Source organism: Monodelphis domestica, chromosome 4, assembly GCF_027887165.1.
Source record: "Monodelphis domestica isolate mMonDom1 chromosome 4, mMonDom1.pri, whole genome shotgun sequence".
NCBI lineage: Eukaryota > Metazoa > Chordata > Mammalia > Didelphimorphia > Didelphidae > Monodelphis > Monodelphis domestica.
In genome coordinates, this window is record NC_077230.1 from 54680969 (window position 1) to 54753057 (window position 72089).

General features: G+C 36.8%; 1 long non-coding RNA gene and 1 pseudogene across 1 annotated transcript; one reads left to right on the top strand and one right to left on the bottom strand.

The window, feature by feature from the left end:
* Positions 1-20793: 20793 nt before the first annotated feature.
* LOC103095842 (uncharacterized) lies at positions 20794-48883 on the top strand. Its single transcript, XR_467134.3, has 3 exons — positions 20794-21916; positions 44592-44642; positions 45218-48883. It is a non-coding gene; the product is annotated as an uncharacterized LOC103095842 (long non-coding RNA).
* On the bottom strand, positions 32748-34480 carry LOC130453640 (importin subunit alpha-4-like; annotated as a pseudogene).
* Positions 48884-72089: the final 23206 nt, after the last annotated feature.

Here is a 72089-nt window from a genome sequence, read left to right on the forward strand (position 1 = left end):
TGTATTTCTTCAATTATTTTCTGTGAGATATATCTGGACCTTTCTGATAACATAAATCCCAGATATTCTACCCTAGGTAGACACCACTGAAGCTTGGACTTTGAGATCTTGTGTCCCCTTTTAAACAACTCAATCAGAAGATGTTTACTGTCTCTTTGACAAGTTTTAACTGCTGGAGAAGCTAAAAGCAGGTCATCTACAAGGTGGATAAGTTTGCTCTCCCTAAAATGAATGTTGGTAAGGTCTTCTGTTAAAATTTGGGAGAACAAAGTAGGACTTTGTACATACCCTTGTGGGAGGCTACACCAAGTAAATTTTGTACCCTTCCACATGAATGCGAATGTTTTCTGAGAGTCTTTATAAATAGGAATGGAAAAGAATGCATAGCATAAATCTACAATGGTAAATTATTTTGCATGGCTAGGAATTGCTGAAATTATTGTTGCAGGACTTGGGACAATAGGATGTCTTTTTACTATATGCTTATTAATTGCTCTGAGATCTTTCACACAACGATACACAACTTTCCCATTCACATATAACTTAGGCTTCTTCACTGGCAATATTGGGTATTGTACTCTGATCTGCAAGGTACTATATAATCTTTGGCTTAATCAGGGGTTGTATGACTGGTGTTATTCCTTCAATGGCTTCTCTAGTTAGTAAGTACTGTGGGATAGATGGGGGTTGTCCTCCCTTAGTAGTAATTCTCACTGGCACAGCTGATTTTAGTAACCCCACATCTGTTGAAAATGGATGCCCATAAGCCTCAGGAATATCTGCAGAGATTTCATATATATATGAGTCTTTTCTGTGTCTGTGTCTGGGCTTTCTAAAAACAATACTGGTAATAGGTCTAATGATTCTTCTGGCAACTCTAGAGATATATCACTCGCAGAGGTACACACAATTGTTGCCCACAATTTACACAAGTTCCTCTCCACAAGATTTAGTGGGGAGTTGGGCATTAATAAAAATGAATATTCCACACTCAACGGGCCAAGGGAAACCATCCTGGGTGGTAGCTTCTTAACCTCAAAGGGTGTCCTTGAAATCCCTACAACTTTTTTTGATCCCACAGTATCACATTGTGCATAGGGTGAGTTTTTTAAAACAGATTTAGAAGCACCAGTATCAGGCAAACAATTGAACAAAGCTTTCAGACACAAACCAGCCAAAGCTTTCCAATCATATAGAGTCATGACAGTGAATGAAATAAAAGAAAGAACATTCATTGAGTATGGGGAAGTTGGCCATATTTAGTACAAGATTCTTTGATCTCTTTCACCATCTTAAAATTCAATTTGGCATATGAGTAGTTTCCTTGTCTGTCCTCTAACACAGGGAACAATTTAGACTCCACTCCTAACTTCTTCATTTCCTGAGATTTATTTAAGGATAATTGATGAAATTGAACCATCACTACCTCGAGCCTTTTCCTCTCTCCATGAGAGCAACTGGTACAGAGTCTGACACTTAGGAGACTCAGAAAGATCCAAAGCCGTCAGGGTGATGCAGAGGGATGTTTCTTTTGTCCTGTGTCAATCTCATCTTCCTCTCTCTCTGATTCTGACTCTCTCCGGCTCTTCCTCTAGCTCACTTAAAACCTTCAAATCATTGAAGCAAAGCCAAAAAATGTAAATAGTAACAAATGTCTCAGGCAGCTGTGAATCTTTCTGCATATGGTCCCCTATCTGCCTCCACTCCTCTTTAGTTAACTCCCATCCTGTCTTGTAGGAAAGTCCTTTTTAAGATTCTGAATAAATTCCTTCAATAATTTTACTCAAGCCTTAATCACTTGCCTTAGTGCTAATATTTTAAAAGTTTTTTATGTTTGTGACAGGCTGTTTAAATTCTTTCTGTACCACAGATCCCATGATAATAGGCTGTTCATAATAACTGACCTGCAGTGAAAAATGACCAACCTATTTCCCTTGAAAATCACTGTACAAACTTTTTGGGGTGCCCTGGGTCTTACTATATCACCATGACTCAAAGATGTTCAAAGATGCTTTGGGCACTGAATCTTAATTCTCTGGCTCCATTGGCCCCATGGTTGGGCACAAAATATTGTGATTTATTGAGGTTAAATGTGGGCCAGTGTCACAACAACAGGGGTTCTATTGAGGAAATGGAGGCAGGGCACGATGAATGGGTAAGAAAGCACCCACACATGGAAGTTTAGCACTTCATGATTTAATCCACCCACTTCTCTACCCAGCAGCTACAGTAGCCAAGATACAGTTTGGTCCATGGGAACTCAAACCTACCTAGCATGAGAAACTAAACAAAAACAGATTCAGAGAAGTGTTATTTTCTTATGATTCTGAGAACTTATTTTCCTATGGCAACAAACAGATGTACATCTGGATACCTCAGCCTTTATCTCAAATGTGCTCTTCTCTTAAGTTGTACCCCTTGCCTGACCTTACTTAAGAATGCTAGTGGGGAAGGGAACATGGCAAAGGAGAATTTAACTCTGCATTCTCTACAAAGAGTTTTTTTTTAATGATATTCTTTGAGGAACTCCTCTTTTAAAAGAATAATAGTTAAAGAGTTAGCCAACAGGGGCAGGCTGTGCCTTGAATCTCCAAAAGACACTCTAGTCCCTTGCCAAAAAGAGTCCTTCACTACAATTGGCATAAGAGTCACTTCTATACTGTTTTTTTTTCTAACTTTGCACTCCCCAAACTGTGGGTTTGGCAACTTGTGGCAGCCAAAATCACCTAGAGCTAATTTATCATTCTTTGATGCTCCTGTACAGCTACAATACACGTTAAGTAGATTTTTGTAGATTACTCAGCGAAAATGTTATTTACAACATTGTACTAGTAAAATGTCAGTTGCTTGAGAAAATAAAGGATGTGGTCTTATTTATCTTTCCTTCCTTAGCCCTTCTAGCAGAGATGTTTTATACATGTTTGTTGAACTAATTTTAATTCAACAGGACAAGAAAAACCTAATTTCAATACTGATGACGGAAATTTGTAACTTTCATTCCTTTTTACTTTGTAAATTAACTGTATTTGATTTATTAGTCATGAACATTGACAAGTCATCTCCTTAATGGTTAAGGAGATTTGTAAAAATTTGATAATAATCATACTTCACATTAATGGAATATTTTAAGGTTTTTCTAGGAGCATAAGTTATCTTCTTCATTCTCACAGTTCTTGTATCATTGATACCATTTTAAACCAATTTTACAGATGTGCAAATAGCCTGAGAGAGGCCAAATGACTCACCCACAGCCATGAATTTAATTGTTTTTGAGACTGTATTTGAACTCATATATACTTAGTGCTCTGAGCACCAATGCCACCTAGTTGCTTTATAAGCCTGAATCTCTGAAAGAATATTTTGACTTGGAGAATTTTAATGAATTACATTTGAGACACATAAGTGTTGTACTTAAAGTAGAGTAGGCTTCTATCTCAGTTATATAGATGACAAACTTTACATAAGGTCCTAGGTGACACTTTCATTCTATTCTGGATGTCCTCACTTACATGCTTGGTGTTGTGAATCCACTCAATTCTCCATAAGGAATTAAATAGCCAGTCTATTGAACCAAAGTTTACAAGGCTGAGGACCACAAGAACCAATATTAGTGGATAAGGAACATTCTGAGCACAAGGTTTGCACCTCCCTGGCTGGCATTTCTTAGACTGCTTGTGCTGAGCATGATTCCTATGACACTATTAAGTGAATTTTTGCTTCACAGGTTAGTGTTTGCATTGCTTAAGTCTAGCTTTTGTGGTATTCAACTGACACTGAAAAGGGAAGGGGCAAACTTGCCTTGACACAGATCATGTTCATATTGGGATAAAATTTGTAGGTCATGAAGTTCAGTTATTTTTTATGAGAAAACCAGCCCTTGGTGGTAGTGGCCTCTTCGAAATGCTATTAGGATATTTTTAGTGTTTCAATCACTGAATTCTTCTTATTCCTAGAAACAGAAAATGTGGAAAATGTAGAGAAAAACAGAGAAGAGGAAATCAAGAAAAAGAGGAGTAGAATATATTCATTTTTCTGGTAAGATCTTTTGCACAATAATAACAAAATTCTGCTGATCAAAATCATTTTCTCCTTATTTCATTTTTACTCTTTGGTATCTGTATAACTAGATCAATTTTGATCTTAGTAAATGATTTTAAGTGTGTTGTTTTTTTTTTTTAATGAGCGATGATGTAGAGGAAAGAATGTGGGATGAGAAATCTGAGGATAGATCTGGGTCCAAATCCTAGCTCTGTCACTTTTAACTATAAATATAATGTTAGTCACATCTTTTAACCTCTCTAGGCCTCATATTCCCCATTAGGAATAGAGGGAGAGTTGGACTAGATGATGTCCAAGGTCCTTTCCCATCCTAAAGGTAAGATCCCACAAGCTTTCCATGTTATAGAGGAAGGTCCAGGAAGTCATTGTGGTCATGTGCAGAAGAAAAATGACAACTTGGGTTGAAAATGGGCCTATAGAAAGAACTGAAAAAATATTTAAGAATTTCTTTTTGAGTAGATCAATCTTCTATCCTGAGGTAAAAATGTTTGCCATTCATTGATATATACATGCTCATACTAATAGACACACATACATACACATACATTGATAATGCAGATATTTATACACAGTAAACTTAAATACACACAGTATGCAACACCCACATACATACATGCACATATATTTGCACACATTCACAGAAACATATATATAGATATTCACACATATAAACATATTTATACATAGAAATGCACACATTCACACATATACCTATGTATACCAAAATTCACACATGCACATACACACAGACAAATGTATATTTGTACACATAGACATAGTTATTACATATGGAATTACCTATCTTCTTTTTCTTACTTACGGTTGGTCTGGCTCTCAGATGGACTACCTGTACATAGTTTGACTTTTATTATACAGAGAACCTAAAATGTGCATGAAAATAAACCTTTTCCTCACCTTGAATTTCAGGTGTTTCTTATGTCTAAGTAGAAAACACAAAAAAGTACAAAAAGAAAAGCCAGTTTTTTCGGGTACTGACAGGTATTTTCATCTTTATTTATGGCATGTTAAATATAATTTTTAGCATTTTTTGGCATTTGTAACTTTACAAGCATTGTACTATCCCATGGGTTTATCTGATGGAAAACACGTTATTCCTGCTTATGGAACCCATATGTCCACATCTGATCTGTGAGGACATGTGTTAAGAGGTACTTTGGGTGAATGGAGTCAGTGTCTATCTTTATAGAGAAATAGGATTTGCAGTAAAGTACCATTTTTAAATACTCAGAGATTTAACATATTCATACATTAAGATACTCAGGCATATCCTAATATGTGAGTATGTTAAATCTTTGATTATTTATAATACTTAATGAGCAATCCTATTTCTATACTTTCCCATATAGACATTCACTGACAAACACATCATGTTCTTACCACAACTTCATCTTCTGAAATGTTCTTTACCCTTCATTGTAGATCTTAAATTTGTGAATCTTTCTATATGTTTAAGTATTCTTGTTAAATGATAGGAAATATTTTATTTTTTATTCCTTATTTTTCTTCAAAACTAGGAATAAATCTAAAGAAGATGATTCAGGATCCCCAGAATCCAGAGGTTTCAATGTTTTATCATGTATTAAACGGAGGAAAAATTCCAAGAAATAAAATGGAAGAAAAGTAAATTTTTGTCATCATGATTTTGTCATGAAATTTTCTCATTGTAATCAGTCAGTCAATAATAAGCAGTCAGTCAATAAACACATATTAATCACCTACTATGTGGCAAGTTCAATGCTCTGTTGGGCATATAAAGACAAAAGATTTGATCTTAAGAAAATCACAATCTTATTGGGCAGACAACATGTAAACACCCATGAAAAACAAGCCCATATATCAGATAAAAATAAAATAATTATGAGGGAATTCACTGAAATTAAGAGGGATTAGGAAAATTTTCCAGTAGAATCTGGGAATTTGGCTTTGTCTTAATGGAATCCGACGAGCCAAGGGAACTCCTTCCTCCCCCTGCAGCCACGGGCTCTTGAGACACCATCCTGCAGTCATGCTCCTCACTCATTCTTTGCTCTTCCCGGCGCCGAGAGCAGAGGACCCAACCATGGGTGTTTCCAAGCCTGGACAACGACGAGGCTCCGGAATCTGGGACTTGCAGTCAGACCAGGCGTGTAGCTGGCCCCGCACTCATTCCCTGGGGAGCCAGGACTACCGTTCAGGGGACATACTGGACTCCGAGGCAGTGCAAGCATAGGTTGACCCATCCTGTTGCACCCAAATGCAGGAAAGACCAAAGCGGAAGAAGAGAGACTTTCTCCAAGTAAATGTTTACATGTCCTTGCTGTGCCTGCCCATTCGCCGTGGCTATTGGTGGTAAGCAGCTACATGGAACAGGGGTGATAGTCATTGAACCCCAAAGAAATGGAAGCCACAGAACCATTGGGGACTCGAGTCAGTAGCAGAGGAGAGAGATACCCCCAGACCCATGAGCTTGCCGATGCCGTGGGGCGTTCGTCAGAAAGAGAGTCAGAGCACACACTACGCCAGCATGGCGCCCTTCGGAAGAGCACAGGACCCTCCTTTAGAGTTTCAGTCGGCGCAGTGCTGGGCCCCCTCATTCCTGCCTTTCCCCCACAGTCCTCGCTACCTCTGAATGAAGGATGTCCCCTTGCCTCATTCTAGAAAACAAACACACAGATACTTTAGTGGGACACTCCATCGGTTTCTTACTTTGAATAATGTGATTTTTTATTATTCGAGCAGACAAGACGAGATGCTTTATTCTGTGCCTTCATTGTTGTTGTTGTTGTTTTACATTTTGTAGTCACCGACATATAAGACTTGTTGGTGAATTTATGAGGCTCATCAGAAAACTTGGGCTTATTTTGTATGGACTCTTCTATTATCTCCTCCTATTTTGGTCAGAGGTGCAAAGAAGGGCCAAATCAGGTTATGAACTGATGACAGCACTGATCATCTCAGTGATCCTCCGGGGGCTTCAGGGAAATAACCATAAAGTGCCCAAATAAGGATAAGTTTGCAACATCCTGATTTGTGCTTATTTTTCTACTTTATTTTTCTTATCTGGTTGCTTTAACTACCTTTGCCAAATAGAAACTTCAGGAGATAACATGGTGAACTTGGAGAGTCAAATTATGCCAAATAAGAGTAGAATGTTCAGAATTGCTTCATCCCACAACATTGTGAGAAGACTTGCTGTGTGTGCACATCTAATCTACATATTTACATTTAAGATATGTATGTAGGGGGCAGCTGGGCAGCTCAGTGGATTGAGAGCCAGGCCTAGCGATGGGAGGTCCTGGGTTCACATCTGGCCTCAGACACTTCCCAGCTGTGTGACCCTGGGCAAGTCACTTGACCCCCATTGCCTAGCCCTTACCACTCTTCTGCCTTGGAGTCAATACACAGAATTGATTCCAAGATGAAGGTGGGGGTTAAAAAAAAGATATGTATGCATATGAAGAAACTTATGATGCAGATAGATAAATGAATAAATGCTTATATTATATATATTAAGATAATATAAATATACCATTAATTATATATTATATCAAACATTGTATATTAAAAATTATATATAATATTATAAATATAAATAACATAAAAGGAAGAAAAGACACACACAAATATCATGTTCTAACATTAAAGATGGCCTTTTTCCTGGATATAATTAATGGGACTTTAACAAGAATATTATATCCATCAGGTTTTTATTCTTCCTATGTTTATTGATATACTCATTTTCAATTTGTTTACGTGCCATTTCTCCTTAATATTAGATTATACTTGCTTCTATGTCCTAATTCAAATCGGTCCTAATTAAAAAAAAAAAAAAGAAATTTACTCTATCTCTTACTTATATCCTACAGTGGACAAGTGACATGGTCAGACCTGTGCTTTAGGAAAATGACTGAGAGATGATTAGAGGAAGACTAATAAAGTAGGATATTGCTGTAGTCCAGAAAAGAGATAAGGGTCTACAGGAAAGTGGCATCATTAGAGGGAGCTCTCATCAAATAGCCTTCCATTTTTTCAATAAAATAAGAAGCAACATTCTCAGTCAAATGTGGGGAGGAAGGGTAGTCATAGGAGATTAGGGGGGGGGGTTGAAAAGATTTTGAAAAGTGGCTATTGTATGTGGGAAAGTGAACAAATTAGGGAAGGGCAAAAATGTTGCTAGGAGTAGTGAGAACCCAGTTGAGATCAAGTAGTATAAATTTTTAGTGGACCAAGCCAGAATAATAATATGATTTTGTAGCTTTGTTCAGCAGAGTATGTGTAGGAGACAAGGTAGTGGATAACTCAAGACTCAGGTTTGGTAGGGTACAATTAGGAAGGATATGTAAAAAATAGACTCGAATACAGGACTACAATCCCCACAAGCCTTTGCTCCACTTCCCCAGAATGCCTTGTAATCTCACCTGGGCCGAGATCGAGAAGGTATTTAAGCTGATTCAAAGGCTTTTGAGTCTCTCTCTCTCTCTTGGCTCTTTTTGGACTTCCGTTTTGGAGCAGGTGGTCTCTTGCGTGATGTGAGGTTATTTTGTCTAGGTCTCTGGCCTAGGCACATGTTTCTTACTTGTATATTCTTTAATCTTTAACCTTTAATAAACCTCTAAAAAATATAATACTCCTTGCAGAGAGAAACTAATTTCTACCTGCCTCAGTCTCCCCATCTCCCCTAAATTTTAATCTTTACAGTTTGGCAACCTAATGGGGAAAAAAAAAACCCAAGGAACTTTGAAGAGACTAAAGGCTATATTCTAAGGCATTTCAGACTCCAATGGTTTATAAAAAAATCTCTGTATTCTATTGCATTGTTTTGTTTAAGATATAACTTTGTGATTTTAAGTTCATATATTACTGGATTGAATATTATTCTGTGAACTGAAGGTTGATTGAATTTATTTTGAAAATACTGAGTTTTGAAATTCTGTTGTTTTTCCCCTATAACTGTGTTGAACAAATATTATTGTGAATAAGCCCATATATGAAAAACCAGCTTTTTTCTATTTTGCTGAGGATAGATGGACTTCAGAACTGGTTATAATTGTATTAACAACCTTGGAAATTTTAATGTGCTAAATACCTCAAATGATTTGATTTTAAGGGTTTTTTAAATATGATTTTTGGAATTTTTTTTTAACAATCTGGTTATTTTTGCCTGCCTCTACCACGAGGTAAGTAAGGCCCATTAGCTGAAGTGAAATTCATTTTATAACCCCCAACCTTCCCACATGTGAATGGAAGTTGGGCAGTTAATCTCAGGGCATTTGTATCCCTATAAGCCTCCAAGAAAAAGGAGCACCCCTTTATTTATGCTCTTCAGCTCACTTCTACCAGAATGATATATAGATTTCATGATTATGTTCTAAACCCAAGATGAGTTTTACTTTGTTTTAAAAAATATGTTTAAATACCAAGGTTGAAGGATTGCTATGTTTGTAAAAATTGTGACAAATGTCCATCAATTCATAGGTTTTAAAAATGTCATACAGCAACTTATGTGAAATATGAAAGTGTGTTTGTTTGCTATTGTAATTAATTGGGCTATTGAGAATTTTGGGAATTTTGGTAACAACATATTTGTACTACTGTATTTTTAAAGATGAAAAAATTGTTAACCTTGTTCAATTCATTTGCCTTCTACTCACACTGATCATGGCCAGATACAAAAAGGAAATGGATCTCATTTTTTGGTGAGAAAGCCTTGTATTTTATATTTTCTTAATTGACACAGAGTGTCAATGGTTATAAGCTATATTTTTGAATTTTTTAAAGCTCTTTTATTATTATATTTTTCTTGCATGTGCAATATACTTTTTCAGTTTTTTTATTATTTTTTCTCTCCTTTTTATATTTGAAGCACATCACCAGTATTAAGATTTTCTTTAACCTTTTGATTTTTAAGTTTAAGATACATTTGCTAATACATGCCCTAAAAGGCTTGTGACTATAAAACTGATGCCACTAATTATTTAAATAAATTATGGGACTTTGCTTAATGATTCTGTCTGATTCCAGGACAAGAGATACACACAAGAGCCATTTCATAGGGCCAAAGAAAGGCCAATCTAGGATGGATTGATGCACTTCTAGGCCAATACAAAGGTCTTGAACCTAGTGAGAAGACTCGAGGTTACTATGTTTAACATGTGTTAAGACATAGGCTTTCCTTGTATCCACACTCACCCTGAAGATACTCACAGATGAGTATCCCCGAAACCTTGGCTCCTATAATCTGGTACCCTTTTCTGCCTCTCATAGTGTGGTACCTTTCTGTAGTCCTGGCACTGACTGGGTAAATGCATCATTGCTTAGATCATTTTGATTGGGCCCTGATTGAAGGACCTGTTACAGATTTATTTTTCTTCTACTTGGAATTTTTACACATAAGACTTTGATAGTCTATATTTTCATCCAGAAATTTTTCTTTTCTTTTGGATTTTCTGGTGTCTTTTTAATATCTCTTGCCAATTGATTCATATACCTCATACCTCAGCCATGCATCCCTAACTGATTCTGAATCTTTCAATCACCCACAACACGGGGGAATGTAAAAAAAAAATCATTATTTAAATTGCAAAGTTTAAATTCCTTTTGAGAAGAATTTTAGGTAAAGAAGATGCTACCTCTCTGAATCCAGAACTGAACTGTTGGAGAAGCCACCATGAAGAAGCCTCCAGACCACAAGTTGCACAAAATTGAACTTTGGGTGTGGTTGATTGAACATTTATTTGTATGTATACTTTTATGCCAAAGGGGACTGCTCCCTAACGGCTTTTTGTCAATGTGTTCAGCAATTATTGGTTTTATTCTTTTTTCTCTTATCCTCACACTATTGTAATCTTTTAAGTTTATTATGTTTTTATGATCCTTTTGGGGGAAAAAATTAATTTTTCCAAAAATGATCATATGGGGAAATGTAAAAAATAGACTCGAATACAGGACTACAATCCCCACAAGCCTTTGCTCCACTTCCCCAGAATGCCTTGTAATCTCACCTGGGCCGAGATCGAGAAGGTATTTAAGCTGATTCAAAGGCTTTTGAGTCTCTCTCTCTCTCTTGGCTCTTTTTGGACTTCCGTTTTGGAGCAGGTGGTCTCTTGCGTGATGTGAGGTTATTTTGTCTAGGCCTCTGGCCTAGGCACATGTTTCTTACTTGTATATTCTTTAATCTTTAACCTTTAATAAACCTCTAAAAAATATAATACTCCTTGCAGAGAGAAACTAATTTCTACCTGCCTCAGTCTCCCCATCTCCCCTAAATTTTAATCTTTACAGATAAGATAAAGGGATAAGGGATTTAAGAAAAGGACAACATAGAATCAGACTTGTTTACCAAGGGGTCAACAAAAGTCTTCCTAGTGCAGGACTGACTATCTGGGAGAGAGCTAAGGGATGAGGCATTGGAGATCACAATGTAGATGCAAGTTTGGTCTTTGAAGGGACAGGGGAGAGGAGAAAAGTCTGTAAACTGTGATCAGATAAAGGAATCTTAAAATTCATGAACGTGGAAGTGGTTTATTAGTGGGTGATGACTTTTTGTATGGCTGAAGTAGGGTGGGAAAATGGGGGCATGAGAATAAGTTGAGGTTCTGGGAATCTAGAGTGTTTGAGGGGGCAAATATGTTGAAGTCCCCTAGTATTAGAACAGGAGTTGGTAAAGAGAAGTTGTGTGTACTAGACATTAAACTTACTAAGAAAAGAAAGGAAGTATCTTAGCAATCAGAAGATCAGTTGTTAGAATTTTGATTGGTTGGCAAATACTGATTGAGTGAAACTCAAAGGCTATTGAATGACGGTGGTAAAGGGAGAACCTGGAAAGTGTAGTGATAAGAATTATAATTAATTAAAATGAAGAACAAGGAATATTCTTCTCCTCTACTTGGACCAAGAATTGTAAGACTCTTCTTACAGATATTAACCATGGGTGAAAGAGGGGAGAGGCACAGATGGGCACCTCATGATTTGGGGTACTTGAGATTACAGAAAACCTTCTTCCCTAAAAAAAAAGCCCTTACTCCTTTCAGAGTCCTCTCACCCTTACAAAAATATCTGACTGCATTTATTTAACTAAAGAATTTAATAAGTTCAAACTGGGAAGGTATCAGGGTAGAGGGAATAGGAATTGCCCCATACTTTTCCATATATTGGGTTTGAGTCTCTCTCAGCTTTTGAGCCGAGACCAGGTCTCGCAGGTTTGTGGAGGTTTTCTTTTATTCCTGACTATGCTATATCTATTCTAGCTTCTTAAGTTCAAAGTCTTTAGCAGTAAGCAGCAAGAGTAAAAAGAGAATATGATCAGAGCTGATTGGACCTGTTTCTTTGGGCTAACGCCCTAAAGATTGGTCTTATAGTTCAAACTGCTCTCCTTAAATCCTTTTGTTTGATGACACAATCACAGGAATCCAGGTAAATCACACAGTTGGGAAAAATCCAGAAATAGAGGTATTTCTATCCAGAGACAGGGAGATAGAACTCCTAATATGAGGGCCAGGAAAGAATCCTTCTCGAGAGCAACTGCCACTCTCCAACTCTCCCCTCTCCCTCCAACTGTTTTTACTGTCCATCAATCTTCACGCCAACATTTCAAACTCTGTGCAATATTTTCCCCACAGAATTCAGGAGTGGGGAAGGAGTGAGAAAAGTAAAAGTAGAGCCAGTGCTAGAGAGGGTGGTCAGGGAGACTGTCATCATCAGGAATCCTAGACTTGATAAAAGCCAGAAGATGGAAGGAATGGGAAAAGAAAATATCTAAGATGAAAAGGCATAATAAATCATAAGAAAAAGTGTTCTTAATCCCTCCTGATCAGAGAAATGAAAATTAAAGCAACTCTGAGGTACCACCTCACACCTAGTAGATTGGCCAATATGACATTAAAGAAAAATAATAAATGTTGGAAGGAATATGGCAAAATTGAGGCACTGATACACTGCTGGTGGAGTTGTGAATTGATCCAACCATTCTGGAAGGCAATTTGGAATTATGTGCAAAGGGCTTTAAAAGAATGCTTGCCCTTTGATCCAGCAATACCACTACTGGGTTTGTACCCCAAAGAGATAAAAAAAATATTTGTACAAAAATATTCTTTGTGGTGGCAAAAAAAAATGGAAAATTAGGAGGTGTCTCCAGATTGGGGAATGGCTGAACAAATTGTGGTATATGTTGGTGATGAGATATTATTGTTCTGAAAAAAATGATGAACTGGAGGATTCCTATGTGAACTGGAAAGACTTCCATGAACTGTTTCAGAATGAAATGAGAAGAACTAGGAGAACATTGTATACAGAAAGTGAAACATTGTGAAATGATCAAATGTAATACTCTGCTAATAATAACAATGCAAATGATCAAGAAAACCCTGTGGAACTTATAAAAAAGAATGCTATCCACATCTAGAGAAAGAACTATGGGAGTAAAAACACAAAAGAAAAACATGATTTATCACACACTTATATGGGTATATGATTTGGGGTTTTGGTTTTTAAAAGACTACTCTATTACAAATGTGAATATTATGGAAATAGTTTTTGAGTAACAAAAAATGTATAAACTAGTGGAATTGCTTGTCAGCCCCAGGAGGGGGGAGAGGAAAGGGGTGGGAGAGAGCATGAATCATGTAACCATGGGAAAATATTCTAAAAAAATTAAAAATAACATTAAGGCCTCATTTCTCAATATCTAGGGAGTAGAATCAAATGAATAAGATTAGAGCCATTATTCGATTGATAAATCATCATTGGATATGTACAAGCAGTTTTCAGAAAAAAAATCCAAGCTATCTATAGTCATATTAAAAATGCTGTGTCACTATTGGTTAGAGAAATGCAAATTCAAACAACTGAAGGATCACTTCACATACTTCACATCTATCAGTAATGATGAATGCTTAGAGGTCATGTAGGAAAATGGGCACACTAATGAACTAATGGTGAATTGAGAACAGGTACAACTATGCTGAAGAACAATTTGGAACTATGCCTAAAGGACTACCAAACTGTATATATATGAATATATTTAGAGAGATAGACAGACAGACAGAAACAGTGAGAGACAGATTGACAGAGCCAGAGAGAGGAGAGACAGTATATATATATATATATATGATTGCATGATTACCTCCTTTTGCATCTCCAGCACTTAACACTGACTCAAAGTAAGTGCTTTTAAAATGCTTGATTGTTTCTGTTGGGGAAAAAAAAAGCTAACTATTTCCACTTAAAAAGCAAATCTAGAGTTCCTGATGAAAGGCTTCTCTGAAATGTTCCATTCCTCCTAGATTAGGTTATTATCTAATTAAATCATACAATGATTTTCTTATTTCTGTCCTCTTATACTAAAGCTAAGTACTTCAATTAATATAATTATGGGAGTTAAACTTTTTCTTGAAATGACCAGTCCCTATTTTGCAACAGTGATCACAGTAGAGAATTTCTTAAGATAGAAAAGGAATCTGATCCTCAATCTAGAAATGTACCTACTTCTATAATGAGATTATATTTTATTGAAGTAAGCCTGAATGAATAAATGGAAAAAATTATTTCCTGTTTCATAATACTTTATTTCTCAATAATTTCATGAGATCTAAAAAGACCTAATGACCCATCCATTCACTTCCTACTATGAAAGGTGGCATTTTTTTTAATAGAAGCAGTTTGGGTCATTAATTTTAATGGTTTAGAGTGCTCCTACTGAACATTTTTATAAACCAGAGGTTTCCATTTGTGAAAAGTGGGGAGTGTGAGAATGGAATAAGAGGTTAAATGACTACAAAGAGATACAGGGTGCAAAGCAAAATATCTTGTCTGGAATTCAAAGGAGAAGGGTTCCAAAAAGAATGTGAAAGCAGGATAACGAGAAGAGTTGAAGCTGAAGCAGGGGAGTTCTGGGTTCATTTGGAACTTTGAGAGGGGACTTCTGGGAGTTAACTGCCTGCCTGAGAGAAACGATGGAGGCCCTGAGAGGAGTTACCAGCTTCTGGACTGCTTTCTCCCTCTCTTCCTACTTGTTGGTCCAACCTGTGTTGTCCTGTGAGACTGAAGAAGAAAGACAGCCTGAACCTCAACTGATATGTCTGCTACTCCAGCAACCCTTCAGGCAATAGCCCGTGGGCCTTGTTGACCTGACCTTCCTTATCCAGCTAACCTTATCTATTAACCATTACCAAAGACTGTTTTGGAGTGGCCATAGATAGAGAAGCTAGAATAGGGATTTGGGGGTACAGCATAGTTAGGATAGGGTATTACTTAGCTTGAAAGACACAGAAGACAGGATTTTTGCAAGCCTCTTAGTTCAAGAGGATGAAGTGGAGATTTATTAGCTTAAGGAATCCCTTGGCCCTCTTTCCTTACCCATTCATTATTTATCTACATCATTAAAGGATTAAGTCCATATTTTAGTTCAGCTTCTGTGGAGATTTATTAGCGATCACACATGTTTGATAAAATTCATTTGTGAATCCATCTGGACCTGGGGATTTAATCTTAAGTGGATCTAAATTGTAAAAAAATCTACAACTCCAAAACTCCATCTAGAGATTTCAAAGGCAGAATGACATAATGGACAGAACTACAACCAAAGAAGTTCAGTACTTTTTATAGTCAGTTTTTGTCCCTTCCCCTCTTCACAGGGAGCAATCACAGTTTCCAAATTGCCTATCACTGCCCAGGAGGGCAGTGTCTGTGGGATCCACTTCTCACCCTCTGAAAGTGTCAACTCATCAAAGATTCACAAGTTTCTGATTGATTGGGTTAAAAGGTGGAGCTCTCCAAGTAAGTGACTTGTGAATTCTCTTACTTGATGGCTAACAAAGTGCTAAATAGGGGTTAAGCATGAGTTAAGTAGGGGTGTTTTCAGTTTTGGGTTGATTAAATTAAAAAGCTGCTGATTGATAGACAGTCTGATTCAAACTTCTCTGTGTTATACAGAAATTGAACTAAAATATGGACTTAATCCTTTTCCTATCCCCAGAGTCTGCAGTTAATACTAGTACTTATGGCTACAGGTGTTGAAAGAATGTTCATGTTTATTGTGGTTACTCTTTTGAAATAAATAGTGTTTTGCAAAAGCTAATCTGTTAATCTGTTCGGTGTTTAAAAGAAACTGGGTTGCAGGAGTCTTTAACCAATGTGGTGTCTTTAACCAATATCAGAGATTATTGGAGAACCCTGGGAGAGGAATAAAAGGTAACACATCTGCTTCTAGGTAATGGGAGAACCAGTTCAACTTGAATGGCAATGATGAGTAAGAATAAAAACTGATACTTTCTGAAGACTAATAAAATGAATGAAACTTTACCAATCTCATTAAAAAGAAGGCTCACAAATCAACAAACTAGTAAAGAACTCACAACAGGACCGTAAGAAATAAAAAAAAATTACCTAAATTTGTCACACAATTCAATGTTAATAATTCTGAGAACACAAAAGAAATAGAGGAAAACCTTCAAATTGATAAAATATCCAAACTAACAAATAATCCAATCTCAAGGGAAAAAATTGAACTGTGACAAAAACTGTCCTGCAACCATTGCTCTCAATTATATAATCAATGACAGAGATGTGATTAAAAACTGGTTTACTATGCTCATAGCATAGACTATTTCCAAAAATCATTGAACCCTAAACAGCAGTTTAAGCAATCTTATGTAAGTTTTAAGTACATAAGTGGCTGGATATGATAGAATATCAAGGCATAAATAAGGGAAGATGATTTATAAACCAAAAACCAGATGGCAGAAGGAGAAAATCTGTATCCCCAACACAGCATGGTGCCTGGCTCTGAATAAATGCTCATTGATTTACTTCCTCAGACACCCTTCTAGAAATTATGCAATAGAGCTGATATTACATATGCATTCAGTTCATCTGGGAAAGTTGAGAGGTAGGTATTTATTGGGCTTTATGTTTACTACTTCTTACCTCTTCTATTTCCATCTCTTCTCAGTGTTTGGAGTAACAACTATAGAAGCTGCTTTACCCCATGCCAATACATGTTCCTGTCCCTGTCCCCAATGTCTAACTAAATCTTAACTCCTTGTTTTGTTTGTGTTTTAGAGTCACTATTTGCTGAGCCAGAAGTCCTTTCCCCTTGCCATCTCTCCATGTTCTTTTCCATTTCATTGTTCTCTTGACATTCCCACTCTGTTGTTATCAATAATCCTAGCTCTCTTCTTCTCATGTTTTTTTTTTAATCTGATGTTCACAAAACCTGGCTACCTCCAGAATATACTTCATTCCTAGTCACTCTCTCCAATACTGGGTACTTCTTTCTTCAAGGTCCTGATATATTGATCCAGGAGAAAGATTAGGTATACTTGCTATAAATGCTCACTTTTAGATTATTCCCTTGCCAATATTGCTCAGTAGCCTTTCTACAAGCCCTGCTCACCAACCCACCCACCTCCACTTTCTCTTATTTCCTTCCTCTCCTACTGTCCTGAAGAGTAAGACAGATTTCTATATCCAACTGATTTTGTGAATCCTTCCCAATTTTATCCAATTTTGACAAGGGTACTATACCCATCTTCTTCTTTATTGTAAAAGCTCTTTCATAACTCTCTTATGGGAGATAATTTACTCCATTTTATTTCTCCCTTCATTGTCCTCCTAATGCATTCCTCTTAAAATCCTTAATTTTATTTTTTTTAGACTTCATTCTACCATATCCAACTCACACACTTGCTATGTGTCTATGTATACTGCGTCTAATTGCCCCAATAATGATAAAATTCTTTCAAGTACCAAGAATCACTTTTCCATGTAGGTTTCCATAAGTAGGTTAACCTTATTGAATATTTTTTGGTTTCTCTTTCCTATTTATCATTTTATGCTTCTCTTGAATCTTGGATTTGAGGGTCAGATTTTTCCATTTATCTCTGGTCTTTTCATCAGGAATATTTGAAAGTCCTCTATTTCATTGACTACTTGTTTCCCCCTGAATGATTATGCTCAGGTTTTGCTAGGTGAGTGATTTTTTTTTAAATCCTTACCTTCCATCTTAGAATTAATACTATGTTTTGGTTCTAAGGCAGAAGAATGGTAATGGCAATGGGGGTTAAGTGACTTGCCCAGGATCGCACAGCTAGGAAGTATCTGAGGTCAGGTTTGAACCTAAGACCTCAGGTCTCTGGCTCTCAATCCACTGAACCACTCAACTGTCCCCAAGAGTGAGTGATTCTTAACTGGTATTAGCTCCTTTGCTCTCTGGAATATCATATTCTATGTCTTCTGATCCTTTAATGGAGAAGTTGTTAAATCTATTGCTACTCTGACTATAGTTCCATTAAATTTGTTTTATTTTGTCTGCTTGTAGTATTCCTTCTTGACCTGGGAGTGCTGAAACTTGGCTATAATGTTTCTGGGAGTTATCCTTTTGGGATCTCTTTCAGGAGGTGATCAGTAGATTCTTTTGATATCTATTTTACCTTATGATTCTAGAACATCATGGAGGTTTTCCTTAATTTCTTGAAAGATGGTATCTTTATTTTTATCATGGTTTTTCAAGTGGTCCAAGAATTCTTAGATTATCTCTCCTGGATTTATTTCCTGGAATAGTTGTTTTTCCAATGAAATATTTCACATTTTCTATTTTTTTATCCTTTTGATTTTGATTGTTTCTTGATATCTCATGGTATCATTAGTTTCTGCTTGCTCAATTCTAATTTTTAAGACATGATTTTCTTGAATGAACTTTTATACCTCCTTCTCCATTTGACCAGTTCTATTTTGTAAAGAGTTCTTTTCCTCAGTGAATTTTTGTATCTTTTCCCAAATGGATAATTCTGCCTTTTAAGTTCTTTACTTAAGTACATTTTTATGCCTATTTTACTAATGTCTCTATTTTTTAAGATAATTTTGGGGGCATTTTTTATTCCTCCTTTACCAAGTCATTGACATAGAAAATATGCTTTTCCTGTACCATGCTCATTTCTTTTCCCAATTTCTTTTCTACCTCTTACTTGGTTTTAGAATTCTTTTTAGTTCCTCTATTAATTATTTAAGGGCTTAAGATCAATTCATATGTTTCTTGGGGGCTTTGGATGCAGAATTATTGACTTTGTTATCTTATGAGTTTGTGTTTTGACTTTCCCTTTCCCCAAAATAACTTTTTAAGTTTAATTCCTTTTTTATTGTTTGCTCATTTTCCAGCCTTTTTCTTTTCTTTTAACTTAAAAAAGCTGTTAAAATTGGGCTTTGTATTTGTGGTGAAAGAAATACTATTCAAAGCTTAAGGTTCTTTGTACAGCTGCCTTCATAGCCATCTCTGGGGAACTATAAATTTTTGGTTTTTCCAAGGTGGTATGAGGGATGTGTTTAATACCTTCCCTTCTTGTGCACTGGTCTGATAACCACAAGCTTGTAGTCAGAATCTATGTTGTTGCAAATTGTTCCTTGAATGAGTTTCTGAGGTTGTTATCTTTGTGGAGAAGAGAGAAATTACAAGACATGCAGCAAGACAAGAAGCTGGAGATTGATCAGCTGTCAATCAAAGGAAAATTCCATTTGGCATGTTTAGGGAAACAGTTGAAGGCAAGAGCCAACTGCTGACTGGTTTTTCTGGGCTTTTTGGCTGATGGTGGTGACTTTGAAAGAAGAAGCTGGGTTTATCTCTGGGACTTGGGATAATCAAGCTGGAGGTGGCCTGCTTTATTTGAAGGCAGAAGAAGGACAATAGGCCTTATATCTCTCTCTGACTTGCTCTGTTTCATGGTAGTGACTGAATTGCCATTTCACTCAATATCTTCTAACCTACGGCTCCCTGTAGATAATAGGGAAATCCCAACCCTCTTACCTCCATCCTCCATCTTGTCCTGTTTCCCCCCAATAAACCTCTATTTGAGATAAAGAAGAGAAAAGAGTATTTCCTCTGAAACATCATAGCTCACCCTGAATGACTTAGAAGGAGGCTGAAGAAGAAGAGGGAAGGGGAAACCGAAGGGAAGAAGAGGGGAGGAAGGGAGGTATAAAAGGGAGGAGGATAGGCAAAAAAAGATAACTACCTGATCCATTAGTTATCAGTTATGCATCAAATATACCCTCCAATATAATCTATTACATCTTCAAGGAAACAAATTATCTCAGGTCCAGTTACTATATATCCTACATGTATATGCATGCATGAACATATGTATATCTAGCTCTGTAGAGAGAGCAGTTTCTACATATACATAGTATCTGTATAGCATGTGTGTATCTATCCACATGTAGTTTAGGCACATACTTAAATATGTATGTATATGTGTGTGTATATGGGAACAGAGACAGACAATGATTGCTAGAACCTGACATGACACGGGATGGAAGTTCTTGTGAAGTTCTTGTCAGAGTTACCCCAGCCAACTAACAAAAGTTAGGCAGACATTCCAAAGGCTAAAATTAAGTCTTTTCAAGTTCCTGTGTTTGGGGAAAAGATGAAACCATCTAAGACAGTTAACGAGGATGAAACTCTCTATACATCCTCTAAGACTTAGCTTGCAAATGTACTTGATTCAGAATAAAAGATTAGTTAGAGATTGCCTCCTGACTCCAAAGTAATACTGTTCTCCACTTCCCTAGCCAGCCTTCCTCCTTTAATATGCATGTTTTTCAGTAATAAAGCCTGATACTTGGCACTGGATTTTTACCAGCAGAAAGTCTTGATTTCCTTATATATTTTTAATAATACTATTAAAAAGTAATTTTATATAAATTTGCTGAGAAATTATATATGCATAGTACCTGATTTAGAACTGAGAGGAATACGAAAATGAATAAGATACATCCCCTGCTCCAAAGGAGTTTGTACTTTATCAGAAGAAATAGGAATTGATATATCTAGTAATAGTACCAGTAAGAAAAAGAGAAGGGGCAGAGTTAGGCACAAAATTTGAAAGTTCAGTGGAGAGGGATTTATGTTTATCTATAAAGTGGTTTCCAAAAAGTTTTCACTTTTTTTTATCTCCTTTGATCCTCATAACTGTCCTATAAAGTATATAATGAGGCAGCTAGGTGGCACAGCAGATAAAGTGCCAGACCTGGAGTCAGGAAGACAAGACCTCAGACACTTACTGTGTGTGACCCTAGTTAAGTCACTTAACCTGTTTATTTCAATTTCCTTATCTGTAAAATGAGCTGGAGAAGGAAATAGAAAACCATTCTAGTATCTTTTCCAAGAAAAAAACTTTTTAAAAAGGGGTCACAAGGAGTGATACATGCCTAAAAATAACTGAACAACAATACTATATTATGGTCATTTTAAATTCACACACATAAACTTATATTTCAATCTATTAGACATACACAAGCTCCACAAATGTCTTTAGTAATTCTAGTTATCAAATCAGTATCTCTCTCCCACACAGGGTAACAAATATCTTCTATCTTCCCTTAAGAGAATGGAAGTAAGATTGGACTGAAATGGTCACGATGTCAATGCTTGCCAAAAGACAGAAACCTTTGTTTAAAGGACTGATGAAGGGTTGCTTTTCTGTGTAATAACAAAATGGCCAGGACAGGACTATTTCTGAGGCCATCATAAACTGCTGGTGGCACCACTCTGATCCATGGTTAGCTGGTACTCTGTGGTGTCATAATGACTTCAGGTTTCTAATTGGAGAGAGATGCTTGCAAATAGTGTCAGGATACGCATCCAGCTTTTCCTTTATTCCCAGGGCACAAATCTTTGGGAAGAGACTGGCATTATTCTGGATACTTTTTTTTTTCTATTTTGCTTTAGCCCTGATATTTACTCATCAGAGATCAACCCTTCTTTGTAGAAGAATGGTTACCATAATCACAAAATAGAGGTGGATAGGGGACCTTGATCTTAGAAACCTCTGAAATACAGTGTTTATTGCTGTTCCTCAAGCTCTGACTGGTAAGATGCCCTTTGAAACTAAAACAAAAGGAGACAGGGGGGATGAGGGTCGCCAAAATTCTCTAGGGATAAATGTGCTAGACTTTCTCTTGAGTCTAAGAATGGGGAAAAAAAGGGAGAGAGAGCAAGCCAAGTACTAAGGATAGATTACAGAGTGAGAGTTATCCATTTTAGAGGCTATACCCAATAGCTCATATCAAGCCTTCAAAGCCAGGCCAAAGCATCCCATATATTGATCCCTAAGGAAGGGAAATGTGGGGGATTTTTACTAAGAGATTTAGAGAAATTACTGCTATGATTTAGGTCTGTAATTTATTTAGAGAGGTAATTTTTTTTAATAAAAGTGTTACTGTCACATAGTGGATCCAGAGAAAAGTTCCAAGACTGGTTTCTGACATATAACTGACTCTGTGATCCTGGGTAAATCATTTTCACTCCCAGTCTCCTAGAAGATTCTGGAAGCCTATAAATTGCAGGAAACTTGCCTGTATGCATTAGAATTTCTACATTGAGGAATTCTCTACATCAATGTCATCACAGATCTAGATCCAAAAAAGTGGCTTCTAAGCCACTAACACATCTAAGAAAGTGTTAAAAGAGTCAAGGACTGTGCTGAGGAATGGGGATACAAATGCAAAGCAGATATTCCTGTAAAGGTTAAAATTATGGTTGAGACTGAAAAATCTAAATTTAAGTGGTTGCCAGGGGAAATCCCAAATAATAAAATACCCAAGTCATCTGGAATTTGTTATGGTGATTTAATTGATAGTAGAGGAGATTAAGGAGAAGGAAGAAGGAGAGGGTGAAGGATTTCTCCCCCCACCTGTTTGGTACCAGGCGGGAAGATTAGATCTAGAAAGTAAGGGTTTGGAGTGTGAAGGAGGAAGGAATCAAACTGAACTCCAAAAGAGGCTCAGCTGAGATGCCTGAACCTCACATCCACCCTAGGGGACAGATACTATTATTGTTCCCTTGTGATAGATGAGGAAACAAGAAGACAGAGAGATTAAGTGACTTGTCCAAGGATACAAAGCTAGTAATAACTATCAAGCATTCGCCATAAGTCTACAAACCAGATTTCTTTGAAGGCTCCTACCTATTTCTATAATCTGATCACTAGTGGATCTCCCAGAGGGTAATCTCTTGATATTTTTTTCTGATGTGGTTATTTGTTTTATTAGTCTTTTGAATAGATTTCTTCAACATGTTAGATTTCTCAGACTCTTATTATTAGAAGTTTTGGGGGCAGCTAAGTGGCACAGTGGGTAGAATGCTGCACTTGGAGTCAGGAAGATGAGTTCAAATCCAGCCCCAGCCATTTCCTGGGCAAATCACTTAAAACCAATTACCTAGCCCCAACTGCTCTTCTTCTTTAGAATTGATAGAAAAGGTAAGGGTTAAAAGAAAAGAAAAGGAGTTTCTAAGCTTTGGATGACTGGTGGCACAACTTGTGTTGACTCTAGCTCTTCTGTCTGTGCCAGAAAAAGAGGAGTGTCCAGTACTCTCTTTAGCTCCTTCTTCCAAACACTCATAAATTGAGATGTATGCAATATGGCCTGTCACCTACATAACAGTTGCCTTCCTAATATTCTTACAGGATGGATTTTAGACATGCTTAAAAATGGGTTATATTTCGTCTTCTGTCTGTGCCAGAAAAAGAGGAGCTAAAGAGAGTACTGGACTATAGACTTCTTAAGAGATTGGAACCAATACCCAAATCCAAATACAGCCATATAGATTTTATTTCTTACAAGAAGAAAAATATTACTTAATCTCTTTCTCTAAAGCATAGTGATTATGTTACTGCCATAGTCAAAACATTATAATTCTTGTTGTGGAGATAAAAGTTATTTACAAAATTCTGATCTTCAAAGAGGTAACTGCCTGGTATATACTCTTCAAAAGAGAAAGTAAGAAGGGGGATGCTGTTAGGTGTTGTAGTGGAGAGTGGTACACTTGCGGGATGAGATGTGAATTAAAATCCTCCCTCAGATACTAACTTGGTAAGTTATTTAATTTCTCTGAAGATTCAATTACCTTGACTTTCAGTCAAGATAGTGGCCCAGAAGGAGCAGAAATTCAAACCTCTGAATACCCTTCCTAACTGATCACAAACTGAATGCTCCTAAGGGACCAAAATCAAACTTAACAAGACAGAGCCAAGGAATCCTCCTGCTGGACTTAATTCAAAAGGTACGCCCCCCCCCCCCCGAAAAACCGGAATCTGAGAACACTCAGGTTTAAGAGGAAGATAGAAGGAAAGTCCCAGGACCCATCCCCTCTCCCACCCACAGAGCTGAGACTCCAGTGGCAGCAGGAACTTCTGGGCAGTCAGAGGTACAGGTCTGGAGGGTGTTCCTTGCGGGCAGGGCTGTGCCAACAGACGGCGGGGAAGATGTTAGAGAGGGAGCATAGACCTGGCAGCCTGGCCAGATCTGTGGAGATCCTCCATATATGCTCCAGCCTTCCAGGAGGTTTTGGAATCAGAGCACATCCAGCCCAACTAAGCTGAACTTAATCCCATCAAAAGTCTCCAGAACACAGGGAAGCCCAGGCTCCACATCCATCCTCATTGACTGCTGGACTTTAATCCAATCCAAAGCCTCCAGAGGACAGGGAAGCTCAAACCCCCAACAACCCTCCCCCAGAGACTATACTGAGAGATCTTCTGTTAAAGCTCCAAGAGGGGGAGAATGACAGAAGCCCCCAAAACAAAAACAAAAAAAATGAGAGGAGCAAGAGCACAAATACAGGGAGTAAAGAATGGGTGAATATGAGCAAACAACAGAAAAAGAAAAAAGAAACTACAGTAGACAGCTTCTACTCAGCAAATGGAACAGAGGGGGAGAGATCAGCAAACGATAAATCAGAAATCCCAGCGAATTGGATACAGGCTGTGGAACAGCTCAAAACACAATTAAGAGAGGCTGAAGACAATTGGGAAAAGAACTTAAAAATTAAGATAAGTCATCTGGAAACAGAGGCACTTGAACTAAAATGAGAAAATAGTGTCTTGAAAGCCAAAATCAACCAGCTGGAAAATGAAACAAAGGAGATGAAAGATGAGGCAAAGGAGATGAAAGATGAGGTAAAGAGGATGAAAGACGACCTTCAAAGAAAATCAGACCAGAAGGAAAAGGATGACCAAAAAGCCAGGGATGAAATACAGTCTTTAAGAACCAGAATACAACAACTGGAATTAAGTGACCTCATAAGGCAACAGGACACTATAAAATGAAATGAAGAGAGTGAAAAAATTAAGGAAAATGTGAAGCATCTCATTCACAAAACAGATAATTTAGAAAATAGTTCAAGAAGAGACAATTTGAGAATCATTGGTCTACCAGAAGACCATGACAAAAGAAAAAGCCTGGACATAATACTACAGGAAATTATTCTGGAAAACTGTCCCAATATCCTAGAACAATAGGGGAAAGTGGAGATTGAAAGAATCCACAGATCACCTCCTGTATTTAGTCCCCAACTGACAACACCCAGGAATATTTTAGCCAAATTAAAAAACTATCAGACCAAAGAAAAGATATTACAAGCTACAAGCTGCCAAGAAGAAGTCATTCAGATACCACGGAACCACAGTGAGGATAATGCAGCATCTGGCTGCATCCACACTGAAGGACCGAAAGGCATGGAATATGATATTCTGGAAAGCAAGGGAACTAGGTCTACAACCAAGAATCAACTACCCATCAAAACTGGCTATATTCTTACAGAGGAAAGTATGGTCATTCAACACAATAAAAGAATTCCAAGCATCCATAAAGAAAAGACCAGATCTGAACAGAAATTTTGATGTCCAAGCACAGAACTCAAGAGAATCATCAAAAGGTAATTAAAAAAGAGGGGAAAAAGAAAAACAAAGCAAAACAAATTTTTTTTAAGAGACTCAATAAGTTAAAATGATATGTATCCCTATAAGAAAAGAGGTCATTGGTAATTCTTAAAAACTGTTGCTATCACCTGGGCAGGTAGAAGAATTACACTTAGGGCAAACAGTGACAAACTGTATGGGATGAAAGACAAGACATAAATAGGTATATAGATGTATGCATGCATAAATACATATACATGTCTGTATATGTATATATATATATATACACACATATATATAACTAGAGCTAAAAAAGAGGTTAATACTAAAAGAAATGGGAAAAGAAACAAATGGGGGTAAATTTATATGTCACAAAGAAGCTCATGGCAGGAAGGGGGAGAATATCAAGACACGGAAGGGTAAAGAGGTTGGAGATAGGAAATACTCAACTCTTATGTGCTTTGAAACTGACCCAAAGAGTGAAGAACAATCCAATCCATTGGAGCAGAGAATAGATTTGTGCCCTATAGGGAACTAGAAGGGTAGCTAATGGACTGGTGGGGAGGAAAACAGAACAAGGGAGGGAGAGGGTGGGGGGAGCAATTTTAAAAAGACTACAGGGAAAATAGGGGGGAATCAGAAGGGAGGGGGTTAGAAAAGGAAGTAAAATAAGGGAGAGAACTAGGGGGGCTGGTTAAAAACAAACTATGATGTAGAAGAAAATAGTGAAAGAAGAAAAGGCAGGACCAGAAGTAGAAATCAAAATGCTGGGAAATACACAGCTAGTAATCATAACTCTGAATGTGAATGGAATGAACTCACCCATAAAATGCAAGCTAATAGCAGAGTGGATTAGAATCCAAAACCATACCATATGCTGTTTACAAGAAACACACATGAGGAAGATAGATATGTATTGGGTGAAAGTAAGAGGATGGAGCCAAATCTACTGGGCATCAACTGATAAAAAGAAGGTAGGAGTCGCAATCATGATATCTGATAAAGCCAAAGTAAAAATAAATCTAGTTAAAAGAGATAGGGAAGGTAATTACATCCTGATAAAAGGCAGTATAGACAATGAGGAAATATCTGTACTCAACCTATCTGCACCAAATGGCATAGCATCCAAATTTCTAAAGGAGAAACTAGAGGAGCTCAAGGATGAAATAGACAGAAAAACTATACTAGTGGGAGACCTGAACCTTCTTCTATCTGAACTAGATAAATCAAACCAAAAAATAAATAAAGAGGTAAGAGAAGTGAATGAAAGATTAGAAAAATTAAGAGTTAGTAGACATGTGGTGAAAAATAAATAGGAACAAAAAGGAATATATCTTCTTTTCAGCAGCACATGGTACATTCACAAAAATTGACCATGTATTAGGGCATAAAAAAAAACGCAAATGAATGCAAAAGGGCAGAAATAATAAATGCAAACTTCTCAGATCATAATGCAATAAAAATAATAATTAGTAAGGGTACATGGAGAGGTAAATCAAAAATTAATTAGAAATTAAACAATATGATTCTCCAAAACCGGCTAGTTAAAGAACAAATCATAGAATCAATTTATAACTTCATTGAAGACAATGACAATGATGAGACAACCTTTCAAAACCTATGGGATGCAGCCAAAGCAGTACTTGGGGGAAATTTATATCCTTGAGTTCCTATATTAACAAACTAGAGAGAGCAGAGGTCAATGAATTGGGCATGCAAATTAAAAAACTAGAAAGCAAACAAATTAAAAATCCTCAGATGAAGACTAAATTAGAGATCCTAAAAATCAAAGGAGAAATTAATAAAATTGAAAGTGAGGCTCCCCAAACCCGCGAGAAGCCTCAAGGTAGGAAGATAGAAAAAGGATAGAAGTTTTGGATACCCCGAGGGGCGTGTTGGAGCCAAGTTATAGATATGAGGTGGCAGAAATGAGTCAGAAACCAGGCCTTATTGATTATAATAGGGCCACAGTATAACCCTGATCTTTAGGATGTCACAAAGGCATGATCCATCCTGAGATCCACAATTAATACCACACAGGTCAGAGACATGATAAAGAAAAGAGAGTGCCTGGCCAAAAGCCAGGTCCCAGGTGGGAGAGGTAGATAAGGAAAGGAATTAAAGATGGAGGTTGACCAGAGGCCAAGCTCCAGCAAGGACAGGCATCAGTGAGATCCAAGACAGGAAGAGAAGGCGGAGCTTGCTATGGCCCTGTATTTAATCTCTTTGATATGCAAATATACACAATACATAGGGATGATTATCATTGGTTAATGACAAGGTATAGGTGTGGTTTCTCTTAGCCAGGTGAACACAAAGAAACCTGTTTTCCCACCTAACCTGGGGGAAGCTGGGGTCAAGGGTCAGAGGCTTTCCCAGCCATGCACAAGACTGAGCATGCTCTCTTCTAAGACAATCTTTATATTCTGTTTCCCTTGTCCCTAGATAGGTGTGGACTGCTTCAGAAAGTCAAAGAACTATTGATTTAATAAATAAGACTAGAAGCTGGTACTTTGAAAAAACAAATAAAATAGACAAAATACTAGTCAGTCTAATTAAAAAAAGGAAAGAAAAAACCAAATTGACAGTATACAAGATGAAAAGGGAAAAGGGAGACCTCATCTCTAATGAAGAGGAAATTTAGGCAATCATTAAAAACTACCATGCTTAATTATATGGCAACAAATATGGTCATCTAGGTGAAATGGATGGATACTTACAAAAATATAAATTGCCTAGACTAACAGAGGAAGAAATAAATTGCCTAAACAAACTCATATCAGAAAAAGAAATTGAACAAGCCATGAAAGAACTCCCTAAGAAAAAATCCCTAGGACCAGATGGTTTCACAAATGAATTCTATCAAACATTCAAAGAACTATTCCAATATTAAACAAAGTATTTGACAGAATAAGCCAAGAAGTAGTTCTACCAAATTCATTTTACGACACAAACATGGTACTGATCCCAAAGCCAGGCAGGTCAAAAACAGAGAAAGAAAACTATAGACCAATCTCCCTAATGAATATAGATGCAAAAATCTTAAATAAGATACTAGCAAAAAGATTCCAGCAAGTCATCACAAGGGTTATACACTATGACCAGGTAGGATTCAGACCAGGAATGCAACAATGGTACAACATTAGGAAAACTATCCACATAATTGACCATATTAACAAGCAAACTGACAAAAATCACATGATTATCTCAATAGATGCAGAAAAAGCCTTTGATAAAATATAACACCCATTCCTATTGAAAACACTAAAAAGTATAGGAATAGAAGGGCCTTTCCTAAAAATAATAAACAGTATATATCTGAAACCATCAACAAACATCATCTGCAATGGGGATAAACCAGAAGCCTTCCCAATAAAATCAGGAGTGAAACAAGGATGCCCATTATCACCCCAATTATTTAACATTGTGCTAGAAACACTAGTAGTAGCAATTAGAGAAGAAAAAGAAATTAAAGGTATTAAAATTGGCAACGAAGAGACCAAGCTATTGCTCTTTGCAGATGATATGATGGTATACTTAAAGAATCCTAGAGAATCAACCAAAAAGCTAGTTGAAATAACAACTTTAGCAAAGTTGCAGGAAAGAAAATAAACCCACGTAAGTCATCAGCATTTCTATATATCTCCAATCCATCTCAGCAGCAAGAATTAGAAAGAGAAATTCCATTTAAAGTCACCCTAGACAATACAAAATACTTAAGAATCTATCTGCCGAGACAAACACAGGAACTATATGAACACAACTACAAAATAACTCTCCACACAATTAAAACTAGATCTAAAAAATTGGAAAAACATTGATTGCTCATGGGTGGGACGAACTAACATAATAAAAATGACCATCCTACCCAAATTAATTTACTTATTTAGTGCCATACCCATTGAACTACTGTAAACTTCTTTACGGAATTAGAAAAAAAAAACATAACATAGTTCATTTGGAAGAACAAAAGATCAAGGATATCCCGGGAAATCATGAAAAAAAATGCAAAGGAAGGAGGACTTGTAGTCCCAGATCTCAAACTATACTATAAAGCAGTGGTTATCAAAACAATTTGGTACAGGCTAAAAGACAGAAAGGAGGATCAGTGGAATAGACTTGGGGTAAATCACCTCAGTAGGACAGTCTATGATAAACCCAAAGATCCCAGTTTGGGGGACTAAAACCCAATTTTTTTTAAACGGCTGGGAAAATTGGAAGACTGTATGGGAGAGATTATGTTTGGATCAACATCTCACAGCCTACACCAAGATAAACTCAGAATGGGTGAATGACCTGAATATAAAGAAGGAAACTATAAGTAGATTAGGTGAACACAGAATAGTATACTTGTCAGATCTTTGGGAAAGGAAAGACTTTAAAAGCAAGCAAGAGCTAGAAAAAATCACAAAATATAAAATCAATAATTTTGATTACATCAAATTAAAATGTTTTTGTACAAACAAAACTAATGCATCCAAAATTAGAAGGGAAGTAACAAATTGGGAAACAATCTTCATTATAAAAATGTCTGACAAAGGTCTAATTGCTCAAATTTATAGCGTTAAACCAGTTGTACAAAAAATCAAGCCATTCTCCAATTGAAAAATGGGCAAGGGACATTAATAGGCAATTTTCAGTTAAAGAAATCAAAACTATTGATAAGCACATGAAAAAGGGCTCTAAATCTCTAATAATCAGAAAAATGCAAATCAAAACAACTCTGAGGTATCACCTCACGCCCAGCATATTGCCTAACATGATAGCAAAGGAAAGTAATGAATGTTGGAGGGGATGTGGCAAAGTTGGGGCACTTATGCATTTCTGGTGGAGTTGTGAATTTATCCAAACATTCTGGAGGGCAATGTGGAACTATGCCCAAAGGGCGATAAAAGACTGTCTGCCCTTTAATCCAGCCATAGCCCTGCTGGGTTTGTACCCCAAAGAGATAATAAGGAAAAAGACATGTACAAAAATATTCATAGCTGTGCTCTTTGTGGTGGCAAAAAATTGGAAAATGAGGGGATGGCCTTCAATTGGGGAATGGCTGAATAAATTGTGGTACATGTTGGTGATGGAATACTATTGTGCTCAAAGGAATAATAAATTGGAGGAATTCCATGGGGACTGGAACAACCTCCAGGAAGTGATGCAGAGTAAGAGGAGCAGAACCAGGAAAACATTTAACACAGAAACTGACACACTGTGGTACAATCTAATGTAATGGACTTCTCCATTAGTGGCAATGCTGAACCCTGAACAACTTGGAGGAACCTATGAGAAAAACCACTATCCACATCCAGAGGAAACACTGTGGGAGTAAAAATACCCAAATACCCAAGAAAAACAACTGCTTGAATACATGGATTGAAGGCATATTGTTGTGGATGTAGACTCTAAATGAACATCCTAATGTAAACAACAACATGGAAATGGGTTCTGATCAAGGACACAAGTAATACCCAATGAAATTGTGTGTTGTCTGCGGGAAGAGTGGGTGGAGGGGAAGGAGGGAAATAATATGATTATTGTAACCAAGGAATAATGTTCTAAATTGACTAAATAAACTTATTCAAATGAAAAAAAAGATTCAATTTCTTTATATGTAAATGAATATAATATCACCTCTCTCATTGAGAACTTGAGAACATATTCAAAATGCTTTTGCAAACCATAAAGTCTTATGTAAATGCTAGCTATTATTGTGAGGATGACTTAAAGATTCTTCTTTTTTTTTTTAATTTAAAGATCACTGCAAATCAGATTTATGCTGAATAAGGGCAGCTTCTTCTATACAGCCTTACACATACTTGTGGGTATCTTTTAAAACAAGGGAATATGGTGTTAGAGTCGGTTCAGAATTAAGCTTTTCTGATACTCAAAAAATTAAGCTTTTATGACACTTCTTTTAAATAGTTGCTGGTTTGTTGCCAACCACATTATCAAAAGCACTGTTCAGTAATTTAAAAATATTTTAAGACTAAATTACAGTAAACATGAAATCTCCACAGTTTAAACCCAATATAAATCAACCAGATTTCAAGTATTAATTTAAAACAAAACATACTGACGACTGCAAGGTGAAAGCAAGCCTCTTACAATCAAGGAGTCTTTTGTTAAAGACTTCTTTTTCCCTCTCCAGTTGGGGATCTTGCTTTCAGCTTAAACAGAAGTCTAAGTCCAGGACAGGTTGCAACTCAGGGAAAATCCCATGCACAGCATTTGATTACTTTAAAACAGCAGGAACACACAGGCTGAAGTGAGTGGCCAAACAGGGCTTGCTGTTCTCAGTTAGGGATAATGGCAAAAGCATCACTGGTCCAAATCTAGAGCTCTTTCTCTAACCCTGGCTTCTGAGGCAGGTAATGAACATATCAATTACTGATAGATGAAGTACAGTTTGTTTTTTAACTTAATTGTTTAATCAATAACCAAGTTTTCTTTTTTGTTTCATTTTTTAAGTTACTTTTTTCAGTTTCACCAATGAAAATCATTTGGCTCACATTTTAAAATCTATTCTTCCACAAAAAGTATATGAAAATATGTTTGTGAGGGGGCAGCTGGGTAGCTCAGTGGATTGAGAGCCAGCCCTAGAGATGGGAGGTCCTAGGTTCAAATCTGGCCTCAGACACTTCCCAGTTGTGTGACCCTGGGCAAGTCACCTGACCCCCATTGCCTAGCCCTTACCACTCTTCTGCCTTGGAGCCAATACACAGTATTGACTCCAAGACGGAAGGTAAGGGTTTAAAAAAAAAAAGAAAATATGTTTGTGGAGGACAGTGATGGAGGTCCAGGTTGGACTGTGCCCTTGTAAATTCTTCCAGAATGTATGCACACATCATACCCAAGTGTCTTGATCCACAGTGCACCATTTTCCAAAGAAATGCTCTGTGGAAAGCTGACATGCTGCTATGAAATCTCTCTAACAAATCTGGAAAAAGAAGGAGAAAATAGGAGAGTTGGGGCTGTTGAAAGCTCTAAAACAGTTTAAGAAATCATGTATATGCATTTATAGTTCATGTGACTTTTGGCAACTGTAAAGTGACGGATACATGGCTTTCTTTAAAAGCATCAAAACGAAGAGAGGCGTGTGTGTTTGGGAGCCTTTTGATGTTGTTTGTTTTTGTCATTTGGTAGCCATCTGGTGGTACTTCAGGTTGATGGGGGAGAGAAGCTGCCCTCTAGGGAACTTAAAAATTAAATTTTTTTGTTTGAAGGTTGACCGTTGGGTCAAAATTGTAAGTCCCTCCTTGTGTTGCTTCAAGAACGAGGCTAAGATCATCGTCAATATCATCACCAGAGAAATACTGATCTAGGATCTCAAATGCTAATTTATAAATATCTTCATTTTCATGTTGTTGTAATGCTTCAATTTTTTCCAAACCTCCACATTCTTCTATTATTTCAGCTATTGTGCTAGCTTCATCACCAACCATTATCAGAATGTTTTTCAGACCATCTAGAACCACCTGAACCACCTGAGAATCTTTTACTGACAGTAAGTTACAGAATGGCAGTATTACATTCTTCTGTACAAGGTATTCAACCTGATCTTTTCGTCCACTTATCGTCAAGTTGTTGATTGCCTAAACAGCTTCTTTTTGGGTCCCAAAGTCCCCCTTAGTCAGCTGGTGTATGATCATAGGGATTAATCCAGCATCTATTACACAGCTTGTACTTGTTGCTGGTTTCCTGCTGTTATATTGGAAAGGAACCAAACTGCTTCCTCATTTATCTTCTCTTTTGGGTGAGTCAAGGGATTTGGGAAGTGTGAAAGAACATCACAGTTGAGCACAACTTGCGTCTGCTCATCAGTGCCTGTCATTGCTCTCAGAGCTGCTGTTTGAACTTGAACCTCCTGATGGCTCAGAAGAGGCACAAGAAATGGTACAACTTCTGAATTGATCACCATTTGAATCTGTTCATTACCTCCATCAGACACTACCTCCATATGACAAAGCCCAAACAATGTCCACAAGAATCTTGATATCTGTATGGTATCTGGCAGAATCTCCTGTACTGTCTCCATAGGTGGTGGGGGATCATTATTCCTGCAGAGATCAACTATGATCTATGTGATGTTCCAAAAGAAGGTGATGGGAATGGAGGGATTGAGGAAGGACAGAAGAGGTTAGACAACCCCCAGTGATATGACATAATCTCTACACTGAGGACCATCACCTATAATGCTTCCTAAGGCCCATACTGCCTATTCACAAACATTCTGATGTGGTGAATGGAGAAGTCTCCAAAAAAGAGGCACTGTATTAGAGTGTACCATTGCTTGAGTCTGTGCAGAAATTCCTGACGCTATATTAGTCAGTGCCCATTCAGCTTCAAATTGTAATGAAGGATTAGCATCCCTTTCCAGACATTTTACCAGAATAGGTAAAATCCCAGATTTTATTGTCATCAATTGGTGGATTTCTATCACTGAATAACAGTTTTCTTGCAGCTTGGACAGGACTCAATTGGACCACTGGATTGTCACTTGTGGCATTCTGCAATATGGCTTCTAGTGTGACATTTTGTGCTTTAAAATAAGCATCAACATCAGAATCTTCTAAACTTTCTTCTTGAGGAACATTGATCTTTTTCAATAAATGTTCATCTCTTTTGTTCTTACAGAGTTTAATTGTCACTTCATTTCTGTGTCTTCTCATAGTTTCCACATCACAGGTCATGTTCTTAAAGCTCTTGATGCGGTGGTTCTCCAAGCCGGTGTTTTCGGCCATGGCTCTGCGAGGCAGTGGAGGGCAGGGGGTGGAGGAAGGGTAAGAGAGGGTGGGAGAGCCGGGGAGAGGGAAGAGGAAGAGGACTTAAAGATTCTTGAAGATTATGAATTTGTGTTCTCTTTGCTACCACCAGGATATGCTCCACCTTACTCCAAGTCAGGTCCTGCAGGCATAGCACCTCCCTCTTCCTGACTAAGCTTAAGGATGCTCAGGAGCCCAATATCTCCTGTTTCACACATAAAGATTGGGCTCCTTTAAACTTTCTAGGACACAGCAATATTACTACCAGTCACAAGGTTAGGTAGTTAAGGGCTATGATGAAACCCCACAGGGCATGCGCCCTGGGGAGACTTACCTTAAATCTTCTATTCACCTGACAATAAACAGACCTTTTCCTATCCACAAAAAGCATTTCCCAGTGATTGGCATCCTATCCCTCCTACTGCTTCCATCTCTGTGCTACAGAAATCCAACTACCAAAGAACGAATTCCCTGTTCCAACTCCAACTATATGTTCCCTTATTCTCATCCACCTTAGCTTTATGCCCTCACATGAACCCTCACCAGGTCTATACCTTCCTTTGTGCCCTCTGAGACTCCCACTCAAAAATCAGTACAACTCCTTTCCCTTTAGACTATTTCCTTTGTTGTTCCTTCCATTTTTATGGTGTTCCCTGAGACCTGGCTCAAGATGATGCTGTTTTGGCCATGATTTCCAGGACTGATTGTACCTTCTCTCACACCCCTGTCTTCCCATTGCTATTTTGCATATTCTCCCACGATTCACTCAGCACCTCTTCTCTCTTGATGTTCACACTCTTTGAACTTATCACCTGAATCTAGATTCTAGGGGCCATGATATCTATCATCCCCTAAAGATATTGTGCCTCTTTTATTAGTTAAGTTGTGACTGACTCAGAAGACCCCTCTCCTCACCAATTCCTGATCTCATACTCTAGGGATCTTCAACTTACTTGTTTGATGTTCTTTCAAATATTTTAACTTCAGTTCCTCAATCTACTCAACTACCATGGCCTCCACTACCTTCTCAGGTACAAATAAAAATCGTTATACACTTGATCCTTACCCATAAATATTCTGCTTCTAATTCACGAATTCCCAAATTCCATTTTTCTGATCATAATTTTTATCATTATATCTCTCTTTATGTATTATAATATATAACCTTATTTTTTGTACTCACTGTAACCTCCAAATCCTATGCCCTTCAGTTTTTTCCTGGACCATTTCACCTGCTCTGGTTATACACTATTCCCTTTCCCATCTCAAGCTCTTGGTGAACTTCCTTCTCTGCCTTTCCTCTTCATACTTTAATGATACTATCCCTCACTAGGTCCCTTTCTGATGAAAAGGTGTCCCTTCTCTGGAAAAAGGTAAATATTCTGCATGTCTTCTTGATCCCATGCCCAGCCATCTTCATCAGCACATCAGTCCTTCCTTCATCAACTCCACTGTTTCATCTTTGGTCTCTCCCTACTTAATGGTTCTTTTTCTGCCTTCAAACATGCTTGAATCTCCCCCATGCTTTTAAAAAACCCTTTCTAGACTTCTGGTCAAGATGGCGGCTTAGAGAAAGCTAAAGTTCAGATCTCCGGAAACCCTTCCCTACCGAACTCAAACTATATGCTCCTAAGACACCGAAATTCAAAACGAACAACAGCATAGACCCCGGGAATTCTCCTCCTGGACCTGGACCTGGATCAAAAGGTACACCCCCCCCCCCAAAGCCAGAACCTGAGATCACTCGGACCTAAGGGGTAGGCAGAAGGAAGGTCCCAGGACCCATCCCCCCAACCCAGAGCACTGAGTCCGAGGCAGCAGAGGGAACCTCAGAACCTTAGGGCCGGCTATCCTGAAGGCCACTTCCTGAAAACAACCTGACCCAGTCGAGGGGGCACCCAGACAGCAGGGAAACAGAAAGAGACAGGAGGAGCCTGTAGCCCCCTGACCAGATCCTTCCATCTGAGTCTCACCGAAGGTTCCAGCCTCAGGGCATTCTCAGTCTGAGGTTAATCCTATCACCAGCCCTCAGAGCTCCTGGAAGCCATGGGCCCTCCCCCCTCAGAGAGCAGGGTTGTCTGAAACAACAGTAACCCTCAGGGCTGGCAAAAGGGCCTCGGGAGCTGGCCATTCTGAAGGCTGCTTCCTGAAAACAATCTGACCCAGTCGCAGGGGCACCCAGACAGCAGGGAAACAGAGAGAGACAGGAGGAGCCTGCAGCCCCCTTGCTGGATCCTTCCATCAGAGTCTCATGGAAGTTCCCTGCCTCAAAGCATACTCAGTTCAACCCAGAGAAAGTTAATCTTATCAGGAACCGTGGCCCCTCCCCCCTCATAGTGCTTGCTCTCCTGGCCAGCTAAGGCACAGAAACAAACACCCCATGGAAAGGGCCAAGCCAGGCTCAGAGCGTGGAAGTAAGGCAATGAAGAAGCATCAGGAGGGAACTGAGGAGGGCAGTAACACAGAAACACCAGCAATTCCTGGATTCCCCGGGAAGACAGAACAACAACTGCATAGAACAGACAATCTGCCTAGAGCTAAAACCTCTGAACACCACACAGAGATAAGAAAAGCTAGTCCTCCCCACTCAGATAGAGATGGCAAACTCCACAGAAGCACAAAAGCCCCCAAATTCCAAGAAAAACAAGAAGAAGGGGGTGACTTTGGACACATTTTATGGAGCAAAAATACAAAATACAGAGGAGATAAAAGAGGAAACACAAGCAAATGCTCCAAAACCTTCCAAAGGAAATGGAAACTCTCCACAAACCCTTGTAGAATTTGAATCAGAAAGGATCTAAAAGATGGAAGCCCTCTGGGAGGAAAAGTGGGAAATAATGCAAAAGAAATTCACGCATCTACAAAACCAGTTTGACCAAAGTGAAAAGGAAAACCAGGCTTTAAAAGTCAGAATCAGGCAACTTGAAGACAACGAGCAAGAATTAATAAAGCAAAGCCAAAAGACCAAGAAATTAGAAGAGAACATAAAATATCTCACTGACCAGGTGACAGACTTGGAAAATAGAGGAAGAAGAGATAATTTAAGAATAATTGGACTTCCAGAAAAGCCAGAAATAAACAGTAAATTTGACACCATAATACAAGATATAATCAAAGAAAATTGCCCAGAGTTTCTAGAACAAGGGGGCAATACAGCCACTGACAGAGCTCACAGAACACCCTCTACACTAAACCCCCAAAAGACAACTCCCAGGAATGTAATTGCCAAATTCCAAAGCTTTCAAGGAAAAGAAAAAATCCTACAAGAAGCCAGAAAAAGACAATTTAGATATAAAGGAATGCCAATCAGGGTCACACAAGACCTTGCAAGTTCTACTCTGAATGGTCGTAAGGCATGGAACATGATTTTCAGAAAGGCAAGAGAGCTGGGCCTTCAACCAAGAATCAGCTATCCAGCAAAACTGACTATATACTTCCAAGGGAAAGTATGGGCATTCAACAAAATAGAAGATTTCCAACTTTTTGCAAAGAAAAGACCAGAGCTCTGTGGAAAGTTCGATATTGAAAAACAAAGATCATGGAATACCTGAAAAGGTAAATATGAAGGAAAGGGAAAAGGTAAAAAATGTTATCTTTTTCTTTTACTCAAACTCTCTTCTATAAGGACTATATTTATATCAATCTATGTATACTAACATGTGGGGAAAATGTAATGTGTAAATAGGGGGAAAAGAAAGACCAAATAGAATGATCTTTCTCACACAAAGATTCACACGGGAAGGGGAGGGGAAGAAAACTCCTGTAAGAAGGAGAGGAAGAGAGCTTTTACTTAAACCTTACTCTCAGGGAAATCAACTCTGAGGGGGAAGAACATCCAGATCCATTGGGATCTTGAATTCTATCTTACCCAACAAGGGTAGTGAGAAGGGAAAACCAAGGGGGGGAGGGGGAGAGGGAGAACAAAAAGGGAGGGAAAGAGAGGGGGGAGGGGGAGGGAACACAAAGGGAGGGATTAAAAAGGGAAACATCAAAGGAGGGGAAAAGGGGGACTGATTCAAAGTAAATCACTGGACTAAAAGGTAGAGCTGAAGAAGAAAAGGTTAGAATTAGGGAAGGCTATCAAAATGCCAGGGAGTCCACAAATGACAATCATAACTTTGAACGTGAATGGGATGAACTCACCCATAAAACATAGGCGAATAGCAGAATGGATTAGAATCCAAAACCCTACCATATGTTGTCTTCAAGAAACACACATGAGGCGGGTTGACACCCACAAGGTCAGAATTAAAGGATGGAGTAAGACCTTCTGGGCCTCAACTGACAGAAAGAAGGCAGGAGTGGTAATCATGATATCTGATAAAGCCAAAGCAAAAATAGACCTGATCAAAAGGGATAGGGAAGGTAACTATATTTTGTTAAAAGGGACTTTAGATAATGAGGAAATATCACTAATCAACATGTATGCACCAAATAATATAGCACCCAAATTTCTAATGGAGAAACTAGGAGAATTGAAGGAAGAAATAGACAGTAAAACCATATTAGTGGGAGACTTAAACCAACCATTATCAAATTTAGATAAATCAAATCAAAAAATAAATAAGAAAGAGGTAAAAGAAGTGAATGAAATCTTAGAAAAATTAGAATTAATAGACATATGGAGAAAAATAAATAGGGATAAAAAGGAATACACCTTCTTCTCAGCACCACATGGCACATTCACAAAGATTGACCATACATTAAATCACAGAAACATGGCACACAAATGCAGAAAAGCAGAAATAATAAATGCAGCCTTTTCAGATCACAAGGCAAAAAAATAATGATCAGTAATGGTACATGGAAAACCAAATCAAAAACTAATTGGAAATTAAACAATATGATACTCCAAAATCATTTAGTTAGAGAAGAAATCATAGAAACAATTAATAATTTCACCGAGGAAAATGACAATGGCGAGACATCCTTTCAAACCTTTTGGGATTCAGCCAAAGCAGTAATCAGAGGTAAATTCATATCCCTGAGTGCATATATTAACAAACTAGGGAGAGCAGAGATTAATCAATTGGAAATACAAATAAAAAAACTCGAAAGCAATCAAATTAAAACCACCCAGCAGAAAACCAAACTAGAAATCCTAAAAATTAAGGGAGAAATTAATAAAATCGAAAGTGATAGAACTATTGATTTAATAAATAAGACAAGAAGCTGGTACTTTGTAAAAACAAACAAAATAGACAAAGTACTGGTCAATCTAATTAAAAAAAGGAAAGAAGAAAAGAAAATTAACAGCATCAAAGACGAAAAGGGGAACATCACCTCCAATGAAGAGGAAATTAAGGCAATCATTAAAAAAAAAACACCAACTTAGGTGATATGGATAAATATATACAAAAATACAAACTGCCTAGAGTAACAGAAGAAGAAATAGAATTCTTAAATAATCCCATATCAGAAAATGAAATCCAACAAGCCATCAAAGAACTTCCTAAGAAAAAATCCCCAGGGCCTGATGGATTCACCAGTGAATTCTATCAAACATTCAGAGAATAGTTAACCCCAATACTATACAAACTATTTGACATAATAAGCAAAGAGGGAGTTCTACCAAACTCTTTTTATGACACAAACATAGTACTGATTCCAAAACCAGGCTGGTCAAAAACAGAGAAAGAAAACTATAGACCAACCTCCCTAATGAATATAGATGCAAAAATCTTAAATAGGATACTAGCAAAAAAGACTCCAGCAAGTGATCAGAAGGATCATTCATCATGATCAAGTAGGATTTATACCAGGGATGCAGGGCTGGTTCAATATTAGGAAAACCATCCACATAATTGACCACATCAACAAGCAAACCAACAAGAACCACATGATTATCTCAATAGATGCAGAAAAAGCCTTTGATAAAATACAATACCCATTCCTATTAAAAAACACTAGAAAGCATAGGAATACAAGGGTCATTCCTAAAAATAATAAACAGTATATATCTAAAACCATCAGCTAATATCATCTGCAATGGGGATAAACTAGATGCATTCCCAATAAGATCTGGAGTGAAACAAGGATGTCCATTATCACCTCTACTATTTGACATTGTACTAGAAACACTAGTAGTAGCAATTAGAGAAGAAAAAGAAATTGAAGGCATCAAAATAGGCAAGGAGGAGACCAAGTTATCACTCTTTGCAGATGACATGATGGTCTACTTAAAGAATCCTAGAGATTCAACCAAAAAGCTAATTGAAATAATCAACAACTTTAGCAAAGTTGCAGGATACAAAATAAACCCACATAAGTCATCAGCTTTTCTATATATCTCCAACACAGCTCAGCAGCAAGAACTAGAAAGAGAAATCCCATTCAAAATCACCTTAGACAAAATAAAATACCTAAGAATCTATCTCCCGAGACAAACACTGGAACTATATGAACACAACTACAAAACACTCTCCACACAACTAAAACTAGACTTGAGCAATTGGAAAAACATTAACTGCTCATGGATTAGACGAGCCAATATAATAAAAATGACCATCCTACCCAAACTTATTTATCTATTTAATGCCATACCCATTGAACTCCCAAAAAATTTCTTTACTGATTTAGAAAAAACCATAACAAAGTTCATTTGGAATAACAAAAGATCAAGGATATCCAGGGAAATAATTAAAAAAAACACAAATGATGGGGGCCTTGCAGTCCCTGACCTTAAACTATATTACAAAGCAGCAGTCATCAAAACAATTTGGTACTGGATAAGAGACAGAAAGGAGGATCAGTGGAATAGACTGGGGGCAAGCGACCCCAGCAAGACAGTATACGATAAACCCAAAGATCCCAGCTTTTGGGACAAAAATCTAGTATTCGATAAAAACTGCTGGGAAAATTGGAAGACAGTGTGGAAGAGATTAGGAATTGATCAACACCTCACACCCTTACACCAAGATAAATTCAAAATGGGTGAATGACTTAAACATAAAGAAGGAAACCATAAGTAAATTGGGTAAACAAAGAATAGTATACATGTCAGACCTTTGGGAGGGGAAAGACTTTAAAGCCAAGCAAGACATAGAAAGAGTCACAAAATGTAAAATAAATAATTTTGACTTCATCAAATTAAAAAGCTTTTGTACAAACAAAACCAATGTAACTAAAATCAGAAGGGAAACAACAAATTGGGAAAAAATCTTCATAGAAACCTCTGACAAGGTTTAATTACTCAAATTTATAAAGAGCTAAATCAATTGTACAAAAATCCAAGCCCTTCTCCAATTGATAAATGGGCAAGGGACATGGATAGGCAGTTTTCAGATAAAGAAATCAAAACTATTAACAAGCACATGAAGAAGTGTTCTACATCTCTTATAATCAGAGAGATGCAAATCAAAACAACTCTGAGGTATCACCTCACACCTAGCAGATTGCCTAACATGATAGCAAAGAAAAGTAATGAATGCTGGAGGGGGAGTAGCAAAATTGGGACATTAATTCATTGCTGGTGGAGTTGTGAACTGATCCAACCATTCTGGAGGGCAATTTGGAACTATACCCAAAAGGCGATAAAAGAATGTCTACCCTTTGATCCAGCCATAGCACTGCTGGGTCTGTACCCCAAAGAGATAATGGACAAAAAGACTTGTACAAGAATATTCATAGCTGCGCTCTTTGTGGTGGCCAAAAATTGGAAAACAAGGGGATGCCCTTCAATTGGGGAATGGCTGAACAAATTGTGGTATATGTTGGTGATGGAATACTATTGTGCAAAAAGGAATAATAAAGTGGAGAATTCCATGGAGACTGGAACGACCTCCAGGAAGTGATGCAGAGCGAGAGGAGCAGAACCAGGAGAACATTGTACACAGAGAGTAATACACTGTGGTATAATGGAACGTAATGGACTTCTCCATTAGTAGCGGTGTAATGTCTCTGAACAATCTGCAGGGATCTAGGAGAAAAAACACTATTCATAAGCAGAGGACAAACTGTGGGAGTTGAAACACCGAGGAAAAGCAACTGCCTGACTACAGAGTGGTGAGGGGACATGACAGAGGAGAGACTCTAAATGAACACTCTAATGCAAATACTAACAACATGACAATGGGTTTGAATCAAGAACACATGTGATACCCAGTGGAATCAGGCATTGGCTATGGGGGGTGGGGGGGAGGAAAAGAAAGTGATCTTTGTCTTTAATGAATAATGCTTGGAAATGATCAAATAAAATATTATAAAATTAAAAAAAAAAACCCTTTCTAAATCCTACCATCCATATTAGCTATCCAGAGTAGTTTTATGAAACTTTGGTACAATCCATGTTTCTCTTTCCCTTCTCAGCTAAATTCCTTTGAAAAGTCATCTATCATTTGTGCATTTATTTCTCTTCTCTTATTCCCTTTTAAAACCTCTTTAGGTCTTCTAACCTTGTCATTCAACTGAAAATACTTTCTCCAAAGTAATCATTGTTCTCCTAATTGCTACATCCAGTGATCTTTAATTGATCCTCATTAGTTTTCAGCCATTTGAGAAATGTAACCCTTTAAGTCACATTTTCTTCCTTGATACTTTCTCTCTGAATTTTCCTGATCTTTCCTAGTCTTAATATTTTTTCTTAGTATTTTTTTGCAGTATCTTCTTCTAGTCTACTCCCCTTAACTGTGTCTATTCCCTTGTCCTGGACCCTCTTTTCTTTCTGTACTATCTCATTTAATGATCTTATCAATTTCTATGAGTTCAACTATCAACTCTATGCAGATTATTCCCAAATCTTTAGATCCACTCTGTCTCTCTTAAGGTCTTCTTCTGCTTCACCAATTGTCTGTTGTATATTTAGAAACAAATGTCCTGTAAGTATCTAAAACAAAAGACTACTCATCTTTTCCCCAAATCCTAGCCCTCTTCCAAAGTTTTCCCCTTTACAAATGTCAAGAGTACTACAATATTCTAGTCATCCAAGCTTATAGCGTTGGTGTGTTATCCTATACTTTTCACTTTCACTCACCCCACATTTCCAATCTCTCCTTCAATCCAGTTGTTTTTACCTTCACAAATTAACTGGGAAAGCTTGAAGATACCACTAAGAATTGGACCATCCAGGTGTCCTGTCCTTGATCTTTTTTTTTTTTATTTGGGGATTATTAGATAGAGAAGAAAGTTCCAGTGAATGTGAAATAGGGTGGTCTGTTGCTACAATAACTCTTCCTGTATATGCCCTAAGAGAAAAAGCTGGATTTTGAAGAGGTTTAGGATAGTACCTGTCACACTTCCAGTGATTTTCTAGTTGTCCAGTGTTGTATCATGAAATTCTCCACAAATCTTCAATTAATTTTATTGCTTTTAAAATAAGAATAAAATTGTTTATTTTATCCAGTGTGGGCATGATTTTGTAAAATCAAATGAAATGGAATTTGTTGGGAAATTTATAATGGATAATTGAGATAAAACACCATTGGAAGGGAGGAAACCCATTTATATAGCATCTACTGTGTGCCAGACACTATACTATACACTTTACAAGTATTGTTTTATTTTATACTTTTAACAATCCTGCAGGGTAGGTGACTTTTATTAACTTCATTTTCTAGATGATGAAACTGAGGGAAATAGGTTAAGTGACTTGTCATACAACCAATTTGTGTTTGAACTTGAATTTGAACATAGATCTTCCTGACTCAAGGCACTGGGCTCTGTTTGCTGCATTTCTATGGCTGCCTGGAGATTAAGAGTGTAACCACTTGAAATAATAGCCTGACATTTTAAACTTCTATAGAACTTCATTCTTCTAAAGTTCCATTTCCTCCTAAGATGAAGCAATTAGTGTAATACTATTTTATCCCAGTCATCCCAAGTAAATGATTTTGTTTCTATTATAATCAATAATAAAAGTGATCAATAGAACTATAGATAGCTGCAAAACTGTTTCCCTGATTTTTTTTTAATTGTGAGAATATCAGTCTGAACTGAAGAGATATCAAAGAGTATATTGAGATTTGCATTGACATTGTAAAAGGAGTTTAAAAGAAAATATTTCAGACTGGGCAAAGCTATACATTTGATTGTCTAACTATCCAATTATGGGACAATTAGAACTCTAAAGTTGTTAATATATTCTTTTCTTAAGGAAAACCCTTCAGGAGTTGAATGGGAAGTAAAAAGAGAATTCTTCCAAAAGGTGAGAATTCTAGTTTCTAAATATTTCAAATGGGCCCCAATTTCATCTTGCCAAATGCTCTCCTTTTGAATGCATGGTCCTGTTTACTCTTTTTTTGTAACTCTCATTCATCTGTTCCTTCATCCTGTAAATGGTTCTCAAAATAAGTATGGTCTGGTAGAGAGATCTATAAGTCAAAAGATGTAGGTTCCAGTTCTACCTGGCTACCATGGCTTTTGACAAGTTGACCTCTATGAATGTTTCCCTAATTTTATCTTGCCAACACAGTTGATCATCTATGATCCAAGTCATTTTAGCTTCACTATATCTATTTCCTCATCTTTCAAATAAGCACAATAATATCTATTTTGACCATTTCATGGCTTACTGTCTGGTTGGCATGAAGCAATGTTTGTAAGTGTGTTTTATAACTATAAAATATTATATAAATTTAAATATTATATAAAATATAAATATAAAATAAAGAGAGATGAATCTCTCTCTGCTCTTTCTCATGTTGCACAATTCCTTTTACCAATATGTTTTATGTGTAATACAGTTATTTACTTTCTCTTATATAATCTTTTCATCAACAGTTGTAGTCTAGTTCCCTGAAAAAGACCACCTTCCAATGACTGAGTCAAGGTTACTATGTTCAAATCATCAGATTTCATCATTTTTGAAAAAAGACCATCAGTTCAGAGTCAACCAAATGCCCACTTTAATCTAGCCAGAGCTAAGTCCCTTCCAGCTCAAAGGGTCACACTTGGGCCACAATCTCAGGAAAACAGAAGAACAACTGAGCAGCTGCCTGATCCTGGAAACCAGAAAATGGCTGCACTATTAGCCTATCTTGACAATGGGAAGATGTTTAAACCACCCATATCCCAGAAGTACCATTATATGGCCATAGGTTTGCCTACAATGTGTCAGGAGCACCAGCCTAAGGGAATTTCTCTGCCTTTGCCAACCCAAAAAAGAAGGATAACACCTTTACTCAGACTTAATCACTGTGCTCAAACTCTATTGAAACCTATCACCTGGGCAGAAAATTCCTTAGGCCATAACCAGCCTCCAGGGTACCCATCAGACTTGAACCTACATCCCATGCCTGCATCAACATCGATCAATAAAAATAGGTTTGAGGTTCCATTTTTTCCCCACTCCAAGGATAGAACTATAGCTAAACCACTGATACTCCGTAATTACAAAGCTGAAACTTTTATGAGTCTCAAGCCCTGCGTTGGTACTACACCTCACCTGAGCAGCTCAAACAAGGACTAAATAACATCATTGCCACATCTGACCATTGGTAAAGGGCCGGATCTGTGAAAAACTCGCATCTGAACTGCTCAGCCAAGGCTTTAGGTTTGAATTTATCACAGCCTCACCACTACCTCAGAGCCAGGGCTATGTCTTCATTACAAACCAATCTCAATGGCAAGGCCACAATTCCATGTTCTTCAAAGCCCCACCAATTGAGTACCGCAGCATCTACACTGTCCTTAAGAAGAAGAATCACAATTATGCCATCATTAAGTCCTAAACTCCTATCCAGGACAAAGCAATGCCATCACTAGGCATTGAACCCTGGGCCAAGCCTCAGATTATTTATCACGCCATGGCCAATGAACTTACTTTTATGACCTGACCACATGGCAAAGGATCCACAGAGACTGTATAAGTCTTAAGGGCATATTTGCATCATTACCATCTCCTGACCCTCATGATGTACCTTCATCAGACACCTCCCCCTGGGATAAGGCTGAGGTTTCACCAGACCTCAGCCATCAGATTATATCATCAGGTACTTCTCACTTGGTAGTTTCACCAAGCTCAAGCCACCAGGATGAAGCTGTCCAAGTCCTCCACTGCCAGACTTAAACACTTGTTCACAATTCTCCCAAACTTGGATTTCCAGGCAGGTTTCCACCAGTTTGGAATATACCACCACCACCATCTGTCCATCAGGAGGAGGCTACTCTGAACACTACCTCAATGGCAACATCCCCAAAGGGCTTTAAATCCAGGGTTGTATCTGGAGGCCAGGACAACAGAGTCACATTATCACTGCAGGCCAGTTGCTGCCATATTTAATCAGAAGGTCCCATTTCCATCCTGCTTAGACCATCAGACCAGGTATGGACTGGATTCTAATGCTCAGTGAATACTTTCTCTAGTCTCCAGCATTTTATCAACAGATCCAGTCTCCAAAACACTAGATAATATCTCTATTGGAGAATAGAGGACTAAAGACCAATATGCTACCATTTCCTGTGTGTGTCTGACTACTGAGATTATAGCAATACCCATGGAAGACCTGGAGCATTGCAAATCAACTACATAGTGCCCTGTCTAAAGAAATTCCTCTGCTACTAGGTCCTAGGCTGTGACTATTTGAATAAGCTTGCATTGAACTTAAACCTTTTAGGTAAGGTGGCTCCTGAATGCCAAACCAGATTCATTCTGTACAGAGAAGAAAGAGAAGTTTTGCAATATTTAAATTCCACCAAACCATATGCCATTGGTAAGAAAACTGTACCTATTAGAACTGGCAATATCAATATTAGTTCCATTACATTCAAGAAAATGTTTAAAGTGATATCTGCAAGGAGAGCCTCCTGCACTGGATGAAGGAATGTCTTTCTCATTGACCTAGGTGTTGAGTGCCAAGTAGTTGTTTGGCCTTTAAGATTTGTACCTTGTAGTTGAATGACCTCTTTAGTTTGAAGCTCTAGGATCCCAAATGTCTGTACTCAAGGAATGGTCTCCTTGAGTTCAAAGTATTGGTCAAACCAATACCTCTACCTAGATCTGAGGAGGAGATAAGATAAAAGTCTCAGGTGCAATTAATTCATTTTTAGCTTCTAGTAATAACATTCCAATATATGCATGCCCTAACACTATTTGCCACCCTTTACAACTTCATCCAGCTGGGAATCAGATTAGTTCCTGAATCACCCATTTACTGCCAGCTGCATGCAGGGATTGCTAGGATTTTATAATTGGCAATATAACCAGCCATGGTGGAGGAACATATAGCAGTCAACAGTCATCCACAAGAAAAAGGCCTACATTACTGCACCTTTGGAGAAGAGAGGAGACCTGAAAGGATTTCCCTAAATTCTGCTAAAGAAGCTTAAGAGTAAATTGACTGACCCTGGTTAGCTTAAATATTTGTACTCAGTTTTTGTCTTGAATTATTCTTTCTAATCAGACAGGGAAACATTGACCCTAACTTTTCTTTGGTGTTCATGAGTAGTTAGTTATGAACCCTGCTAGGCTTGTAGTGAAGAGTCACCATGTTAGGGTCAGCTAGGTAGCTCAGCCGATAAAAGAAATAGGCCTGGAGATGGAAGGTCTTAGATTAAAATTTAGCCTCAGACTTCCTAGCTGTGGGACCCTTGAAAAGTACTTAATTCCAATGACCTTGCCCTTAACACTCTTCAGCTTAACTGATATTTAGCATCAGTTCTAAGATGGAAGGTAAGGGTTTTAAACTTTTTAAAAAGTCTCCATTTACACTTCTCCTCAGTTTCCCTCTCTGATTCTTTTGCCAAATTTTCAGCTAATTACTAAAACTGGTACTTTGCCCATATGCCTTGCTATCCCCATATCTCCTAATTATATGGATCTATTTACCCAAATCAGTGGAAATGACTCATGTTTCTATATTTCAGATCAGAGCATGTCAGCTCCCTACTTGATAGTTTTCAGTGACTCCCTATTACTTCCAGGAGAAAAAGTATAAGATCCCTTGACTTCCACAATTTGGACTCCTCCTTACTTTTTCAGTCTTCCTACATTTTATTCCCCTGCTCGTAGCTCTGATCTCATTGCACCGGCTGACTTGCTCTTCTGAAAACACAATTCCATGCCTTTAATGCTCTTTACTCATTTCTGCCTCTTATATTTCTGGTTTCCTTCAAAACTCAGATCATTGCTAACATCTACCAGAAGACCTTTCCTATTTCTTGCCTGTGTGGAATAAAAATTAGTAATTAGTAGTGCATTATTCACAATTATGGTTAGCATTAGGATTAATAGTGGTGGTGATAATTTCTGTTCAATTATGCCTATAACTCTCCTATATAGATCAGTTCAGCTAGGCCCTTCAGGGAAGAGAGAAAAGAAGCCTCTCTCTACATAACAAATAGTAGAGATGTCCTCTCCCTGAAGTGAATAGACCCTTCCCCCATCTGAGACCCTTCTGATTATTAGTACTTTAAAAGTGGCCAGACAAACCATTTTCTTTTTCTTTCATTATTAAATCTCCATTAGCTTGCAATCAGCATTTCAAGGGTTAAGAAAATGAAGTCCCACGGAAAATTACAGTACAAAGAGCCCAGTGAGGAGGCCATGGAGCCTAAAAGATATAGTAAAACTCCTATCTAGAAAATTATTATGAAGACTGAACTATGACCCAAACTGAGAAAGTGGTAATTTGTGAAATACTACCATGATTCAAGGAGAGCTAGGAAACTCTAGGGGGGTAAGACAAGATATATATATATATATATATATATATTCAGACATTATGTCACACACAAGTGTGAGGTAACAAGGCACCATTGTATTAATTTCCTATAAATTCTGAATTAATTTGTACAACTAGGGATACTGTTGCTGAGAGACCTCTCAAGCTGTGCTCCTGACCCCCCACCCCCTTTCCTAAATAAAGCTATATTTTCTCTACTAGCATCTAAGTCATCTATCTGCTCATAAGAGTGATTTCTGGGAGGTACAAGCTCCCCTCCCAAAATTCCACTCCACATTATGCCTCAGTGTTTTACCTCCAAGATTAACTTCTATTTACACTGCACATAACTTGTATTATATAGTTATCCGCATGTTTTTTCCCATCAAAATGGGAGCCCCTTTAGAATAAGGATCCTGTTTTCACTTTTCTTAGTATGCTTAGCACTTTTTTTAATGTATGCTCTTATTTGTGTGCATGTGCATGTGAAAAATGTTTCCCTATTAGCCATGGTACAAAAACAAACAAGAAAAGTAAAAAAAAATCAAGTTTTAAAAAATTGTGTTTCAATCTACATTGAGTTCACCAGTGTCTCTTAAGGTGGATAGCATTTTTCGTCATTCATCCTTTGGAATTACCTTGTATCTATGTAATTAGAGTCTGTTACCCTAAAATCTATGATCCCCAGCAAAACTATGATTTCCAGAACCCCAGTCACTTTCTGCTGATGTAGACAGTATATAAATTGGATGGAGATCCATCTCTCAGCCTCTTTCCTTTATGTCTCAATTTTGGTGGAGCGGGGATTTTGAGCAGGTAGAAAACTTAGTCATGTGGTTCTATTTTGTCAGATAATAAACTTTATAAAATAATACTTGAAGTATTGCACATTAAGTTAATTCTTAGAGATCATTGATTTGAACAGAATAGCTAAGTCTTTCACAATTGATCATCATTATAATATTGCTGTTACTGTATATAATACTTTCCTAGTTTTTCTCACTTTGCTTTGCAAACATCAGTTCTTTTAAGTCCTCTCAGGGTTTTTTTTTTTCCTGAAACATTCTGGTCATTATTTACTATAACACAATAGTATTCCATTACAATCATATGCCACAGCGGGTATCCCCTCAATGTCCAAAATTTCTTTGCCTCTACAAAAAGATATGCATTTTTGAAAGTGGCTGGTGTAGAAAGGAAACAAGACTGACAGTTGGTGGGGGAAGGGGCAACTGGGAGTGGTAGTTGGGTCTTATGACTAGCACTTCCTTCCTGCCAGGTTAACTGGCTTCCTGGTGTTGGAGGCAGGAAGAGTGTTGGCTTCCCAGTCTGGATTAGGAGTACCTCTACTCGATTCAACCTGAAGTCACAGGTCCAATCAGCTCTGAAGGTCAGAACTGTTCTTGTTGCTTTCTGTCTTCTGCTAAGATTCTGAGATTGACAAAACCAGCACAGATATAGCAGAGACAAGAGTGGGAGAAACCCTCCACCAGCCTGTGAGGCCTGGTCTCAGCTCCAAAGCTGGTAGAGACTCCAACCTTATTTAGGGACCTCCTTCTTCCCTTTTCCCTGATACCTCTCCAATCCAAACTGGTTATTAAAATTTATCTTATTTGAATATTGCAGTCAGATAAGTGGACTATCTTTTCTGGGGCATAGAGGGAGCTGAACCTCAGTTCAGTCATCCAATTACAAATGTTCCTTATTTGAACCCTGCTGGGTGACCAAATTCTGGGGAAAGGCTTATCCCTCAGGAGGGTCTGTGTTTACCTGCTCTGGGGCAACTTCAGCAGCAATCCAGCAAGAAGACATCCCCACAGGCTATAATAAGTGGCTCATTTCTTGGACACCCCATTTTGTTTAAAATATACCCTCTTGGAAGGGAGCATCTCTCTCCTTTGCCTCACCGGCAGCCATATGCCCTCTCACCCTTCAACTCCTCCATTTCCTGCTACAAATCTTTTTTTATCCCCCATTTTTTCAATCCCCCCATCTTCCCTATAAATATTATGACAAGCATCATACCACAGCTAAGAGAGCTACCCTTATTAGGCTAATTCTATTAATATAATTCTTTGCTCCATAAGCCAAGCAAACACTAACTTCTCCTTTACTTATAAGTCAAATTTGTTTTATTTTCTAAGAATTCATGCTATTATGCTACTAAGGATTATGTTCTATTATAGAGTAATAACCTAGGTTCTGATATGTATCTTCCTAATCAAATCTGCAATAAGTGTTTGGTGTCAGATGTTTATGCTAAATTCTTTAAATTAAGAATTAAATGTGGGATGGTTTTGCTGTGCCATCTTCTGATAGAATAAATGTGAGGTTAACTTTTGGCTAAATACCAAGGTTTGAGAGTATAACATATGAAACAAATGTGATCAATTATAGAGATAACAGAAGAGGAAATACACTGTGAAAACTTAGATCTAATACAGAAATAATTATACCTAGTATCAGAATACAAGACTGTATATCATTATAAGTTACATTTTTCAAGGTAGCTGAACAATACTAATAGTTGGGCTGGTCTTAATACAAAGGGTGAGGCAGCCACTTATTAACATAAAATTGGGTAAATATTTTGTTTTGTTTTGAGAAGTGGTTTATTTAAGATTGATGAGTCTTGCCACCTCCAGGGATTGTTCTGCCATGTGAACTGTTCATTTGGCTTGTTTCCAAGTCATGGGCTTTGGTGAGTCAGGTCTTCTGAGTGATCATCTGGATTTTTCATATTTGGCTGTTCCTTAAAGGTTTTCTGCTGTAGGTGTTAATTTCCTGTGTAAATAAAAACAAAAACTCAACCCCCATATTATAATTGGGGGGGGGGAGAGGTTGTTGGTTTGTTTGTGTTTGTAGATAGTTACCCCAATTCATGTTCAGTGATTATCCAAATGAATTAACTTACAAGAGATTCATTTTAAGTCCAATTGAAACAAAAACTTGGGGTGGGGTATAGTTTCTTAAGTAGATAGCAGAACATATTTGATTTCTATACACATTCAAATTTCTGGGGCCTCAATTATTATTTCACTTTGATTATAAGAACTTTCTTTGAAAGGAAAAAGCAGGGAAAAGATTATAACACTATTTGATTTCAGGTAAAAGTCAGGATTATTCATCAGTCATGCCTTTTCTTTTGAATGGTGGATACTGTTCAATGATTTACCAGACAACTACACCTGAATTTAAAACTCAAAAATAATATTAATTTCAACCCCAAAAGCTTTTACCTTAAACAGCAAATTTCACCACTTGGAGCTTGGAGCTGAAAAACGTCCAGGATTTACATATACAGTGAAAATTTTTGATTTTATAATTCATGATAACCAGTTTTTCCTTTCCCATAATTTTCCAGTCTTTTTTGAGTTTCAGTACTCATTAACAAGGCTTAAACTATCTGTCAATTCTTCCCAATTTATATAGGAAAAGAGTTAACAATTTTGTTGTGTAAATCTTGAAACTTCTCAGACTTGTGAATGTTAAAAATACCGTGTATATCTATAGTTAGAAGTGCATTTAGGATTACAAATTGATTATGTTAAATGATCAATGGGGAGACTAGTCTCCCAATGATCATCAGGGGGGATTGTAAATCTTGAAATTCCTCAGACTTGTGAATGTTAAAAATTTCCACATTGAGGAATCCTCCATTGGAACAAATTCCTTACTGGGAAACATTCTCCATTTTGATGTGAGAACTCGCCAGGATCAGAAATGGGAGGACCTCTACTCCACCCATACTTAAGACTGCTTTAGGGGAGAAAACTCCTTGCTAAACAATGAAAGTACTTGGACCCATGCTTATAATAAGACAAGGAGTTCTTTGAGCCAGGCCTGTTTTTAGAATTGATACAATGAGATGCTAGGTACCTAAAAGGGTTGGGCAAGTTTTCTCTTGATGAAATTAGTTGACTCAGCTGTGTTTTCTCTCATTCAGACTTACTGAGGAGATTCGTCGACACAGCAGCATTTTTTCTGATTCAGACTTACTGAGGAGATTGGTCGACTTAGCAGGAATTTAGATGGGCAGTCCTTTGGAAAGTGTCTACAGTGATTGGTAGATGTAGGGACTTAGGGGAGGTGACATGGGAGGAAAAACCCCTATATAAGAAAAAGCAGAATCTCTTGAGGATATCCTTTTGGAGAAATCCTTTTGGAGGATCTCTGATGAGGATCGCTTGGGAAGAATCTCTTGAGAGAGGCTCTGGAGAAGGGAAGCTCTTGGAGGACAATCTCTAAGGAGGTCTCGCTGGAGCTCCTCTGAGGGGACTCTGTCCCTCTGGAGGCTCTGGAGAGACGCCCTTTGGAACAGTCTCTGGCTGGAAGGCTCTTTAAGGAGGACTCTGGCTGGAACTCTCTCTGATGAAGTCAGCTGAGATGGAGCTGGCCTACTGTCACTAGAATCCTTGCTTAGACAGACCTTGTGGTGAGTGTTAAAAGACTGACTGACTGATCTCTCTCTCTTAAGAGTCAGGTCTAGGCCATGTTGGCTTAAGGCCCTTCATACTTATTTCTTTTTTCTCTCTTTCTCTCTTTTCTTTAATTCCACATTTGTATTAATTAAAATCTCTATAAAACCCAGTTGACTTGGGTATTTGAATAATTGGGAATATTTCCCTGGCAACCACCTTATATTTGATTTAAAAACCAAGACACTGTAGTGTAACATATTTTCTGCGGTCAAATTTACTCACCCTCTCTTATATCTATCACAATTTATATCTTCCACCATTTTAACTCACTACAGTTTACAACATCACTCTTTTAACTGTTACAGTTTAAGGCCTTGAATCATTTTAAATCTAACAGTTGGGAGTTAAATTTCCATTAACATTATCTTGATTAATGATGGTTGGTATAGAAGGTGTTCTGTAACTTGGAAGAGAGTCAACATTATCCTAATACATGACATAGTATTTTTTGTACATTATCATAACCAATTTACCTTGAACTTTTGGGTTACTATATAACAATTTTGTCAAAAATCCAATATTTGTGACTGCTTAGGTTAAAGTATTATTTTCATACCAGATCAAAATTCACTGAGGCTGCTAATGAACACCGTAGGTTTTAAATTTACTGTGAGGAAGGGGTCAATAAACTTGTAGGAAGTTTTAAATCTTTTGCAATATTATCTAAAAGGTGCCCTGATTGTGATTAATTTTGACTTTGTATCCTAGTAGGTGTATATTGCTTGGGAAATATGGAAAAACCTTTTTATTACTAACACCCTTGTTTTTTGAATCTTCTTTTGCTATTTAGATTAATGTACTTGTAAAATTTGCATGCTTTAACCTTGATATTAAATCACTATCAATGGTATTGATTTAAAATTTCAGAACTTTCAAATAGATACCCCAAAATATTTTTACACACTTGATTAAATTTTACCAATTATATTCTGATATAACATTTGTTGTATGTATTTTGCATTAACTCCTTCTTTCCTCTTTACCCTTATAACAAACAGAGGAGAGGTAATTACACTTAATTTCTATAATCAACAATCTTATTCCAAGTCCCATATGATTTCTGGGTTGGTCAAATTTTTCTAGTCAAAGTTATTTGTACATTTATCCGATTCAAGTGAAAAATAAATTTTCTTTACAATATAGCTGCATACATACTTCATTTTTACACTTAATTACTCATTGACAAATTGTATTTTAATGCATGCTAATCTTCAATGGCATTTCATAATAGCAGATTAATAATATTTGAACTTCTTTTTTCCTTAATATCTTTAATTTTTACATTTTGATCTCTATTCCAGTTTGCTCAAATAACCTTTTAGGCTTGGTCAGATAATGGATACAGTAAGAAGTATTTGACTAACATTTAGTATCTTACAGTTTAGTTTTAAGCTGCCACAATAGATGTAAATTTTGGCCTTTTGTAATATTTTTAAAATAAAGATAACCACTTAAATTGAAACAAATTTTTGTATAGGACGTGTCATAATTTTTTAACTTTGAAGTTTAATAAAGTGGTAATTTTGGAAATTTTTGAAAATGTAGAACACTTTAGGAAATTTCTAAACAATAATTTTTTATTAACTATCTCTTTTTCTCTTCATTTTCATAAGTAAACCTAAACTGTTTAATTTAAACCAATTTTAAAAAAATATTTTACAATATTTTACATTTTTTACCATTTGTTAGTAATAACTGTGCTTTCCCCTTTTTAATATAATCTGCATTCCAATTGTGGTGAATTAGGGAAACCTGCATTCTTTGAACAATATTATTTAGACATTTGAGTTGGCATGAGTTTCTTAAGCAAGTATAGACCTGAATGATCATTGTACATCTCTGAGTCAGTGTTTTATACATTGCTGTCTACATACTTTGTTCTTACACACAATTACATTTGAACAAATTGCATATCCGTAGATAGTGAATTTCTTATCCTAATCAAGTGCAATGCTGTTTAAATTTCCATATTTGTAATATACCAAATTCTTAATGCATGTATCATTTCATATTTCTAATTTTTGAAAACTTAATGTTAATTATATTTTTCCTGTTGCTTAATATGTTTTAAAGTAACAATTTTACATGTAAATATGTCTATCCAAAATTTAGATCATAAGAAAATACTTTTTGCATCAGGTTGGCTATTAAATGCATTTTGTCAATTCTCAAATTTAAGAAGCATTTTTGGTAAGTCTAGTCATTCAAATCTGTAATCATACATTGCAAGTCGTAATAAACAATTTTTTTACTATAAGTTTTGTACATTCTTAAATTTTGCTAAAGTTTTATTTTTAACTGGTGGTCAATTATCACAATGAATGAATTTATACTGTACTATCATATCTATTCAAATCATTAGCAAATTTTAAAAGTTTTATATATATCAATCTTTAATATTAAATCTAATTGAAAATCATATCAAATTGTGAGCCAATTGAGGAATCAAATCTCTCTCTTTTTTTTTTTTTGCTCTGATCTTTTCTCCTCTTCCTCAGGGAGGAAGAAAAAATGTTGAACATATATTTTTGTCTTTTTTGTTTTTATTATGTAATCCCTTTCTTGTCTTTATCATTTCTACCCTTCTTCCCTTGTGGCCATCGAGGAGGGGAGAGAAGAGATGTATGAAAATTCTGAATATTTGTTCTTTATATGTAACCAATTAAATTATCTTAGAGTTTAGCAGACCCCCAAATCCATAAAATCCATAAAAATGTTTTTTTGATTTTACCAAACAGCCTCTGTCTGCTTCCTCCATTCTTCTGGAACAAATGGAAAAAGGAGAGGCGATAAACACAAAATTAAAATGTCCTAGTACAGAAAAAACATAGAACATAAACTGAGAATACAGACAACAGAGACAGCAGTGACATTTCATACACTCTCTGACAACAGAGAATATAAAATTATGAACTTCTTTTCATCCTGGCATAAAAACCAATTGTTACAAATTATAGCTGCACTACTAAAGAAATCTGTGGGAAAATGAAGCTCAATAATGAAGAGAAAATAAAAGAATGCTCGGGGGATAAGAAAATTAGAATTGTCAATGTAGTTATCTAATTCTTGCTCCCTGAGTTATATATCAGGACAGCAGTGAGAAAGATTAATTTGAAAAGGCTTTTTTACATTTCAAGAGTTGATCAGAAAAGGGGTTAACATTTTGTAAGAAGTTAGGGCTGACATTTGACAAATCTCAGTTCTAAATTACTTTCATGCTCCAACAGACTCTGAAAGCTTCCTAAGTTTACTTCCTAGTCAACATACACACTTTTCTTCTGAGAAACTGAGGAATTTTTTGAGGTGTAGTGGTGGGGAGACAGGAGGTGATCAGTGACAATTTATTGATTTCAGGTAGCCTTTTATAGAGAGAGTGATGTAGTTTAAGGGATTAAATAAGCTTTTTACAAATGGTTAGTAATGATTTACAATCAGTACAATGACTTAGTTTACCTCACTGAAGTTTAGACAGAATCTTCTATAGGATAATACATCACAAGTAAGTGTGTAACCATCCAGTGCAGATGCTTAGGGAAATATTTGCTTCAGAGGGTAGAAAAAGGACAGCAAGGGTGTGTGGAAAAGGATGGGTTTGGGGGGTCTCCTATGAGGAGTGCTATGTGTTTGGCTTTATCTAGACTATGGCTTTGATTTTACTGGGGTCCTCTCTCACTACTGGGGACTCACACATTGAATTGATGTATGTTGAATGAATAAATGAATGAATGACAGATGTAATGGAGACAGCAGATACTTTTTCTGCCTCTGTTGGTTATTCGCAATGTAGCCTTTAGTCAGTCGCCCACCCATTCTGAAAGTAAATTGCCCATGTTTGAATTGAGTCCTCGTTCTGCTACTTATTACAAAGTTAGATGGTCATATCTATGATACTGACACACATGACACCTCTCTGCTTCAGTCTCCTTATCCCTAAAATCATGTTTGATATTTGTACTCCCTGCTACAAATGTATATATTAAGAAGGGACTTTGTAAAGAATAAATAAACAATATTATTTCAAGGTCATTTACTTTATTCTTTGTCAAAAGGGAATGATAACATTAGCTGCTTTACGTGACCAGGAATCCTTGGTAGCTCCAATTACACACACATGTGAAAGTGCTTTGAAAAGTATAAACTATTATATAATATAAGTATTCCTGCTTTTAGCTCCCTATAATTGCTTCCCTTGCTCCCAGTGATTCCATATTTGCCTTTCCCAAATATGCTATAGATTTGTTCTTTCCTTACCTCCTTACCTCACATGCTGTCTTTCTTAGCAGTAGCATTGATTCCTGTCCCAATAAAAAAGCCTTCATCACTAAATCAAATTCATACTGCTTGATGGGGAGAAATGACTGAATAGATTGTGATATGTGAATGTAATTGATTGTATTCTGTTATTGGAAATAAAAAATAAGACTTCCAGGTAAACATGGTGGCAGGCTAGATGCAAGACTCTTCCTCTCCTCACCACCTAGCAATATAGACTACCTCAAAAGTAAAAAACAAACAAACAAACAAAAACACATTCATATGAATGAAGGGACTCTACAGTAGGGTGCAGCATTGAAGGTACATGAGATTTGGGTATTTCCACACTCTAAGGGGGTAAAAAATCTTCCACCAAAACATGAGCTGATTAACCCTCCCCCACCCGATTTATGGAGCCAGAGTCAGAGCCAGCATGCACTAGAATCAGTGAGTGAGCAAAAGGCAACTCTAGAGCAAGTGAGGGGGCACCTCTAGGTCTTTGGCAGCTAGACTTGAGACCCCAGTAGGCTGAAGTGCGATGACCTTGGGCTCCCCCACAGAGATAGCACAGAGAAGGACAGCAAACAGTAGAAGCTGCAGAGACTTGAGAGGTGGTCTCAGGCAAAAACCTTGCTCCTTAGCTCCATACATAGAACGCCTGCCCTCCTCACTCAGATTTCTGACTGAAAAGGGAAGGAAAAACCACCATAGTGATGGCAAACAGTGCCCAGGAAAAACAACTTCCCAACACCAAGAAAAACTGGAAGAAGGCATTGACCCTGGATAATTTTTGTGGAGGAAAAATCCAGATTACAGAAGAAATACAAATAAATGCACCAAAGCCTTCCAAAATAAAAATGGAAATTGGCCACAAGCTCTTGAAAAATTTAAATTGGAGCTTATCAAAAAGGTAGAAGCCTTCTGGCAAGAAAAGTGGGAAATAGTTCAAAAAGAAAAATAACATTTTAAAGGACAAGAATGTCCAATTGGAGAAACAGCTGGAAGCCAGAAAAAGCAGAATAGACCAAAACAAAAAGGAAAATCAAAAGATTTAAAAGATTAAAGACTGGAAAACCAGTCTTTAAAGACCAGAATTAGCCAACTGGAAGCCAATGAACTTGCAAAACAGCAAGAATTAATAAAAAAAGTCAAATAAAGTCAAAAGACTGACAAAATAGAAGAAAATATAAAATATCTCACTGACAAGATGACAGACCAGGAAAACAGATCATGAAGAGACAATTTAAGAATCATTGGTCTACCTGGAAACCCAGAAACAAACAGAGATCTTGACATCATACTACAAGAAATTATCCAAGAAAACTGCCCTGATGTTCTTGAACAAGAGGGCAAAATAGACATTTAACGAGTTCACAGAACACCTTCTATACTAAATCCTCAAAAGACAACCCCCAGAATGTAATTGCCAAATTCAAGAGCTTCCAAGTATTGTGGATGAGAAAAAATGGGAAAAAGTCTGCAGCAGAGCTGGAGAAGCAAGACCTGCAGAACTGTCAATCAAGGAAAGCATTCTAAATGGAATGGTGACCAGGAAGGACCATTAAAGAAGGAACAGACAAGCTGAGGAACTTGGTCTCTTTCCCTTGGGACAGAAAGGAGGACGGACAGCAAGGTCCTACTCTCTGGTTTCTCCCTTCAATACTCAAGTTATTGAATCTCCAAACCTGTTGGCCAATTTCCCAAATCTAGACTCTATTTCACTATCCTCCAACTTAGGAATTATTTTAGGATTAGGGAAACCTCAAACTCTCTCTCCCCTCAAATCCCCTACTTTACCCCTTCTCCCAAATAAACCCCTTTGTTTAAAGTTATCTGACTGCTATACCAAGATACTCATTCAAAGAAGATTTCCAGTGATACCAACTGTAGGACTAATTGACAGGGGAAGGGAGGAGAGAGGAAAAAAGAGGGAGGAGGAAAGGAAGGGAGGAAGTTGGCAAATCTGATCTTTAATTCATCATCTCCCTCTCAGAGTAATTCCCTAATACAATTTGGCACCCTGTGGAAAAGAGATAAAGTGGGAAAGCATGCAAAAAGACAGGAGCAGCTGGAACTGATGACCTGTCATTCAAACGAGAGTATTCTGATTTGGAATCTGACCGAGAGAAGCAGTTGGAGGCAGACCAACTGATGTCTGGAACTTTTTGGCTTGTAAGAGGGAAGAAGGCTGTTTTCTCTTAACTTGGAGACTGAAGCCTGAAAGTTGTCTTTTGGCTTTGAAGACAGAAGAAAGAAGGATAAAGTCTCTCAGTCTCTCAGTCTCTCAGTCTCTCTCTCTCTCTGTCTCTCTGTCTCTCTCTCTCTCTCTGTCTCTCTCTCTCTCTCTTTCTCTCTCCTCTCTCCTCTCTCTCTCTGTTGTGATAGTGACTGAACTTTCAGACCTATCAGCCATTGAACTATATTTCACCATCCTCCAACCTAAGATTCATCTTAGTATTAGGGAAACCCCAGAATCCTCTTTCCTTCCATTCTTTATCCTTCCCTGTCTTCCCCAAATAAACCCCTCACTTAAGGCAAAGAAGAGAAAGAGTATTTGATTTGAGATATCATAAAATGCACCCTGAGAGAAACCCGAAGAATAAATAAGAAGAGGGAAGAAGGAAGGGGGAGGGGAGGCTGAAGGGAGGTTGAAAGAAGGAGGGAAAGAAGAAGAAAGAAGATAACAACCTGATCTATTAGTTATCAATTTCCAATCAAAATAGTCCCTTATTACAATTTGACACCCAGACTGACTGAATTCACAATTCCTAAAGGCAAAGATGTTTAAGCAAGTTATCTGTGGGGTAGTAGTGCTGGCAGATATTATAGGCTATTATATTTACAATATTCTGTATAGCAAAATGACAAATATGGTTGTAGATTCTGTAGAATACATAAGCAACACCACAATGTTCATACTCCAGATGCCATTTCAAAAAGAAACCATTCTCTGGCAAATTCTGACACAGATCTACATAATTTCTATGACTGCAATACAAACTGTGACCTACTTTAAGAACATTTACAGATGTGTGATTCCTAGAACTACAGCACAGACCATGGTAGTGGATACAAACTTGCAGACATTAGTTAAGAACATTTTTGAAGAATTCCTGAAGGCAAAAGGGATAGATCAGATAAAGGATAAGGGAAATGGTCAGGCAGACAATGTACCTAAGGAGAAAGAAAGGCCAAGAAAGCAAAATCCAATGCACAGGGCAATGACAGTGACAAGGACACTAAGGCAAATAGTGAAGCTGAGAAAATCTTTCCACTCAAAGGCATTTCCAAGATTTCTAACACAGCTGGTGTGTTGTATTCAAAGGTTCACAGGCAGTTTACTACCCAGGAATTAGATTCCCTGAAGAAAAGGTTCGCAAAATTTATCAATGAGCCCAATAAAACTCATAAGGAGCTAAAATGTGCTTTCTGAATTCTTGAACCCAGTTTTCAGGATGTGGAATTTCTTTTGGCAGAACTTTTTTAGCTCCAATGAGCATCATCAGTTCGTTGATAAGACTAGGTCAGAAACTGCCCTGACAAGTTGGCCTACAGAGGAGCAATGAGAAAACTTTGATTTTTCTAATCCCATCTACATGACCTATCTAAGGAAATGCAGGGAGGACTTGCTCCAAGTCATAAAAATGTGTTTCTCAAAACCAAATACTTGGGGGAAATTGACATATTGGTTCAGAATAAAGGAGAACATCTAGCTTCTTTTATTGATCACCTGTCTGAGATGGCTGAAGCTATAATGGGCATTGAAACAAACACAGAAGAGTCTGCATCTCACGTAAGGAGACAATTTGTGAAAGGATGTACACCACACTTAAAATTTTTTTTCAAACATTATTTTCCTAGATATGATACAGTGAGTTTGATTAAATTAAGAGATGCTGTATCATATATATTTGACAATCACACAGATCAAAGTAAACAAGTGGCAGATTTACAACAAAAGTTGGAAGAATCACAGAAAAATTTAAGAGATAAGGAGATTGAAAAAAATTAACAATTTGAATACTGTTAGAACATACCCCAAACCTGTTTATAAGCCAAGAAAAGTGCAGAGAGAGACTAGGCAATGTTTTTTTCTGCCATAAAACTGGACACCTGATCAAAGACTGTTTTCTAAAAAAGAAATATGAAGTTAAGAACAACAAAAACACAAGTAAAATATAATAAGCAAAAACCTTCTTGTTGTGATCACTGTACATTGAAATCCACTCAACATGCAACAGATTTGCAACAAATTGGAGAAACTATAAAATCAGATACTAAGCCCAAGTATACAGACATAGTTAGGAGAGAATTATGAAGCCAGGATTATAATGTGTTTAGTTTGGTACATGGAGATAGAGAAAAATAGTAAAAGACAGACTGCTGTTAAACTTAAGAGAAACAGATAAGAAACAGTGCTGAAAAATGCAAACCAAGTAATAAATCAAAAGACAGGCAGAGGCAAGTAAAAGATCTTGATGAAGAAGTTAAAAACATCATAAAAACAGATAGGAGACTTGGAGAAAACCTATATAGTAACCACACATGAAAAAAGTAGAAATCAAGTTAAAATGTACTTGGAGAACTTTTTTCTGTGCAGATTGGGCATAGAGATTGAATTTCGTAAAAGAAAAAGAAGTCACATAAACTCAAGCAGGAGTTAGTGAGAGATACAGAGAAACAAAATTTCAATTCCCTGCAGCAAAATGACTGTAGCAGAAAATCAAAGCACAAGTTTACTGTTACCAATGAGGTTACTGTTAATGAAGATGTAAATACTTTGAAAACATTCACAGATTTGCATAACAAAATCCCATAAGAAACAGTTAATTCATCAAATAGCTATCTGGCACAGATCTCCTTAGGAAAAAAAAAAAACCAAAAACTTCTAATTTGAATCCTGAAGCTGAAACGTTCCACCCTACAATGATTAATTTAGAAAATACAAAATTTAAGGAAAATGAAGCTGACATTACATTTGAAAATAATCATATTCAAAGTAATGGAGGTGAAATAACAGTTAAATTTGAAAAGAGAAATGGAATTGCAGACTTAGTAACTGATAGAACAAACAAGGATTCAAATGGCAGATTTGAAACCAACATTCCAAGTGGAGGAGGGGGATCTGGCCAAGTAAAGTTATATGATATTAACCATAGATATGATTTAAATTCATTTTCCAATTAAGTAGAGGATATAGTACAATCAACCTCAGATGAAGATCTCATAGGAAATGATTTAAATCAAGAAGATTTAGCTGATTAAACCATGCAGATGGCAGTAGGTAGCAAAGAAGTGCACAGTAATTCAGTAACAATAGCAGTGGCCATAGCTACACAGTGAGAAACATATGTATGGAATACTATGGGAAAGAATGAATGCACACATCCCAGTGATGCAAGGGAAAATGTTGATGTACTAAACTTATTCCTAGAAGAAAACATTATAGAGGGAAAGGTTTCTTTCTCTACACAGTCAAAATAGAGTGAAGATAAACAAAAACTTCAGGCTGATGATAGGGTAGAACCTATGCATTTTGGCAACAGCATTACATATCTGCAAGAAGCAGTTAACCCTATAACATCAAGTTTAACACCTAAAAACACAAATCTAAAGATTATCAATTAGAATAAACCAGAAACAGATTTGGGAAACATAAAAGCCGGTAACATAGGGTCAGATCAACACAGAAAGCCAGAGTTAACAACATCTGACACAAGTTTACATGGCACTGAACAAATCCAATGAATAATATCAGGATTACAGAATTTAGTGACCCAGAATCAAAAACAGAGTCAGAAGGAATACCAGATGGTATAATAATAATGGACCAAAACGATTTAGAACAAGATCCTTATTAATTTTATAAGCTTTATGAGGAAGTGGATGAAGATTGGGGTGTGTGTGACACAAATGAGAAAATTGAATACCTGAAACCAGAACAATCAAAATCTTAATATTGATGATGATGACATTTTTGGGCACAGAACAAGTTGTATATCATTGGAGGAACTTTTTCCTAGATTAGGAGTTGATAATGAAGAAGACTTTATAGAGAAATTGAATTACATGGCTTATACAGATACTGATTATGAATGGGGAGGATATTAAAGAACATATTAAAGAACAAACTGGAAGGGAGATAGATATACAATTTCACATCTATTCTCTAACTTCAAAACATGACAAATACCATTCATGCAGTAAGAGTGAAACCAAGATTAGTTCAAGTTCCATAGGGTAACATACAACACAAAAACTTATGAGAATGAAGGCTAGTCTTAGGTATGAAAAGAAAGGAAAATATTCTGGAAAAAAGAACAACTAAGCAATTTAATCACAAGAAAACTCCTAAGCTTTTAGCAGAAAACTCCAACTTCATAACTATGACAAGTACAAACACAACAGTAATGTAAAATGGGAAACACCTAGAATGCTATTGAAGCACCTATTCACATTGGATGAATTTGTTATCAAAAGACTTTAATGCCAACTTATAGATGAGAACTGAAAACAAGTTACCCATATCTCTTAACCTTCATCCTAAAAACAATTCTCTACTGGGGAAGGAAGAGAGGGAAGGTATACCATGAATATATTACCTCATAGTTTCAGATATCTCACAAGAAACAACAATGTGATCATGTCATCAATAAAGATACATGCAAATGACATCTGATTAAAAAAAAGCCCTGTTCATAAGCAGCAACACAAATAGCCCTAGAAAAAATCAGCTGCAGTCCTTATGAATGGAAGCCTATGAATGGAAAGCTATAAAAGGAAAGAAAGGAAAGCACATGAGAGTATGAATCAACAGAAAGTACAGACTCTTGTTAAAATGATGAACAGAAAAAGATTGCTAAAGCAAATGAAACAGCTCCAGAAAGGAATATAGCCAACAAAAAAGACAAAAAGAAAAACATACATTTTAAATTTAGCTCCAAAGAAAAGTCTCTACATAATCTATACAAAGTCTCTGCCAATAATAGTAACAGAAAATAAGTAACAGTTATTTAACATGAAACCATAACTCCATGACCAAATGAAATACATTCTATCCAAATTCTCTCTCCAAGTTATATCTAAAAGACAGCAAACAATAAATCCCCTTGTGAAAAATTCAAACATCAAAAGAAAACTTCAAATTTATATTCTTAACATAAATGTAAGAACTTATACATACTGTATACACCCACTCATGAAGATGATCATATGTAAAACTTACTTCCACACATGAAGAACTAATGCATACTGACAAGCACTAATGAAGAATTCATATCTTACTTCCATGCACAATGAAAAATCTCAATCTTAAATACATGCACATGTAAAAACCTTACATACATGCATGTTCCAGATTGCTCCAGTATGTTCCTGAATATTAAAGAACACAGGACTACAAACAAGAGTGACAAGAGACAAAATGTAGCATGCAGCACAGATGAAGAGAGACCAAGACACATAGTTTTCTACAATCAACATCAAAAGACATGGAAGGACTTTGAAATTTTAGTCTTGTGATCATGGGGTTATGTAAGAATGTGACATGCATGTTAACATTACATATATACATACATATGCCACACATAAATGCAATGTAGGAAGAAATCTCATGGAATAAGTAAGTATATAACGTGAATAATTGCAATACACAAAATTCACAGATATAAATTTCTGTGGAAAATTCAAACACAAACAATTTTTATCTGTATGAGTTTGCACAAAAATCAAAACAATGTATTATATTTGTACATATACAAATCTGTATAGATACAACCTATGTACATATGGGAATACTAATGTACTAACAAACTAACTATATTAAAATAATTTATTTATGTTCTAATGAACCATTGTACCTATTTTGACCTTATCTTGGTGTAGAGTGTGAAATGTTGATTTATACTTAAATTTTGCCATACTGGTTTCCAATTTTCTGGGCAGTTTTTGTCAAATAGCAAGTTCTTATTGAGAAAGAGATCTTTGGATTTATCAAACACTACATTGCTGAAGTCATTTACCCCTAATCTATTCCATTGATCCACCATTCTATTTTTTAACCAGTATCTGATCATTTTGATGATTACTGCTTTATAGTATAAAGATCTCATACTGCTAGGTCCCCATCCTTCACATTTTTTTTCATCAATTCCCTTGATATTCTTGATCTTTTGTTCTAAATTTTTTTTCTAGTTTTATGAAATACTTTTTTGGTAGTTTGTTAAAGCACTGAATAAGTAAATTAATTTAGATAGAATTGCCAGAATTGTCATTTTTATTATATTAACTGTCTACCCCTAAGCAATTTTTTCCAATTCTTTAGATCTAATTTTATTTATGTGACAAGTGTTTTGTAATTGTGTTCATATAATTCCTTTGTTTGTCTTGGCAAATAGATACCCAACTATTATATTGTCTAGAATGTATTTAAATGGAATTCCTTTTTCTAAATCTTGCTTCTGACTTTGTTGGAAATACATAGAAATGCTAATAATTTATGTGGGTCTATTTTGTGTCCTGCAACATTGCTAAAGTTATTATTTCAGGTAGTTTTTCAGTTAATTCTCTAGTATTCTCTAAGTATACCATCATATCATCTGTAAAGAGCAATAGTTGAGTTTCTTCATTGCCTTCTTTAATTCCTTCAATTTTTCTTTTTCTTCTCTTATTGCTAAAGCTAACATTTCTAGTAAAATATTAAATAATAGTGGTGATAATGGACATCCTTGCTTCACTCCTGGTCTTATTTGGAAGGTTTCTAATTTATCTTCATTACAGATGATATTTGTTTTGGAAAGATGCTATTTTAAGGAAAGGCCTATTTATTCCTATGCTTTCTAGTGTGTTTTTTTTAATAGAAATGGGTATTGTAATCATGTGATTTCATTTAGTGGTTATTTTTTCTTATTAAAATTCTTTAAAATTTAGAATGTTTTTCCATGGTTACAATTCATGATTTTTTCCATCCCTTTTCCCTCCCCACTCCTGGAGCTGACAAGCAATTCCACTGAGTTTCATTCCACATGTTTCATTGTTCAAAACCTATTTCCATGTTATTCATATTTCCAGTAGAGTGATCTTTTAACACCAAAATCCTAATCATACCCTCATTGAACCACATGGTCGATTCTGTTTTTCTTCTGCATTTCTGTTCTCACAGTTCTTTCTCTGGATGTAAATAGCATTTTTCCTCCTAAATTCCTCTGGATTGTCCTGGGTCATTGCATAGCTACTGATAAAGAAGTTCATTATATTCAATTGTACCACAGTGTATCAGTTTCTGTTTACAATGTTCTCCTGGTTCTGCTCCTCTCACTCTGCATCAATTCCTGGTGGTCATTCCAGTTCACATGGAATTCATTCAGGTCATTATTCTTTTCAGCACAATAGTATTCCATCACTATCAGATATCAAAATTTGTTCAGCCATTCTCCAATTAGAGGGCATCCCCTCATTTTCCATTTTTTTGCCACCACAAAGCGTGGCTGTGAATATTCTTGTACAAGTCTTTTTTCTTTATTATTTCTTTGGGGTACAAACCCAGCAGTGCTATGGTTGGATCAAAGAACAGGCATTCTTTTAGCATCCTTTGGGCATAGTTCCAAATTGCCCTCCAGAATGTTTGATTCAATTCACAACTCCACCAGCAATGCATTAGTGTTCCAATTTTGCCACATCCCCTCCATTATTTATACCTCTCCTTTGCTGCTATATAACGATCTCCTTCTTTCATGTGCATGAACTGTAAATTTTTTTTGTTATTTTTGTTATTTTAAAATATTTTCCCCTGTTTACATGATTCATTTTCTCTCTCTCCCCTATTCCCTACCCCCTCCCAGAGCTGACAAGTAATTCTACTGGGTTATGCCTATTCCTTGATACCTATTGCCATATTATTCATTTTTGTAATAATCTTTACAAACCAAACCCCCAAATCAAAAACTGATATAAACAAGTGATCGATCTTATGTTTTTCTTTTGCATTTCTACTCCTACAGTTCTTTCTCTCCATGTAGATAGTGTACTTTCTCATAAGTCTCTCAGGATTGAAGGACTATAAACCTTAAAGGATCTTAATATTCTACCAGGACACTAATCAGCTGAAAACACAACAGGCCTAAATCATCAAACCACAATCCTACTACTAGCCTTATTCCACTGGGCCTGGAACCCTAGACATTTTTTTAAGATCCACCAAGGCAAAGGCCCACAGGCCTCAACCACTATGCCTGTTCATATTCCTTGATACTCTTATATATTCAATCTGTTTTTTTCTATTATGTATTTAAGAAATTAGGTCTTTATTAGTCTTGTAAAAATTTTTTAAACATAATTACTGCATATTATTTTCCATCCTATTTAACCCTATTTAATTTCTGACCTCCACCTATCCCAATTTTCCCTCTTTTGTAAAAGCTCCACCCTCCCTTCTCATATTCCCTTCCCCTCCTATTTTCTGAGTGTGAAACCCATACCCTTTTTATGATTATAATAGTATTAGCCTTTAGGATTATTTTAATAACAATAATTAGTCTTGAGTTAATAGTAAAATAGTATAGTTTGCTTTATAAAAAAGCATAAACATTAGCTAAGAAAAATACAGTTTAGAGTGGAATCAAATCTTGTTTACATCTTGACCATAAGCCTATAAACCAAGAGTTTCACCACACCCTCTTTTTTTTTTTTTTAAACAAGATAGTTGGACAGAGGGTGGAGGACTACTCTTTTTTGTATAACAAGATAATCAGACAGGCACCCAACTGCTGACTCATATTATTTTATTATAATTGTCAGCAGAAAAACAATTTACCCTTAACTGCCAATTGCAGAGGCCTTGAAAAGGTCTGCTATAATAATAGATGTTACCACCCATAGTGATTTTTTTTTACACTTTCTAGCTTATTCAGCCACTGGTGTCATTAATGTGGTGATTGTATTTTCTGTCACTGTATCATCAGATATTTTTGGCATAAAAAGAGCTATATCCCAAGGCATGGGGTTTCTGGTCTTGACTTTGATCAGGGTCCAGCTTTATTGGGAGTCTTGACCCTCTCAATAAATCTATTTAGTAAGGAGTTTTTGCATTGATGTGATAAATTTTCACTACACTTTCCTGTAAGGTACAATAGCTTTCTGTACCTAATTTGTTGTGTCTGTTCTTCCCTGATTGAGTCAATTCTGATGAAAATATGGTTCACGTGCTTTACCCCCCAATTCCCCTATCTTCCTCTCCACTGTGAATGTTCTTTTATGTACAATAATCTGTCCCATTCTATTTTCCCCTTTCTCCCTTCTCCCAAGGCATTCCTCTTTTTTATGCCTTGATTTTATATCATCCTGTTATATTCAACTTACACCCTTACCCTCTGTCTATGAATACTCTTTCTAACTATGCTAAAAATGAATACTCTTTCTAACTATGCTAAAAATGACAATCTCCCCATGTAGGGATGTATACTGTAAACCTTAAAATTAATTCCACCTTATTGAATGTCTTGATTTCTCTTTCCTGTTTACCTTTTTATTATTCTCCTGGGTCTTGAATTTGAGAGTCAAATTTTCCATTCAGTTCTGGTCTTTATCAGGTCTTTATCTAGTCTCATCAGGAATGTACAAAAGTCTTCTATATAATTGATTACTCATTTTTTTCCCCTGAAGGATTATGTTCATTTTTGTTAGGTAAGTGATTCTTGGTTGAATTCCTACCTACTTTTCCCTCTGGAATATCATATTTCAAGCCCTCAGATCCTTTAATGTAGAAACTGCTAAGTCTTGTGTTATCCTGATTGTGGATCCATGATATTTGAATTGTTTCTTTTTTTGGCTGCTTGCAATATTTTCTCCTTGACCTGAGAGTTTTTTAATTAGGCTATAATATTTCTGGGAATTATCCTTGTGATCTCTCTTTCAGGAAGTAATCAGTGGATTCTTTCAACTTTTATTTTTTTCCTATGGTTCTAGAATATCACAGTAATTTTCATTGATAATTTCTTGAAAGATGAAGTAGTCCAATTATTCTTCAATTATCTCTCCTGGATTTATTATCCAGGTCAGTTGCTTTTCCCATGAGATATTTCACATTTTCTTATATTTTTTCATTCTTTTGACTTTGACTGTTTCTTGATGTCTCATTGGAGTCATTAGCTTCACTTGCTCAATTCTAATTTTAATACCTGCTTTTCTTGACTGCATTTTTGTGCTTCCTTTTCTATTTGGCCAATTCTATTTCATAAGGAGTTCTTTTCCTCATTGAATTTTTGTAACTCAGTTTTTCAAATGGACAATACTGACTTTCAAGAAGTTTTTGCTCTAAGTGCACTTTTGTATATCTTTTTCCATTTGGCCAACTTTACTTTTTAAGGTTATCTTCTTTGGATTTTTTGTTCCTCTATTCTATTTTTTAAGGTATTAATTTCATCAGGATTTTCTTGGGTCTTCTTTACTAAGCTGTTGAGTATTTTTTCATTATTTTCTTGAATCATTCTCATTTCTTTTCCCAATTTTACCTCTACCTCCCTTATTTGATTTTTAAAATCCTTTTTGAGCTCCTCCATTTATTCTTTTTGGGATAAAGAGCAATTCATCTTTTTCTTGAAGGCTTTGGATGCAGCAGTATTGATTTTGTTGCTATCTTCTGAGTTTTAGTCTATTGTCGCCAAAATAACTTATGTTGAGTTTCTTTTTTTGTTGTTTGTTCATTTTCCTGCCATTTCCCTTTTCTTTTAGTTTAAAAAAAACATGTAAAGTTGGGTTCTATATCTGTGGGCACTGTTTCAAGCTTTAGGTTCCTTGTGCAGCTTCATTCAGAGCTGGTCTTGGGAAACTATCTGCTTTCAGTTCTTTCAAGGTGGTATGATGTAAGGAGAGCTGTGTTTAATATTTTTTCCAACCCAAGCTCTGGTCTTTGAGTAACTCCAAGTACTCTTTTACCCTTTCAAACTATGACCAGGGTCCCTTGCTCCGCTGGGGCTGCCAGTGTGGGTATATGCTGGTGTTCCTCCTTACCCTATAACTGTACCCTAGGGCTGCAACCTGATTCTGGAAATGAGCAATGCAATAAATGTCTTGCACCCAGAGCCAGAAAAAGGATTCCCGTTATCTCCTTCTGAGTAGTTTCCCTAACCCCCCTTACCATCTATGGCTGAGAGTTCTGGAAGTCATGGCTACTGGTTTAGCTGTTCCAAAAGCCACTTGCCTCAGTGGAGACTACACTGGCATGTTGTGCTCCACCTTGATCTTGATGCACTAGATCCCTGGTGCCAGTCTTCTAAGTTGTTTGGGCTGAAAAATTACTTTACCTTGCCTTTTTGTGGGTTAGGTTGGTCCAGAATTTGTTTTGAGGCATTATACCATTGCTTTTTGGAGGGCAATTTGGTAGAAATCAGATGGGTCACTGTATTTTCTCTTCCATCTTGGCTCCACCCCTCTCTTAAAAATTTCTTGATGGATAGTGTTTAAACTCTTTTTTGAATCATAACTTTCAGGTAGTTCAAGAATTCTTATATTTTTTTTCTTTTCTATTTTCCATGTTAGTTGTTTTTGCAATAAGATATTTCTTCTATTTTTTATTTAGTTTTATTGTTTCTTGTTGTTTCAAGAAGTTGCCAGCTTCTTCTTGCCCAATTATAATTATAATGAATCTTCAGTGAGGCTTTGGATTTCTTTTTCCAGTTGCTTAATCTTCCTGTCAACTTTTCTATATTTTCTTGCATTGTTTTCATTTTTTCCTCATTTTTCCTCAAGCTCTCTCATTTGATTTTTTAATAGTTAAAATTAAATCATGAGGCTGCTAGTAGCTTTAGTACATTCAAAGTAGTGATAGTAAAGAGAGGGAAATGTAGGAAAGAGGTATAGAATAACTTAGCTTACTACCCTATTTGCCATTTGATGGATTGAAGCTCACCACCAACAGGGGTAACTTCAGGTTCCAAGCCCCTGCCAGAAGAGTGTGAGTAGACTCCTGGTCTCGCCTTATAAGCAATTTGCTCCACCCACTAGCTTTCCTGAGTCACATCTCAGGAACCAATCATACTTCCTTAATTTGCCTGGCACTTCCCCAGGGGCCAGTGCCTGTGGGATCTGTTTCACATCTTGTTGGTTTCAACTTCCTTTCTCTGAGAGTTTGTCTATACTTGCGCATCTCAATGGTAAAGAATCTCCAAGTCACTGATTAATGACATCAAATAAAGCAACATAATGGGGAGGGAAATTCCTGTCCCACAACCTCCCCTATGGTTCATTGGGAGACAAGCATGT